The sequence below is a fragment of the Typopeltis vanoorti genome, chromosome 17, assembly GCF_054136105.1.
Source record: "Typopeltis vanoorti isolate ZY-2024b chromosome 17, IOZ_Tvanoo_1.0, whole genome shotgun sequence".
Classification (NCBI taxonomy): Eukaryota; Metazoa; Arthropoda; class Arachnida; order Uropygi; family Thelyphonidae; genus Typopeltis; species Typopeltis vanoorti.
In genome coordinates, this window is record NC_143565.1 from 112,214,682 (window position 1) to 112,275,812 (window position 61,131).

A 61,131-nucleotide genomic window follows, 5' to 3' on the forward strand; every position below is an offset into this window, starting at 1 on the left:
GTAACTTAGATTAGTTTCTTTCACAGAATTAACCCTTTCTACGTCTTCTACACACACACACACACACACACACACACACACACACACACACACACACACACACACACACACACGAAATTATAATCTCGCGAGCATAAGAAACATAAAACTTAAAGTGTTATAGAGACTAACTTTTAATTATCTCCTTATATAATTTCAGAATTCCTTTCCCAGACTACGTCATAAAATGAAAAACAACCCTCTGATTTTATACAAACCAACCTGGATTTTCCATCGTTGTCTCTGTTTAGCTTGAAGTTGAATATATCTCTAAATAAGAAAAGGAAATAGTTTAAATAATAACACAAACGACAGCTAAATAAAGAGATCTAATGCAGTTATCTGTCTCATAAGCAACTAGTGAATGAGAAGGGTTAAGAAAAAAAAATTAATAAAACATAAATTTGATTGTTTCCTGTTTCATCATACTCGAGGTTCAAGAACGTATCTGGATTGATACGTTCTTGAACGTGTGTGTGTGTGTGTGTGTGTGTGTGTGTGTGTGTGTGTGTGTGTGTGTGTGTGTGTGTGTGTGTGTGTGTGTGTGTGTGTGTGTGTGTGTGTGTGTGTGTGTGTGTGTGTGTGTGTGTGTGTGTGTGTGTGTGTGTCCATCCTATATTCTATTGGGGTTGTATATATCAGATCTTTTTCCAACACACCAATAAACAATAACTAACCAATGTCATTCTCAGATAAGTTTAACACTTAGCATGATTAATAAAAGCAGTTCTTACGAAATGTCCACGCCAACATCGTAAGGCTTTTTCTGACCATCGCGTCGTATTCTTCCTGTTCCCCGAGGATTCGGGGCCGGTTTCGCCTGGACCTCCAGAAGCAACACCACACAAACGAAAATAATGAGTGCAGTTTTCATGGCTGGAATCTCCTTTAAATAACGAAAAGAGAAAATAAATTAATCAGAATAAAATGTAATCATAAATTTTCTAGACACAAAAAAACCAGAGATCTCTCGTGAACCAGCTATTGCTACATGCATATTGAAATCTGTGGGTTCTGATGCATGTTGGTCGTTCAATGGGAAGTTTTGGGATATGTCCCAGTAAGCGGATTTCCCTAATCTAATAGTAAAATTGCTGGATTTAAACTTATTGGTAGTAGTTTAGGAAAGCTAGACTAGGCGGGACTACGTTTTTGATTTCGGCCACAACTTTTCAGAGCTTCATGATAGGTCTTATCGTGAACCCATTCACGACCTTGAGTGTTCATTCTCCCTGCAAAACTTGCTGGATTTTGCGTAATAGTGCGCCACTGAGCAGAGCCTATTTCGTTCATCGAATGGAGGAAGAATTAAGGTCTTACGTTGTGGTGATCACACAGGGTTTGATTGAGCTACGCAGGCTCGTTATGATTAATATATACTGCACATACATCCTCTATCCAAAAAGAAACCGAACCTTTGATTGAAAATAAAACATAGGGCCAATTATAATTATTCAAATCATTTTTAATCAATATACTCTCCCTGAGCTTTGATACAGCGTTTAGCACGGTCAATTAATTAGATAAATGAGTTTTTTGTATAGGATTTTGGGATATTGTTGAGGGTCGTGGTTACTTGAACGTTTTCAATGGTGTAGTATTGTTTTCCTTTCATCGGCAAATGAAGTCAGGCGAAGAGAAAAAAGTCAAAGGTACTAAATGAGGTGAATACAGCGAGTGATCCAACACACAAACTTGGTTTTCGCTCAAAAACTGTCTCACAATGTTCAAACGATGAGATGGTGCATTATCGTGCAAAAGTGACCAACTGCACGATATTTATGCCGTACTCGCTATCAATCGTTTCAAAACTTCGAGATAAAACTCACTGTCGATCGTTTGGCTATGAGGAACCAATTCTTTGTGGATAATGTCCATGGAATCGTAGAAACAAATCAGCATTGTCTTTACTTTTGACTTCACCAAGCCACTTTTTTTCGGATACCCCTCTTCTGGTCTCCACTCAGCACTCTGGCGATTTGTTTCGTGCTCATACTCAAAAAACCACGTTTCGTCACCAGTAACGATCGTTTCAAGGAAGTTTGAGTCTTTACGAGTAGTTTGAATGAGATCCTTGCGCTGTTCAATTCGATACATTTTTTGATCGTCGGTCAACTTGTGGGGAACAGATCTAGAATTCAATTTACGAAGACCCAAACTCTCGGTGAAAATGTTGTGCAAAGTTGATTTCGAAATCCCCAATTCATCTTCAATCAATTTTACAGACGATTTGGGATTTTCTTTGAAGAAATCACGCACTTTTTGGATGTTAACTTGGCTCAATCCAGTTTTTGGATGGCCCGGCTTTTGGTCGTCCTCACGACCACTTTGAATTTGCTTAAACCACTCGTAAACTTGTGTACGGGTTAAGCATTCATCACAGTATGCTTTGTGAAGCATTTGATGCGTTTCGGTAAAACGTTTACCAAGTTTAACACAAAAGTCAATCGCAGCTGTCAGTTTGAAACTCATTTTCCGACCGTTCGTCAAAACACACTGTCACGCTTGGCACTAGAACTCGGCTTCTAACAAATGTCATAAACAGTTGACACAACACTAATGAAGGTTGCCTCTTTCGACAAAACATACAACAGGTGGCACCACTAGTTTCTTCTATTTTCGAAAATTCGGTTTCTTTTTGGACAGAGGGTGTATAATTAATATATTGGGGCATGTGATTAATGCGGTGGGCGAGTAGGGTTTTGCATAATATGTCGATCCCTATTTATGTATATAACTTCCCACAGGAAAGGTTGTAATTCTGTAGAACATTAGCATGGGTGGGCTAAGGATTTTTTTTAATCATTTTATAAGTTTATTTATTCACTTTTTACATAGTCCAGAAATTCTACTCTTGTGACCAAAATGGAACTTTTTTTCAAGCCACAGGTGGTGTTCAATAAATGCAACGGTGGTCTCAGACTGGGCGGTGCAATCTATGTCCCAAGTGAAAACAATCATACACATCCGTCCATGCTCACAGCGAAATTCGACCTGCAACCTATTGGTTTGAAAGCAAATATGTTAATTCGGCCAACCAATCCGGACGATATATGCATTTTCTCTAGATAAGTCGAGAGAAAGTCAAGATTATTATTAATCCTTATACACTATTGTACTATAAAAGTCAATAGCTATGGATACACAAAAAAGTGCATGAAAAAGCAACTTCCAACGTAGCAATTACTATTTGCAGTGGGATAAACATTATTTATCATAACTGAAAAAACACGGACAGTGTCGAAAAATATGAGTTCGATTTCCTGTCTACGAAAACAGTAAGACGTGCATTTTTCCGGAAAAAGTGAGTTAGTTGCTTCTATGTACAGATAGTTAGTTTTTTTACTTCTTAACACACACAGAAAAACCTTCTCTCAGAAAAGTGCTAAACCTCCAGAGAATACAACAGTCTTATCAAACAACAAGGATATGAGCAACTACCCCATCATTCATTATTAAAATTAGGATTTTATAAAAACAGACTTGGTCGTATGACAGGCCATTGGGCATAATATGTAAAGGCTGTTGAGGCCAGATTGGAGATGAGACTGTGTCTTTCGATTGTAATAACCTACCATGCAGGACTTAAAATGAGATTTCAATGTAGACTAATCTTAAAAATAGTGCACAATACCTGCCTTATTTATTATGCCAATGTACGGGTGTAAACGAGATTCTAATGACGACGTTATTCCTTGTTCTAATACGAAAATAAAAGAAAAACAGAAAAAAATGGCATGTCCTTCCTGCATTGCACATGAAGGAAGTTTGTTATTACAAATTACTGTCTCGAACAGGGTGTGTCCGGTGGAATGAATGCTTAAAACCAAACCAAAATCAGTTAGAAACATACCATTGTTACGTAAATTAATGTTTTTAAGCAGTATTTAAAAAATGAATGAAAGTTTTAAGCATTAAATTTCATAACATGGAATTTCCCATTTCAGAACACAGTCGACTAATAAAAATCCAATCACATGATGGGGTATTCTCATACGCTCGTGATCCAAACTGTTTAATATGTGCATTTATTAAGATGTAAAGATTACACTGGCCAACAAAAAAAAAAAAAAATTTCTGCTGATTATGATCTGACACTTGTTTTTTTACTAATTTGGGTGCGCTGATTTCAAATATAAAACCCATTTTTCTCTATCTCGTCAGGTAGCATTTTCTTTTTGCTAATTTGTAAGTTTTTGATAGTTTTCAGAAGGCAGTACTATTTAGAGGATCAAAAAAATCGACTTTTTAATATTATTTTCTGAAAGTATGTACTTTTAAAAATCTGTTCCTAACTTTTTATCAAGACATTCAAAAAATTCCCGAAGTATAGCCTATTATTCAAAGCGGTGCGCAGATCAGAATCGGAGCGCTCACCGCTCTCGCTTGTTAGTAAACGAATAAATGCGTAAGAACCTGCAACGGTACGTACTGGCGCTTTGAATGCGAGAGAGGGCGATAACCGACCTAATACATTTAGGTGATGAAAAGTAGGCGATGACAACTGCCTAAAACAAATGAATGCTATATGTGCGTCATAGCGGACAAAGAACGATCGAAATCAGTCAGTCAATCGTTAATCGATCGTGAAAGTATGATGAGCGCTTATAACGTTTCAATAAAGTCTCTGGTTTTTTTTTTTTTTTTTTTTGTCTTGTTAATTGCATTCAAAGCGCCAGTTGCCGGTTCTTACGCATTTATTCGTTTACTAACAAGCGAGAGGGGTGAGAGCTCCGATTCTGATCTGCGCACCGCTTTGAATAATAGGCTATATTCGGGAATTTTTCGAATTTCTTGATAAAAAGTTAGGAACTGATTTTTAAAAGTACATACTTTCAAAAAATAATATTAAAAAGTCGATGTTTTTGATCCTCTAAATAGTACTGCCTTCTGAAAACTATCAAAAACTTACAAATTAGCAAAAAGAAAATGCCATAGAGGAAAAACATGAAGTGATAGAGAAAAATGGCTTTGATATTTGAAATCAGCGCACCCAAATTAGTAAAAAACAAGGCTCATCTAAAAGTCAGCAAAAATTGTGTTATTCTTGAACATCAAAATAATCTCCAGGTGTGAATAAATTCTTGTATGATTAATATTTAGAGACATTAATCATTATACTGATAAGAGTAATTCTAATATCAACTCGCTGCTTACTAATGAATAATTTCTTGTCTAGAGAAGATAAGTAGGGTTGGCACACACTCAACCGTTAATTCCTTTTTTCCTTTCATTGAAATTTTTTCTTTGGTCGTTAGAAGTGGCTAACTCAAGCACTAAAGTAAACTGTGATTAAAAAGGTAGAAATGTAAGAAGATTAGGTATGCGATAGACTATATATTAACCGAAGAATAATCAATAGAAGGTTTTTAAAGGATAGGGAGACAAACAGACAGACAAACAGACAAAGATTAGAGAGAGGGGGGGGGGATATGCGAAGAAGTTAGGTTAGAATTGGGTAGGAAAGTGAAATAAATAAAACTAGATTAAATAAAATAATTAAAATGAAATAAATAAAACTAAAATCGCTAAGAAAGACTTCAGTTAAGCATCAAGTGGCTTGCTGGTACCTAAACAAGTAGTTTATCTTTTGCAATGAAAATTTCTAATTTTTTTCTTTTTTACAGACCTATCTTATTGATGTACGTCAAATATGTCAGTCAAGCTGAATAGTGTCAACTATTAAAATTTTAATTTTAAAAATACCTGCTAATTTTTTATGTAATCTCATAGTCGAGAAGTTGTTCAAACTGTAGGAGACCTTAGCGCGTGCACTTCGGTAGAAAGTTGTTAACAACTTTGTGTTGCGAGTCGTGTAGAGTTTTGTACTCTTTTAAAAATACATAATAGGAAAGTAGTTTCATGAGACAACAGCAGAAGGAATGAATGAAGAAAAAAAAAACGTTTTCCGAATTTGGAGCTGAATTGTGAACGAGTGTGTGGTGCTGCTGCGCATGCACAAGTTTTAACCAGTTAAGAATAGAGTGAGGAATTATTGATGCCAGACTCTGATGAACAGTATCCATGGAAATCTTTTTAGAAAATACAAACAGCAGAAGTTGAACGTCTGTGTGAAAGAGTGTGGAGTGAATTAGTGGGAGATGTCAATCTAAATCTGTAGTTTGTCAAGTATTTCTAGGAGTTATTAGGGACTCCTCTTCATATATATGTATTCAACGGTTGTACGGATTTTTCCAGTTTCAGAGTTAGCTTTTCATATAAAGTAATGCCTTGAAAGAAAGAAAATTCTAAATTTTTAAATGTGGAGAACGAGCTCCTGATAAGTTTCTGTGAAGAAAGACGAAATTACAGTTAACCCAAAAAGATAAAAATCATCTTATCGTGCTGTCTTGATGTTTTAAACACTAGAGGAAAAGAGTGTTTTTTAAGAAATGACTAGATTGAGTTTGGCATTAAATTTAAAAAGGTGATCACCTGAATCTCACTCAAAACTGATTTGGAGAACAGAATTATTGGTGATTCGTACAGGGCAAAGTTTCTCGTATAAGAAAGAGGAATGCAGCGTGTATTTTTCTCAGCAAAACCGAGTACATTGGATATGCAGTCAACTGGAGAAAATGTCGTTGATATACATAACCATGACAGTAGGAGAAACAACTGAACCTTATAGAACGCAAACCTAATATTAGTTGCAAAATTTCAGGATAAAGTTATATCCTTGATTAGTAGGAGATGGTCCAATGATCAATATACTCTCTCTTCTATACGTGGTCAAGGATTTTAGGAGCTCTTGTAGACTACACTTGTTATTAACAGGTGGCAGCCGAGTTGTAGAAGTTCACAAGGACGCTATGATGGGAGCTTACTTAATTGCCTTTTCTGCCTAGCACAATGTTTTGGACCTAACGAAGAGGAACCGCTGGATATCACCCACCTTTGGACAAATTCCAAGGAATATGTCTGAAGGTGGGTGACATAAGTAAAAAGATCCCCTTCTGATAGGCAAGGATGGAATCCATACTAGCGATCGTTTATTAGATAAGTTAAGATTAATGATTTTATCCATTACTTAGGAGGATCTATAATGTCAGAAATTGGAGAGTATTTGGTCATAATAATTTGTATCCCTTCTTCAGAATGGTTTAATATTGAGAAATACTTAGGCTGCGGAATAGATATCAGTAGAACAAGCGACTGAAATGAAATGGGCCGGACATCTATCCAGAAGAGAAGATGAGCGATGGATTACCATACTAACGAATAGGATTCCTAAAGAAGGGAAACGAGGCCGAAGACGTCCTAAAATAAGGTGGAGTGATGAATTGTCAAATTTTGTTGGGGAAAATTCGTCAACCATTGCCACGAACAGAGAAAGGTGGAAAGAACTGGAGGAGGCCTTCGTCCAGCAGTAGAGATAAAATGGCTGAAAAGAAGAAGAAGAAGAAAGAACAAAACACAGGAAAGGAAACTGCAACATGGAATAGGAATCAACCTTCGAAACAGGTGGAAGGATATTATCGGGACCAGGAGATCTTTGATCACTTTCTGTAAAAAAACAATTGCTGCATATTTGGAATCTTATTAGGATATTTACCAAGATCGTCTATCCTCTTCTTCATGTAGTTTCCTCAGTGAGAGGGTGCAGCACCATGTCCTTCCAGTTCTCTCTGTTGTCTTTTTGTTTATGCACAGCCATGTGATCCTGTCCATGATCTTATATTTTCAAGCCATGTCCTTCGTTTTTTGCCTCTTTACCCTTTTCCCATAATTTTTCCTTCTAAAACTGTTAGTATCCTCTGTCCTGCTGAATCTCTCAGTACATGTCCTGCCAATCTCATTTTTCTCTGGATCACATCCTGTAATAAAGATCTCCGTGTTCTCATTCTCTTTAGGACATCCGTATTTGTCATGTTCTGTCCATGGGATTTTCAGAGCTCTCCTATAGCACACATTTCAAAGGCCATTATCTGTTGCCTTATTCTCTTCTTGAATATCCAGGTCTCACTTCCATATGTGATCGTCTATGCAAAAACTATTTGAAACAGTAAGAGGGCAGGATATTAGTTGTTTTGCATGGGGGATAATGCAGATAACCATTTAAAGGCAGATGAGTACACCTTTAGATGAACGTTATCGTCAATCGTCTTGGCATGACAAAAGAAAGTATGACTGCCATTTGGACATGATGTAAATTTCCTGCTTTAAGCGATTTTAAAATCAGTTCTGGACGTGTTGATAATTTGTCAGCTATTTCAAGATTGGGATAAATAGAACATGAAGAGGTCGCTTAAAGCTAGTTGCGATATGCTTGATTTTTTACGTATATAACTTTGGGATATTTCTTGAAGAACCAAGACTTAGATAAGGGTTGAGAAGTTAGAGTAAAATAGGGAATAAATGTTTTGTTACCAATAAATATTGATTCAGTGATGACTGTGCAAATGTTAGAAGAAATTTCTCGAGAAGAATGATCCAACCAATAAAAATGAGGCATAGAAGTCACAAAAATCATTCCACTTGGCGTTGATGCGATTGGTTGTTTCACTGCTACTTCTTTGGAAAGTAAAACGCCAAATTGTTGTCTAAACTGCTTAAAAGGAACAAACAAACACTCTAGAGGGTATTCGGGAAGAGATTAAAAGTGATTGGAGAATGAGTAATTAGGATTATCTGGTATTCTGTTAGGCTTGTGGATAACTTATGTAAAATCATAGCAGATTGTCTCGAGATCTTTACCTGCTGGATCAGGACAACTGGAATATGTGTCATAATCAAAGATGAGAATGCTAAAATCTCTATGATTTCATAGCAATGTTAACCAACAGAAAATCGACACTTTTAAAGAAAACAGTAATAATAAAAAAGTTCAGAATAGTTGATGGAATTTGGAGGTGGAGAGAGAGAGAGAATTTTTGTCCAACAATGTCAAAATACGGAGATTCTAAGTTGAAGACTCTCTTGTGTGACATCTCAGAGTGACGATATGTGCAAATGCTTCTTGTCAAGGAAAATGGTACTGCCAGAGAATTTTCATCTCGAGATTCCCAACCAAAGAGCGACTGATTGGCCAACCTATGATAAGTAGTATTTGAAGATGTTGGAATTTAAGTTCTTGTTAGGAAACGTAAGATCGGTTTTGCAGATTGAAGTTAGAAATTATCATTATTGAAGTTAAAACTATCGCTACATCACATTAGTTGTTGTTTTAAGTTGAATTTAATTCGGAGAGAGATGGAATATACACTAACGGATTCTTTACTAAGTCATGACGAGGAGAATCTATCATAGCTTCTCTGTAAATCGCGGCCAACCCCCATTTCGCTTAAATACAACTACATGACTGAGTCCAGGCACATCTCTTCGAACAGTCGCAACAAGATTACTCCCTAGTTAACCTGGAATTTAGCATTCAGATTGAGTTGAGTTCAGTATACTGTCTACTAGCAGTAGATCAGCAGAATAACCGTTTTAAAGTTGTACCCTTGAAAATAAGAAATGTTAACTCTCTCCACGATGTCTGATGTAACTAAAACTTTTTGCTTTCTGTAAGAATTGGTGAACAAAAAAAAAGTAATCTGCTAGTTCTCATTGGGTATAATTCTTACTAAACAATTCCCATTATATGTAGCACAATAATGCAATAATTTGTGATGATTTAAAAAAATACTCGCCAATCTAAGGATGTGAATATTAACACCATTAATAAATAAAATAGGAATCAGTTTACTTAATATTTATTCATATTGATTTTAAAAAGTTTTATGATAATAATTTTAAATCTCTAATATAATAAAGCATATTGTAAATATCATACATGTTTAAATATCGCGGAGTATTACACCATAATGTATCGCTGAGTGTTACAACTAAATGTATTATAACTTTAAAATTTTCAGTCACGAGTTTCCAATTTATAATATAATAAATAAATAAAGCTAAGTTTTATGTATATTATTTATATATTTAAATTTTAAATTTGAAAGAAAAATAAATCAAATATAGTAATACGAAGATCAGAATGATGGTCATATTTACATGAATTTCTTAATAACGCGCCAAAAAATGTCAGTTAAGAGAACGATGGGGAAAGTGAAATCCAAATGCACAAGTGGCGATATACCAAAAGGTAGATACTAAGCCATAAATAAATTTTGGAAGGCGATGGATTTAAAGATTTCAAAATTTAAAATTACGAGCTGAATATAAAAAAGTAGTCAAGTAAACCAGCCAATATTTGTTTTGGCGCCTGCCGAGTGGTTCGCTAGATATTATTTGGAAAACTATAACCATCTCAAATTTTATTGTGGAATATAGCGCAGTATAACCAGCTAGATATTAAGTTTATACTGCGTTTTCTTTCCTTTTAGAATGGCACTAAAAACATAGCTTAACTATTTGTAAGAAATTAGAATTAAAGTATGCATAAAAACATCTTACCCATACACGACACAGATGCGCTGGGTTTAGCAACACGAGTTTGAAATAAAGATGGAGAGAGAGAGAGAGAGAGAGAGATGCACCTGACAGGTAGCTTGCCAATGCACCAAAGAAAAGCTAATCCAGAATTCTAAGATTTAACGGCAAAATTTGTATGACGGTCGATGATTAAAATAGAGAACTGTTAGTGTGGAAGAATTACTTTGCCAACTGTTCAACAATTCACCGGTGAACAAATATTTTATCAAAAATAATAATCCTAAATTGCCTTCCTTAGATGTAACAATTTTACTATACAGGTATTTAAAAGCACACTAAAAATTCCAAAAAAAAAAAAAAAGAAGAAAGCTTGAATTTGAGACTGTACAACAACAAAAAAAAAGTTTAAAAAAAAAACGATCGATAATACGGCTTAACCCACACCTAACTTTCCATTTAATGGAGGAAGCCTAATAATCCCAAACAGGTAATCCACACAATTCCGAAAATTACACAAGGAGCCCTTACTCCTTGTCATTAAACTATCTATAATAGATTGAGTTTAAATCGATCACTCAGATACCACCTTTTACTGATCAAGAGAATGAGTTTTCTTGTAAAACAAAACTACTGTCAAAATGTATCAATTGCATTATAAGGTCTGCTATAAACAGATATTAAAAAAAATCTTCTTTTGATCTTAAATTTTATAGATTTCTAGAAGATACCTTCCTTTTACTCAATCAATAGATAAAGGATGCAAAATCTCCCTAGCTATTAATTCATAGCCTCCTAAATAATCAAAGCATATCAAACCTAAAGCATAATTACAGTGCAAGAGTAATAGTTAATGAAGAGCTTTGAAGAGGTAAACGAGTTGAGAGGGTTCCTGTTTTTTTCGCTGTAAACAAATGCAGCATGACGTTGGCTAAAAGGCAACAAGAATAAAGTTGAAATCCTAGAAAACAAAATAGAACTAAACAATAACCCACATTTCTTATGTTTGTCAAGACATAATTAGGTCTGTTTACAGACACTGGACATTGTCACACAATAACTTCGACTGAACATGCCTTCGATTATTGGGGATGCTGGTGCTATGTTAACAGAAACATTGCAGCAACATAGATTTAAGGCTTATTTGGAAAATTATAAAATAATTCAATTCTTAAATGATCGCTTGTCAGAGGAGAAACTTTTTCCCATAAAGATTAAGCAATTACTAAACTTACCTGAGTCTTTGAATGCTACATTCCAGCTCAGATCCAGCTATATATATATATATACACCCCCCCCCTCATGAACAAACAAAAAAAACTTAACAGCACCTCTACTTTCTCTTTGACATCCGCATTGCAGTAATAAGGAAAAAGAGAAGAAATAAAGTAAGAAAAAAAAGAAAAGAAAAGGTAGATTCTTGCTTCATCTTTCTGGAAATCAGAGGATATATTTAAAAAAGACCTTGGGTTACCATTATTCTCTGTGCACGGTTATGATCTTAACCTTTAACATCACTATTGACAACTTATGTTTTTAACTCTTAAATAAATCATTTCCATCTGCTGTCAAAGCTAACGAGTGCTACTTAATGAAGCGGCAGATGATCCTTCGAACGACGTGCTTGTATTACAAATATATATGTTACCACAATGGTATGAAATTCAATAAGTATTCTGTAGAATAGCTGGCATTTTTAAAAGAACAAAAGTTGTTTTATACATTGACTAGGCATTCTATAGAATAACCATAAGTATTTCATTAAAGCAGTTAATGAATACTTTTTTAATTATACAGTTGAACTAGATAGATTACGTAAAACGTATTTCGTAAGCGAAATTTACTCTAGGGGGTATGCGATAACGATACTTGGTGTGTCAAGCTCTGAAAGTCGGTTTAGTTTCTCTCTGCATTTTTACTGTCGTCTATGCTACGGTTGTTGAGCTGGTTGATTATTTGATAGTGTCTGGAAGTAGATGAGTAATAAAATAACGAAAGAAAAGGTGAGGAATGATAGAAAATTTGCAAAATATCAGAGTACCTTTGTTCTTTTAATGGTGGAATTTTCGGAATACTGAAAATATATTGATAACATGGAAACATGAAAATACCACAAATAAATAGAATAAGGCATTGCTATTCATCCAGGTTACGAAAAATAGGATATTAAAAGACTTTGTGTATATGATGCTGACTCATATACCTACATTTGATAATAATTAACTAAAACATCCTTATAAGGACTGACTTAAAGGGGCGAAGCAAGAATGCTTTTCATCTTCCCCGTTATCTGTAGAGGACAGCGTAAGGATAGGGTGTTATTGAGCTATTAAAGCTCTGATCATGGCAGGAGGGTAACAGCATTAGCCAAGCCTCAGTTAGAACTTCATTGGCTACAGCATTGCCATCCATTACCTTCCAAGGGTATTGGATTGAATGAATCAATCACCGCATCTCACGGTCGATTGATTCCTTCACTCCTCTTAGTTCTTAAAAGAACTGGGCGATGGACTGAGTCCTTGACTCTTTATCCCGTCATCTGAATGAAGAAAAGCTGTGTGGATGGGGTGTTATCGAGCTAAAAAGCTCTAGTCATGGCTGGGTAACGGCAATAGCCGAGCCTCAGTTAAAACTTCATGGGCTACAGCATTGCCATTTGTTACCCTGGAAGTCCTAAAAAGGGCTAAGATCTTCCTTCCTTGTCTTAACCGTCATGCTCTCCTCCTTCACTCCTCCTTATAGTCCTTATAAGGGCTCCTCGCGAGCTCAATTGGATTATAAACAACAATCACTTAGATATGAAAAGGTGTATTATTTTCAGATGCTGATACTCATTCGATAATATCAAAAATGCGGTATTTTTCAAGCTTTAGCTGCTTTTTATTATTTTCTATAAATTTATATAAAATGATATCATACGCATCCATTTCTTTTTATCTGTGTGAGATATAAAGATGAGATTTGTTCAAAATATAATATAGTCATACAGACACAAAGACTGTACGACCAGGTTATATTTCACGCTTTGATAACATGTGATTTACTAACGAACACCTTAGTGCGAATAACTTTAAATTAATGGAATCAAACAAAAGTTCACGTTCTGTGAATGAATTTATAATCCACAATACAGTGTAATTCACAATATAATACAACAGGATACATTAATATTAAAAAAATTTAACAAATTTTCGAAAATAACTGTAACTGTCAAAACAATAACATATTTTGAAATTTCTTAAGGTGTCGAAATTTCAGTAATATACATGAGAACAACGTTTTATTTTTCATCCGAGACTTTCTAAGTGTGGACTCATCGTTTTATGATGTAAAAGGAGCAATCCAAAGGCTTTTCTTTCTTAAGCCTTTTTTATTATTATTATTATTACAGAGTATTAATTCTGTGTCTCCTTTTCTTTTCTTTGCCAGCCTGTGACCACTTTTACTAAATCCCGAAGTACACGAAGATCCAATCTGAAATTTAGCAATAACCGCGAATGAGGAAATAAAATCAAAAGTACAGGGTGGCCATAAAATAACTTTCCCTCTTTGGAGGCATCTGTAGCTAAAACCAATAAATGGAATGAGACCAAATTTTATATTGAGACTTTTGAAGGCATGGGGAGATGATTTCCGCGAAAAAAAGATTCAGTACCAAAAGCCGCCGATAGGGAGAATTTTTGCGCTGGCGGAGTCGAAAACAAGCGGATAATTACATAAAAGTCAGATAAAATGGAATAATAACATTTTGACGGTGTAAGCGACAGCCGCGTCACTCATTCCAGCTGGATATGTGGCACGTTACAATGATAATAGGAATAATATTAATTAAACTAAAACAACTTGCGAGAGACAGAAATTAAAGTAGTGATTGAACTCCCAGGAAATAATGTTTTATTCATCAGAATCAGGGTCCCCTGGGCCACATACAGATTTTCAATGTGCTGACCAGAAACGTCTGTTACTGTCTTTTCTTGCACTGCTTTCCATCCTCTGCCAGGTCTAACTCCTAGCGATTCAGTTTCTTCAAACTTCTTAATCAAAGCTCTCAGTGCTACAGCCTGACATAGGACCTGTACGCAGGTTATGAAGCCTTCTAAATTCCTAAAGGGCCTCTACGGCATTGCACTGTTTAAGGTAAAACAACTTAACAGGTAAAGCACGCTGAGGCAAGGTAGGATGCATATTGAGCACAATTCGTCAGTCATTCGAATAACTGCCTGAACGTTCCCAATCCCTTTTTAAGTAGAATTGGTAGCGCTGCTGTCACGTACGCACAGTAAAATTTGTATAATCCTTTTACCTTCGTTTACTGCAAATATCTGACTGCTTTCGGCTCCTCCAGCCCCAAAATTTCCCCTATCGGCGACTTTTGGTACTAAATCTTTTTTTCGCGGAAATCATCTCCTCCATGCCTTCAAAAGTCTCAATATAAAATTTGGTTTCATTCAGTTTAAGCTATAGATGTCTCCAAAGAGGGAAAGTTATTTTATGGCCACCCTGTATTATAATTAAAATCAAAATAACAATTTGACGATAAAACATTGTCATCAAACAATAAATAACAATTTATATTATTACAGTTTCCAATAGTAATTATCTACTTTAAAAAAATGAATTCATTTTTAAGATTCATTTATAAATTAATGTATTTTATCTTTCTCGGTAGACGTTTGAGGGGTTCCCAAAGTACCAGACGTGGCATGTGAGTTGCTGCTCAGAGGTACGTGATCGGTTGATAGAAAATATAACATGCCTGATTGGGCGAGTGGTCAGCGAGCTCGCTCTCCAAACAAACAGGTTGCGGGTTCGAACCCGCCTTGGGAATGGATGTTTGGGATTGTCTTTAGGGTAGAAGATGAACATCATCGCCTACTAACAAGAGGAGTGTTTCGTGTCCACATCTCAAATTTCTGTTATAATAGTACGTTCAATTCTCAATATCTGTACGTAGAAATCTCTTGAAGTAAGCGCCACCTTTGAAACAATAACTAGTTATCTCATAATGTTCCCTATCAACTTAACACAATATAAAAGTTCACATTCCACAAAAACAAAATCACTTTCGTTAATTCTTAACTCACTACATGGCCGCGAACGCGACAACTATGAATTGCAGGCTCTCAGTAGTTGCTTTAAATTTAAGTGGATTACTACAGTGGCGTTTTTGTCACATTATTATAGAAACGTAAACCATACCTTTCCTCCTGATCATCTTTGACGATGGCCTGTGTAAACCCGCGTGGACTTCCAGAGCTGAAGACTTCAACAGGTGACATTGCAGTCAAATAAAGCGAGAACTTTTCGCACGATATACACGTTTTGTAATTAAAAAAAAAGTTTATTACAAAACGAATTAATCAAAATATTTTCATTTTGAATGCATTCCAAAAGTCTTCAGCTTCGGCAACTCTTGAGAGTTTACACAGGGTTGTCAAAGTTGATCACGTGGCAACCTATGGTTTACGTTTCTAAAATAACGTGACAGAATTGCACGAAAAAAATGTCATCGGATTTATCAACAGCATTTAATGAAGCCGTAAAAATGGCAAATATATTAAATCAAGAGCGATGAACTCAAGATTACTTTCAATATTACGTGACGAAATGGGAAGCGAGCATCATCAACTTCTCCTTAATACCGAAGTAAGATGGCTGTCTCGGAGAAATGTATTAAAACGCCTATTTGAACTGCGTTCTGAAGTTCATGTATTTCTCCCGAACAGAAATAAAGAGTCAAGTGATCGCTTCTCAGATAAAATATGGCTTTCCGAGCTAGAGTAATTGGCAGACATGATTAACTGCCTCAAATACGTCAACAAAATTTACAGGGCATCCACACTACAATATTTTTTTTCATGACAAAATATACAGTTTGGCAATAAAAAATAATCTTTATCATCAATGAAATAGAAAAGATCCAAAATTAATCTTCATTTCCACTACTGGTTGTTTTTTAAGTGAACATGAGATTGCATTGAATACGGAGCTGGAAGGGAATGTTAAAAAGAAGCATTACAAAAGCCTAATATCGGATTTCAAAAAGTATTTTCCTGAAAACTTGTCAGCAGAATCATAGATCAGGGAACCATTTGCTCTTAATGTCACGCTGTTAGCAGAGTCATTGACTCTGCAAGTAAAAAGAGCTGATTGAACTCTCCTGTGATGGCAGTCTCACCCAAGAACTTACGAAAATGGTTTTGGCAGCTGAATATCCGCTCGCTCATCGCTGATAAGGCGGTAAAAATTTTGTTACTATTCAATACAACATACTTGTGCGAGTCGGGATTTTCATCGATGATGTATATAAAAAAATAAATTCAGGATTAAAATAACATTGATCGGGACTTATTATTATTTGACACCTCGAGGGAGTCCAAAGACTCATCGAGGGAGGGCACCTGCTCTACAACTCTCTCTCCACCAATTCACAAACTGACCGCAACTACGCCAACGCCATCTACCGCCGACCATTACCACTAACATTTCCACAGATAATCACAAACATCCATGCCCACGGCAGGATTCGAACCCGCAGCCTTTTGGCGGGGGAGTGGATACGCTAACTGCTCGGCCAGCCAGGCTGGTCAATTCGATTGAGTCAAATACAGAACAGTTAGTTAGGTTAGGCAAGCACACTCCTCGCATTAAAGACTTTCATATTGTTTTGAATTATTATCAGATTAGTTATATTATTTTTCCTTTTAATAAATAAGCATTTTTCTTTTGTTTGTTCGTTTTGCTTTTATATTCCCATCTGCACCCCGAGAGCCTGATTCAATGGTTAAAAAATTGACACCTTCAAGGTGTCAAATTTGCAATGAGATAACAACGTGCCAGCGCAAGCTTACAATACTTTTTAAAAACAAACAAGAAGACTACATAGAATTTTTTATTGTCACACTAAAGATTCTTCGGAAAACAAACATTAAAATTAGTTAAATTTTTTAATAATTTAAGGAAAATAATAATTATTATTAATTTTACAAATACAAAGAAAAGAATTGTATTTACTTTGTATTTATTTTGTGCATCTTATTGGCCTCACTAACTTACAATAACACATGATCTCGTTTTGTGTGCAGGTAGCCATTTTTTGCATAGAACGTGTTTCAGGAGAGTATTATCCTTTCAATTTTTTTAATCGCAAATTTTATTAAGTGGAATACTTACTTTGATTTTCCAGAATCGTTTCTGTGCAGGTTGAAGTCGAATATTCCTCTAAAAAAAGAATGAAATTCAATTTATAATTCAACCCTATAAGCCAATACATTTGTTAGGTTAATTTTAAATGTCACAGTAATTAAAAATATGCAACTCAATGTTGGTTTTTAAATATGCAATACTGACGAGAGAAAATATTACCCAAACATTTTTATATAAATTAAAAAATTAAACACTAACTTCATATTCAATCCAGCTACTTACGGTATAACGACATCAACATTATAAGGTGTTGGATCATCACTTCTGCGAATCCTTTCTGCTCTTTCAGCATATTCAGATGACGCCGGTTTGGCTAGAACTTCCAAGAGCAAAAGCATCGTACAAGCGACTAAAGTGAGAGACGTCTTCATCGTTAGCTTGCACTTAAAATAAAAAAGATACAAAAATAAATTATTTATATAAAGATTATACACGTGAGTGTGCGATATTTATATAAACGGGTGGGTATATGGAAAACAGTTAAGTGGAAAATAAATATATTGATATTTTAAGAAGGAAGGAAGGAAGTTAGGAAGGCTATTCCAGAGGCTGGAGGAAGATAGAACGAAAGAGAAAGGGACAAGTAGCTTTGGTAAGTTTGGTATTTGATGTTGGACAAGTAAAATGGAGTTGGCAACTACTGTCCGTGTTATAATAGGATTAGTGGAGAGTGGAAAAATTAAGGATGCCAATGAGGGATGATGGATCGATACTCAATGGAGCAAAGTAGCGCCAATGAAACATGTACCTGTAGACCATGCATAAGGCTGAAACGGGCCGTGTATAAAACAATGGTTGGGAGTTAATGAAAGAAGAACTAATGTTTTGCCGAATGTATGCCTCTGCACAGTACCAAGAAATTTTAGGTAGGCCCTAGATGCATCGCTCCAAACATCACAACAATATTCCAGAGTTGACTGCATTTGAAATTTGTACAGAATCAGTATCTTTTGGCGTAAAACGTAGCAATTTCAGCTGAACAAATGAGCTCTTATAGAGGTTTACCACACTTTCAATGCGACATCTTTGTGTCAGAGAAGAGAGCAGTCAAGTTCGTTGGTAAATTCAACATAATGAACATGATCAACGAGTTCACCAAACAAAAGGTACGCAATCTCGGAGGTTTAAAATGCAAAAGAGCTAGGTATTTAAACCATCTGACTTTTTTAAAAAGATGTAGAGACAATAGCGTGATCCCAAAATTTCTTCGTTTGAAACAATCTTATAAAACTAGACAAGCCAACTTCATTTACCAACGAACTTCGTATGCTCTTCTTAGAGAAAGAATTCGCCATACGAGATTCATGCTTAGCAAAATAGACTCACAGTGCTATAATTTATTCACAGATATCTCTAATAATCTTGACGCTGAGACATGGCAACTATTAGACAATATGATTAGCAACAGTTTTACCAAAACATTTAATCACAGCAAAAAGACGCAAATTGATAAATTCAATATACTGTATGATAATCATAGCAACTGCAAACCGTCTCTATCAGATAACCAAGTGATAATTAACCTATCTAAACACGTTTTAAGTAAACCTGAGATCTCTATCCTCAAAAAAGGATTCAAATTTGCTTTAAAACCCACTGTCATTCCTAAAATAGAGTTCATCTGCAACTTAGAAAAAGCCTTCTCGTTACTCTCAGTTCCAATAGCTAATGACTTACGATTAAAAAGCAGCATAATGCTTTCAGCTCAGTCAAGATCTCCTAACACCAACTCTAACCAAATGGAAAGAAGAACGCTTTTCAAATTAAGGAATAATAAAGATATCATCATACTCAAAGCCGACAAAGGTAATAATACAGTTATATTAAATACTAAAGATTATGAAGAAAAAATTAAAAATCTATTATCTGACAGGTCTGTATATGAAGTCCTCAGTAGAGATCCTACCACAAAAAACCATAATGACATCAATGAATTATTACGTGGAATGAATAACTGGCCTATAGAAATTATAAAAAAACTAAAATCAATGCACCCACTAACTCCTAGATTGTATGGCCTTCCAAAAATTCATAAAGTAGGTATACCATTACGTCCAATAGTTGATGGAATCTATTCTCCCACTTACCAATGTCCAAGTATCTTGCGAAGATTTTACAACAACACATTCACGTCTCGGATACTTATATTAAAAACTCACAACATTTTATAGATAAAATAAAAAACATCCCTATTTTTGAAGAGGATATACTAGCAAGCCTGGACATTACATCTCTGTTTACTAACATTCCAGTGGTTGAAGTCATCAACATCTTAGACAACTTGTTCCCAAAAAACATCACTACTTTGTTCAATCACTGTTTAACTTTAACTTCTAACTATTTTATTTGGCAAAAAACGATCTACAAACAACTCACTGGATTAGCTATGGGTAGTCCCCTATCACCTCCTTATGCTGACTTATTCATGGAAGATCTAGAGAAAAAAATCTTAACCCAGATCATTCCAAAACCGAAAATTTGGTACAGATATGTAGATGATATCTTTATCATTTGGGATCATACGAAAGAAGAACTAATGAATTACCTCAACCAAATCAATAGTTTCCACAATACCATCAAATTCACATTAGAAATGGAAAAAGATAAAAAACTGCCATTCCTTGACATTTTAATAAAGAAACAATCCAATAATAGTATCAACCTATCTGTATACAGAAAACCTACAAATACTGGACGTTACCTCCATTTCAACTCAGCTCATCACATAGCTCAGAAAATTAGCATTATCCATAGTCTCAAGAAAAGAGCTATGCAGTATACGACAGACAAGGATGACCTACTAACGGAATTAACCACAATATCCAGAGAACTTTCTTTAAATGGTTACCCAAAAAGACTCTATAACAAGATTCTCTTTACTGATATACCACATCGACAACGTGATGACGTCCAATACATCAGTACAATTACGATTCCTTTTGTCAGCAACCTTTCCAAAAAATTAGCTAACCTTTTAAAACCACATAAGATCAGAGTGGCATTCAAACCAATCAACACTATTCGGAAATTTTTAAGATCACCGAAAGATCCTCACCCATTCTACAAGTACTTTGGAGTATATAATATACCTTGCTCATGTGGTAGTAGTTACGTAGGTCAGACCTCTAGAAGCTTTGAAACGAGAAAGAAAGAACACATAGGATATGTCAGAAATAACAGACAAGACATTTCAGGCCTTTCATGCCACTTTGCCTCTACTAACCATCACATTAAGTGGGATAAGAGCCTTATGCCATACATAGAAGATAACTACCATTCAAGAACCTTTAAAGAAGCAGCTACAGTCGCCCGTAAAACTGAAAACCTAAACAAGAATCAAGGTCTAATTTTACCAGAAATTTGGAAAACTTTTATCAGATCATTAAACATCAAAGAAATGAACATTTCATAACAATTACGTCATGAACCATAACGAATAAATCACGTTAACGAGACACGCACATTGTCACGCACAATACCAATTTTTTGTATGAATTAGAACCATCAATTATAACCTAGTCTGTAACCTTCATTATAGCTTACTAGTTTGTATTCCCTGAGGATGCCAATAGAAAAAGATTGGCGAAACATGTAGGAGGATAAAATAAAGCTACTTGACAAAGATTATAAAAAAAGTGTAATAGAACTTAGAGTATATCAGTGTCCTGTGAGCTGTGATGAAGGTTGAGAAAGAAGACATTTATTGACTTTTTCGAAGAGTTGCAGGTTGAAGTGTCATGAGGAAGGCTGTTCCAGATGACAGAGTTAGATGGAATAAAATACAAGGAGGAGAAGTATGTATATTCAGTGTGTTTGCGATTGAAATGAAAATAAATGTGGCGCAGATGTTGCTTTTGTTTTAGCAGGCCTAACAGATAAAGGAAGGAATGATGGTGGCCAGTTCAGTGGAGCAGTATCCCTAGGAATATATAAGACATAAAACTGAAATAGTGCACCTGCGAGATAGAAGTTGAAGTGAGTTAGAGAGGGAAGGGGTCATTTATCCTTAGAATCGTTCTCCTCTGTACAGTGACGAGAATTTTAGCTTGATTTTAGGTGAAACACACACTAAACACAAGGACAGTATTCTATTGGCACGTATTTGGGATTTGTTTGAATTAGTAGCTGGATGAATAGTAGTCTAGAGCGAAAATGAATACCTAGTTTTTAGAGACTGCGGAAGAAACCGATGGGATGTGTTTATGCCAGAAAAGGTAGGAGATAAATATCAGCCCAAGGAGAGAGAGATCTCATCCATTCTAGTGATATTATCGAGGGTATGGGTAGGTGAGTTGAGATCCAATTGCTAGGGAACAGGAAAGACTGAGTTTCTGGCAATGAAGATGACTCGCGCTACTGAAGGGTGATATGGAGATCAGTGTTTAATGGACTAGTTGCAGATGATCTTGAAGCTTGTGAATGTCTAAGCACTGCATGGTTTGTCGAATGAGTACGAGGAACAGATTATACTATCGTTAGCAAAGCTGTGGGTGGATTAGCAGTGACTGAGAGCAGGTCATTTATGTACAATAGTAGGTCTTAGGCACTTTCATCTGTCGACGAAGCTCGAAGAGAGAGAGAGAGAGAGAGTCATCCAGAATACAATTACAAAAGAGAAAGCTTGCTATTCATTTGCAGAGGTTGGCTGGCAGATCGAGGAAGAGGCATTTTACTGAGTAGGCCTCAACGTCAGAAACTATCACATGTTCTAGAAATGTCACCGTTATATGTTTCTCCAAACATTTCCATGGCATGTGTTCAATGATCTAGGCTAAGAGGACAACCTTGGATCTAGATTGAAAATCTAGTGATACTGATGATTGTTGATTAAATGATAAGCCTACAGGTAGTGGAGAAGTTGACTGTTGATTAATTTCTCCATATTTTAGTGAGGATTTGGGTGATGGCAATAGGAATAGCAGTTTGATGGGAAAGATTAACTTCTTTTTTTCTTTTGGAATATATGTTCTTTTTCTGAAAAACCAAAGGAGACTTAAAGCGGCCAGTTTCTAATAAAGTAAGATGCGATTTACCTTAGTTGTCTACACACGATTTGGATAAGAAGAGTGATGACAAGAGGTCAGCTTTATCTTTAGGAGTTGTAACAGTGCTATCTGGAAGGGAGATGGAGATGGAAACACAGGGAAGAAGTTACTTCTAATAGCTTTTGCTAGGGACCAAAAGGTATTTCGGACAAGAGGCGAGTTTTCTGCTATTAGCTCTTACAAAAATTTGGAATTATCGATAGCTATTTTTCATTTATGGAAAGTCATATGATGACACATTCTTGACTCTGAATTACGTGTTATTTCCAATTTTAACATAAAAATTGCTGATTTTTTATTTCAAAAGGAAAGCTGTCACCGATTTTACTTTATTACCTTTGACGATACGGGACACACAGTAAGTGCGGAGGATGGATCACTGTACAAAACTGTTTAGGACTATTCTATCGTCTTTCTGGCAAAAGACCACAGAGGCATGCGGTGCACTGTTTCTTATATGGCAAAAAGCGATTTGTCTTGGTCATTTTATGTAAGAATTGCGAAGAGATTGTTACAATAGTACAGTAACATTCAAAAAATTGGATGTTGGGGATGAATGCTAGAACATCAACTCATAATAATCATTTGTTGACCCTTAATTCTAAACTAATTTACTATCCAGCAGCAAAGGCGATGCACATTTGATCAAATAACACAAATCGTATAACTCATAACTATTATTTGTGAATTTGTGGGAATCATATTGCTTCCAGTCTTTTTTTTATTATTATTTCGCATCCAAAATATTTTCAAATACAATGAATATTGCTTAGTTTGTTCAAACGAAAACCCACGTTTGTTTAAAAGTTAAAGTGTAAGTTGAACATTTTAAAAACTTCAGTCTCTCTATAACACACGTTTGCAGCTTTCTCCGTAAGGCAATAAAGACTTGTGTCAGAATAAACATCTATAGTTATGGAGTAATCTATAAGTGAGCTATGATCTGTCCTAATTAGATCTATGAATAAACAAGTTGAAATAGCTAGGAGTGAGTCAACCATTGAACTGTCATAGATTTTTCCTGTTAGGGTATGTGAAAACAGGATGTAAACAAGTACAGACTGTAACGGTTAACTGCGTAGTGCTGATCTCCATAAAAAGTAAAAATCGTGAACTATTTCTTGTGTTTCTGTTACGGATTGGTCTAGTTAATTATCGCGTAACATATGTTCGCATAAAACGCTTTTTAGCATACCCAAGCGGAGTAGGTTTGCATTTTCTAAAATATTTTGTAAAGGTGAATTATTTTTGTCATAAATCTATTTTCCTGATGCTAAAGTGTAGAGCCAGCAGGCTTTAATTTAGCATAAATGATATATTAAAATGGAGGATATTATGGATCCACTCGTATTTTATAACCAAATATGGAAGGAAACTGAAAAACGTTCCAAATTTACTAGAGCGCTTATGAGAAAGTAACGTTTAGAATCAAAGTTGACTTGGTTTGGACTTAAGACGCAGGTTTACAACATTTTTGACTGAGAACGTTTTGATTTCATTATTATTTAATGTTCTTTATTACGGTGAAATTGGATGTTTCTTTAAAAATTTATTACATGTCATTGATTTCACCTTCAGATAACACATCATGCAGATTACTTGTTGTGATGGGTTACAAAGCGTATTTACGCTTTTGTGCTTTTCTTTCTTCAAGAAGCGAAAAAGATATAAGAAATTTCAGTATTTATGCTATAAATTTATTAATATTAACACGCATACTGAAGCTATTCATACTGCCAACGGGTGGGTTTTCAACGCCATTGATCCCAATTACCATGACAACAAAAAGTAATACAGCTACGTTTTATCGCCATGGCGATATCGGATGGCAACATATATAGCCCCATCATCAGATGAATATGGAGGGGCTAATGTACGAAAATTTTCGTGAAGAAATATTTGGTTGCCTTAATTAAAAATGCAAATATCACATTCAAGATTTTACTGACGTTCGTACTTAAAATTGATATGTTTATATTATTGGTATGGAAAATGTTAGAAGCGACATCCTCATATGGCCTTTTCGCAACTCCAAAGCATTCTGTTTGTGATTATTGAAGTTTCGCATAATAGTTTCATTGTCAATCAATGTCAGTATTTTCCCTTTGATCAAGTCATCACTGCTTCGAAAAGCGAAAGTCACAATTTTTTATGCGACTCCTACCTAGAAAAGTTCATTTTATTCATTTCACATTTTTATTTTATTAACTATTTTATTTTATTTTGCTTTATCTTATTATTTTATTTTAATTGATTATTTTATTATTTATTTTATTATTTATTTTATATATTTATTTATATATTTATTTATTTATTGTAAACGCAGCGTACATTCATACCGTGGATGGGATAATTATTTTTTTTACATTTTTTTCTTAACTGGTTTCTTTTTTCTTTTTTTGAATCTTTATTTATTTTTGAAGTGGTCCAGAACCCCTGCTTTAAGAAACCAAACAAGAAACTTTCTCAAACCACTTCAAGCCTCTAGTAAGTGGAGCGGTTGTCTCACACCGGGAGATGAAAATCATCTCCTACCTAAGGATGGTCACGAAGATATCCATGACCACGGCGGGATTCGAATCCACAGCCAGTTAGCCAATTCCTGAGAATTTATTTGACGGCAATCAATTTCATCAAAAATCAATAAACCAATTACCAGACAAAAGAAAACTCAATTGCAATCCCTTTTTTTATTTCTTAAAATTTAAATAACTTGATCTTTTGCTCATAAAAATAAGAAATTATTGCTGTTAAACTGAATGAGATGTCGAAAACTAAACCAATAGTTTGCATGCTTTAAGTCACTGAATTCATTTAAAATCAATCTCTCTGAAACAAGTAGCGTACAAATTCAATTATGCTTTTTAATGTAAAAGACCAAAAGAAAAGAAAAGAAAAAATTTGCTTGCATAAAACTTGATGACTTAATTGAGACATCTTTAGCCTTAATAAATGAAGTTTCGTTAAATTTAGACTCATTAACAAGTTTTGGATTCTTTACAGAAAAGTGGGATCTGTAGGATTGTTACCATAACATTCGTTAGAAAAAATTAACAAAGTGTGCCGTTGTAGTGGCTTATGAAAACATAGAAACATCAATGAAATCATTAGGAAGTAGCAACACGATTTTAAGGCAATCAAACAAATAAGTACTGCGATACTATTACAAGGAATCCGATTCCATTAACCCTAATTCAAAACAACAGCAACAGCATTATAGTATACTCTGCTAAAATAATAAAGGCTTGTCTCAATAAAAAAAAAAAAAAATGTGCACCCCCGAACTATATCGAGACCTGAAAAGAGAAACAGGGTCTATATAATACAAACTAAGACCACCACGGGCTTTATTCACTACAAATAAATTGATGTCAAATGAAATGTCCATTTGTAAACTTAAGTGAACAATCATGGTGTCGCTCTTGTGTCCTCCAACCCTTATTTTGAAGTCATAATGAAATACTAAATTTTTGCTTCATTATTCTGATTAGAATTTTATATATAAACCCATAATTTTATGTGAAACACAAAATTCTGTCATATTATGATTACAAAGATCTTTATCTTTTAAAGAAAATACAAGTTTGATTAATTATTGCTAAAAAAAAATTAATTAGAAAAAAGTGGTGATTTTTAGCTTCTTAAAAATTACATCGAACCACTTCTTGATTATATTTACCAAACAATACATCAGAATATTTTTAACACTAATGATTTTTTAACTTCTTTAAAAATAATATCAAAGCACTTCTTGATTATAAGTTTACCAAAAATATTCGGATGTATTTTAAAATATTATTTAAACATACAGATTTCTGTTTAATTATACTTACAAAAAGTAGATAGATGAATATATAGATAAATATCATTGAGTATTACAAAAGTCATAGATTCGTAGAGCCATCTGTTGGCACAACACTAAAACTACTGCACGCGAAAAAGTTGGGGGGGGGACAGTAATATGAACTTACCAGTGAAACTATTTTAGTAAAACTTGTATGCTGACTCCTGTTGAAAACCACACTGACTATCCACCACCCTACACCCATGCAATAGACTCTCACCTGTAATTCCATGTTACCCATAATTCCACATTCGAACTAACAGCTGATACCCTCCACGTACACCCCGACGTCACTAATTCCTTAATCCAACCCCTGCTTACCCCCAAATCCCAATAACCCTATTTGGTTGAAAGTGATCCCACAGCTAAGGCAAGTCAACCATTCATAATTACAGTTGGTTAATAGCCAATCAGATTTGATGCACTGTTTGTGAAACAGTCTCTCATATCCTTAACTTCCTGCCACAATTATCTTCATGTTCATAGTTTACTTGTGACTCATCTAAGAACACATGAGTTACCTTCCCCTTCCTGATAAGCAAAAGTAAGTATCTATGCTAGTGGGTTGATTGGTTACCTTCTTTTTATTTTCTATGCTTTCTTCATTGCTGAGCACTAGTGAAGTATCATTTGAAACTGTTTTATGTTTTCATAACGCTTCTAGCAATAATTCCTTAATAATTTTTGGTTCAAATCGGTACAAGGAAATTATTCGATAAATATCGACGTGTTTTATCTCTATTCGAGATTCGCTCAATCAATTTTCGTTTGCTTGGTTGGTTGATTTTCTTAAAAGCATTTCACTCTTGGATAACCATTTTGTTCACTGATGGAAACCTAAATAACTAAATTAATGGTATCAGAGAAAACAGACGTCCGTGAATGAATTTACAATTCATAAGAGTATAATTCAAAATATAAGGCAACAGCTGTTTAAAAATATTCTCAAAATAATCGAAACTGTCAAAATAAAAACATATTTTGAAACGCATTAAGGTTGTATTTTCGAAATATCAATAATAGACAAGAAAAAATTCTTGGTAAGAACAAAATAGGTCGTTTGTTGTAATAATAACAATAACAATAAAATTAATTTCCTTTAATTCGTTATAGGTGTGGACTCCTAATTTTATTAAGCAAAATACGCAATACAAAGGCTTTGTCTTTCAAAGCCATGTTTGTATTATTGTTACAAAATGTATTACTCCTGCGTCTCAGTTGCTGTTTTTTGCCAGCGTGTTCCCACTCGTACGAAATCACGAAGTACACCAAGATCCAATCTGAAATTTAACAGTAACTCACATGAGAAAATAAAATCAAAATTATTATATCCATAATCAAGATAATGATTTTACGATAAAACATTGTTATGAAATATTTTACTAACAATTTCATATTAAAATGATTTCCAGTGGAATCATTGTTAGCTTAAAAATAACGAATTCATCTTTCTAAATATCTTTGTATGCGGTCAATTGTTTGGAATAATTGATTTCCAGATATCTAGTTTGAGGGCGCTTGTATCGCTTTAACTTCATAAAGTCTCTATCACATACACTTAAAAAATAATAATAATAATGAAATTAAATTATTTAAATGTAATTCTTCTCAGTGAAAAGAGGTTTTAATATTAAAAGTAAATAAAATAAAATGAATTATTATTATATAACTTATAGATGCTAGTTTTACGTTTGGACTGTATTAAACTGAGAATATTCTTTTAAATTAAAAAAAATCGGAAATTTCATTAAGTAGAATACTCACTTAGATTTACCAGCATCAGTTCTATGGAGGTTTAAGTCGAATATTCCTCTAAAAAAATTACACACAGTGTTAGTTTTTAAATAATCAATACTAACAAGAAAAGAAATTTACGGATATGTTGCGTATAAATTAAAAAAAAAAATAAACATCTTAACTTCGTATTCAATCCAGCTACTCACGGTATAGCGACATCAACAGAGTAGGGTCTTCCATCATCATGTCTGCGAATCCTTTTTGTTCCGTCAGCGTATTCAGATGACGCCGGTTTGGCTTGAACTTCCAGGAGCAAGAGCATCATACACCCAATTAAAGTAAGAGTCGTCTTCATCGTTAGATTGCACTTAAAAATAAAAAAGATGAAAAAATAGATTATTTATATAAATACCATAAAAAACAATCTATTGAGATTTTTAGGAAGGCTGTTCCATAAAACAAAGGAAGAGGAAGGAGAGAGAGAGATTGCTTGGTATGATGGATGCCAGTTCAGCAGAACAAAGTATCGCCTATGAAAAATGTATCCGTAGAAGATACATATGCTTGGAAATGACAGTCTAATAAGACAGTGGTAGAATTTACACAGTGAGAGAGGAGTAATGTGTTTTAGTCAGAAAATTCTGATCCGGCCGGACGGATATTTTACCAGCCTGGCCAGCCGAGTGGTTAGCGTATCCGCTCTCCAGCCAAAAGGCTGCGGGTTCGAATCCCGCCGTGGGATTATCTGTGGAAATATTAGTGGTGGTGGTCGGCGGTAGATGCCGTTGGTGTAGTTGCGGTCAGTCGGTGGATTGAGTGGTGGAGACAGAGTTGTAGAGCAGGTGCCCTCCTTTGATGAGTCTTTGGACTCCCTGAAGGTGTCAAATAATAATAATAATAAATATCAATCCAAGAAAAAAAGATTTAATCCTGTCTATTTGCTTATTATAAAGTGAAAGAATGTGAATCTAGATAATTTTTGGGTGAAAACAAAAACGACATATGTTTTCGTATCAATATTGTTGGAAAAGTCCAAAGACAGGAAGCCATCCATCCACCTCCTATTGTATGGAAGTGAAATCTGGACAATAAAACAAAAAGACAAAGATTACTAAGTAGAAATGAAGTTTATGAGAAAAACTGCAAAGTATACCCTATTTGATCACAAAAGAAACGAAGAAATTATGAAAGAATTAAAACAAGAACCAGTAATAGAAAAAATTAAAAAATATAAACATAAATGGATGGAACACGTTCAAAGAATGTGAAAACAGAAAGATTACCAAAACAAGCCTTAAAGTACAAGCCATTAGAAAAAAGAAAACTAGGACGTCCTCTTGAACGATTCAACTATGACTTCTAAGGCCAGAACGAGCCACGCCAGGCTTAAATCCTTGACAAACATGATAATGATCAATGAAAATGATCAGGTTATCATCATGCCCATCGAAGAACAACATGTCTATGCTCAATACTACACTTGTTGTCTTTCCCTAAACCCGTGATATTTAGGCACTTCGAGATTTCTCAAATGAGTAGGAAGAATAAAATATAGTATCGTCATTAAAATTATAGAAAAGTTTATTAAGAAAGGTCAATTTTGTATAGGAGAAAGAAGGTATGTGTTATAACTGATTCCTAGGGCACTCCATTCCTGTATTGTTGGAAAAGTCCAAAGATAGGAGGCCATCCACCAGTATGCACAATGATCAATAAAAGAAAACTGGCAGATATACATCGTTCCATGCAGTAGGACACTTTTGATGGCACTAAAGGTCCTGAATTTTCATTTTAAAAGTAGCTTTTGCAGATGGATATTTTAACAGATTTCGTTTGATGATACAGAAAATACAATAATTAAGGAAAGGTAGGTCACTATACAAGATTGCTTATAAGACTTCTTTCTTGTGAAAGAGCATAGGGCATGTACTTCACTGTTCCTGGTATGCCAGGAAGCGATTTGGTCTGATCATTTTATGTAAGCGTTTCCGAGAAGAATAAACTGCCGTCAGCATAATCTGGGTTCTATATCTGGCCAGTTCTCTCTGATTGATCATTACGCACAATGGTGAATGGCCTTCCTCTCTTTGGACTTACCCACTAAGTCTAATGCAGGAAAGTCAGCTTATCTTTAGGTGCTGTACGATTTGGGTGAGAATGAGTTGGAATTACAAATGAGCGAAAGTTACACTCGATGTTTTTCAAAGGACCAGAAGACACGACTTTCATTTTTACAGGAAACGGTTGTCTTCGTTCAAAATATCATTTGGATTTGTTTATGGCCTTTTTTTTTGCATTTGTTAGGTACGTACTAATGTATAGGCTGTGTATGAATTTAGAGTTTTAAGCCTCTTGCAGTATGAAGATTTGTCGAATAAATGCTAGAACATCTCCATCTTATAATAAAAATCTTGCTTTTCTGTAATTGTAATATAACTGGCAACCAGGGCCGACGTTACCATTTAGGCAAACTAGGCAACCGTCTATAGGGCAAGCCATGCAAAATTGAAAGCAAGAAAAATTAAAATTTGATTTTCATATATCATACATATTGTATAATACTTTGTATATTATTAATAAAACATGCCAAAATAATTTTTATATTTTATATTTAAAATTTCATTTTAAAAAATATCCAACTTGTGAAATAAGGGACGCACTTGTAAACTTTGCCCAGGGCGCAAAATAACCTGGCACCGACAGTGCTGACAACAAGGTGAAACTTGTTTGATCGATGTTTTTCAATGGACCAGAAGACACGACTTTCATTTGTACAGGAAGGTGTTCCCAATAATTATTATATGCGAATACATTTTTTTGGAAAAGCTTCCAGCTCCCTTTTATCATTGCTTTTGTATTATTTCGCATCCCCATCTTTCCAATAAATTAAGTATTGCTCAGCTTCTCGAAACTAAGTGGAACATTTTAGAAAACTCAATCTCTCTGTAACTTCAGTTTGTAAAAATAAGATGCTAATGGATCGACCTAAATTTTACAGCCAAATATACACTTAAGTTTCGAAACTTACCAGAGCCTATTAGAATGTAATCTTCTGCATCGAATATATTGTTTATGTAATGATATTAATATATCATTACGTAAACAGGCCACTATGTACATTCATATGGAAGATATTGTAGCCAATTTAAATGCATAAAAATTTAGTAATCCCTTTATATATATAAAATCTGATTTTGATTACGATTCAATAGAATTATTTACTGCATACATGATGGCAGTCTATCAAGTATTCTGTTGGAATTCCAAAGAGTTAAGTAAAGTTTACAAAAAGGGGGTGGGGTTTCTCTCTTCCCCTGTATGTAAAGTTTACTCTTCCTCATCCATAGTGATGGTTAGCATCAAAATACCTATCTTGGTTATTTACACATTTTCCCAATATAATGATAATAATAATTACGGAAACGGAAATCGCATTTTGTTGACCTCATGAGTACGCCCATGCAAAACTTCAAATGTGGGTCATTTCAATATGAGGGGGTTATGTTAGAAAATCTTGAAGAAATAGTCTGTTTGAATTTAAAATACTGATATCATATTCAAGTTATCGACTTTACATGTTGAAAGTATTTGTAAGCGTGACATAACCAGGAACAACATCCCCGTATGCCTTTTTTTTGCCACGTTGATCACATTCTATTGGTGATTCTTCAAGTTCGCCCAACATTTTTATTCGCAATTAATTTTAGTTTTGCCATTTTGAATGCGTCACTGTCTAGAAAGCGTAATAAAAGCTAATAGAGAATTATTATTCACCCAAGAGATATCAAAAATTAAAACAATAACGTTCATGCATTTCAGTACAGGAAATAACATTCCTTGATTTTAAATTTGTTCATTAATATTCCAAACAAATAGCAAAGAAACTCAGTTGCGCTTTATTTAAATATCAAACAACAAAGGCTTGTATGGAACTTTATAAATCCGTCGATTTATATTTAGCCTTAATGGATAAAGCTTCGTTACATTTGGATCTAAAGATTTGTGTGACATTCATCAGGAAAAATAACTGAGTCTGTTGTTAAGAGTGGCTCTTAGAAACATAAATATCAATAAGGAACACTAATAATTGGAATGAAATTCCAGAAATAATTATTGACTCCGAAATTGGAAATAAATCCAACATTCTCTGCTCATTGTTTTGCATAGAATTAAGTGTCAGTACCTTGTGCAATACTTTCTATGTGAGCAGCTGAAGTATGAGACTATCAAAGGCGTTTTCCTCTTGAAATTTCACTTTGGGCTGTAACGTCGATCCTGTATAACATTTGCTTTCTTCATCGGATTAAATATTACCATCAAGTTTGTGTGTATTTTAATTTATGAGTTACGAAATGTTCATTTATGTTATTGTTATAAATAATTAAATCCTTAACATTTTCTATAAAGAAATTGGATGTTTTATATACGATGACGATGCCTTTAGTTGGAAAAATCGGAGATTGAATCCTTCCCAGAAAGAATGAAGGTTTTATATGGCTTTTCATCATGCTTTAGGTGGGGGTCTAATTCGGGGTGAGTAGGATTTTCATCCTGAAAAATGTTATACAGCTTCATTTACTTTATGAAAATAAGAAATGATTTTTGCAGTAAAATTGCATATCACAAGAACTCTATGGAGGAAAAAACTCTATAAAGAGGAACAGGGACTATAATCTAGAACTAAAAATAAAAAAATAATAAAAACACAACATGTATATGGGTGAGATCACTATAATCCTTATTCAATACAGAATATTCTTCACAAGTTGTGACTAATAACGCTCATAATATCCCATATATATCGGATATTTTAGTGTGAAAACGCCCTTAAATTTGCCCAATCAATAAGAGTATTCTTAAACTTATCCCAGGGAAAGACATCAGAGTACTTGTTTGTTTATAAAGTATGATAGCGGTTAGGTTGGCTGAATCATCATTTCAAATTAACTAATGGAGCCCACATAATAGTAATGCAACCAATGGTCTTCTGTTCGATTTCCATCTCCAGTCTACAGCGAATATTTTAAACAGTGTTCCAGCCAGAATGAGTTACTTATAGTGGCTATCAGGAAAATATTCAAGTGTAAAAATAATTTCTACTCAGTGAAGCAATTTCAGAAAAATTTAGAACCAACTACCTGATTGTAGTTGTTTAATATTACGCAAGAATGCAACTACATGAAACTATGAGTCATCTGTATGAGGCGTTTCAATGAGTGTGATTTATGATCTGTACGTCTGTTTTGGAAAAGTGAAAAATCCCGAGATTCCAAGAGAAAAATCCTTGTTATTTCTATATGAAACTGGTAATTTATATTTAGTTGAAAATCTCTTGTCCTTTAAAATACTTCACTAGTCATATACGAGTTTGAATCCAGGTATTTTTAGTTAAAGACCGCGCGGACAACATTTTGGTATACTTAAATATAATTCTAAAATATTACTTAAATACGCTTTACTATACTTTAAAAGTTCACTCTAAACTCAGTGCGCCCTCTGGAATGAAACATCAAGGTTATTGTTGGAATGGTTGTGTATTCAGGAAATTATAAATCAATTTTAGAAAATTCATTCTTAGTTATTGGAATATTTAGAATCCAACTGTATGTATAAATTTTAATAAACATTATTATTAAAATTATTTTATAATGTTCTAATAATTATAGACTAAAATTATGCTACATTTTATGCATACGAAATGTCATATCCCTCACATTTTTTTTAGCTATTTGTAGATAAATTATAAAAAAACTGACCCATCTATGTTTGTCCGACAAGGTTTTGCAATGCCAAACAAAAGCAAAACAATCTTGAATGACCACAGCCCTTTAATAGCCAATCAATCAAACTTGATGTGCCTTTTATGAAACAATTAGTCTTATCCTCCCATTCTCTCCCTCTATCCAGAATTTTACACATTCATAGCTTACTTCTGATACCCTCCCTATTCCTGAGGCTAATGTTAAAATTTTCTTCGTAAACAAAGCAAGTCTTTATGTTGGGTGTTCGCTTTTGAGATTTTAAATGAATGATAAGTTGGCTGCTGTCATCGCCATTCTTTCTTTATATTTCTTTTCCTCCAAAATATAATCCCAAAATAATACTAGTTAACTATTACTTTTTATGTTATCATCATTATGTGTGACAATCCTGAAATGGTGACTTCAAAATAATTACTGTTATTTAAATTATATTTAAAAATAAATAAATAAATAAATAAAAACATAATTTTATTCGTGTGGATAAAACAAATTAGTTCATTTTTTTAAATGTTTCATGTGTGTACAAAAGTTTTATTTGTATTTTTAGACCATTGATTTATTTTTTCATAAAACCGAAAAATATTTTGCCACGTCACAATCCTTTTATCCAACTCGAGATTACGTGCCTGTTTTTCCATTCATCCAAGAAATTTACTACTATTACAGTTCAAGACTAATTTTCACTTAGTTATATAAAGTTAACCATTTCACTGAATTCTATAAGTAGGCGAACTCACCTGTTTAGATTAATCTTTCAGGAAAATCTACTAACTTGCTCTTGCAAACGATTATAGTGGGTGACAAACAGTCTTACTTCCACAACCAGTGGACCTCACGAACTTTTCTGATTCTAATATATTTATTTATATATATACGCTTTACTATACTTTAAAAGTTCACTCTAAACTCAGTGCGCCCTCTGGAATGAAACATCAAGGTTATTGTTGGAATGGTTGTGTGGTGATTCAGGAAATTATAAATCAAGTTTCAGAGATTCTTTTTGAAAATATGAAAACTGGATTGGTATTCTTATTTTTACGTTTAAATGCCAGATAGCGTCACCTTGACGTCAGAGATGAGCGATTGACTCACCTGTCGAATGATGTCCGAGCTAACAAACAGCCATCGAAATGTTTCAAGTGTTTTTTTTTTTTTAATATGACTGATACAATAATACATGAGTAATTTGTTTATATTTCCTCCTCTGTGACTGACATGAAATCTAATTAGTGGTTATAGGTGGCGCCACTGTTTTATTTCAGATGTATTTCTCTCTGGGAGTGAGTCACAAAGTGATGGCACATACAAGAATTAACTGACAAAAACTTTTATTACATTGATTTCAAAGAACTATTTTACATTTTTTCCTGCTATATTACATGATATATCTATAAGGGTATGTACAACATACATATTGCATGAATCTTCGTGGGAAGGATACTCTGTCAATCAACTCGATATCCGTATTCGCCCACAAGAAATTTAGTAGCTCATTCATCGCTATCGATGGAGTACAAATTGAAGAGCTGCCTTAGCATACCGAGGCCAGGTCTAGAAAAAAATTAATAAGAAATATTAATTAGACATTTATAAGGCCTAGAAATGGATTTTAGGGCAGTGGATCTTAGATTTTCAGTTTAATTCACGACATAAGAAAATAAATAATAACATATTTACTTTGTTATTAATATTTCGCTGCTTTCTTACTTATTTTCTTATTATTGTGTTGTGAATTAAGCCGTGGAAAATCTAAGAAGAAATATTAATACTTAAAGAAATGTAAAAACAAGAAAAACATTATTATTACATATCAGCCAATAAATGAACTCCTTAACTGAACCATAATTAGATGCTTCAATAACTTATACTGTTCAGTAGTGAGATCAGATCTCATACCCACACTACACAATAACCTATCGCAAAATTTAAAACACATAAACAATTATACAACACTAAAATACGAACTGGGACAGCTATAATGAACACAGTTGGTGTAGCAGATAACACGTATATACAATTCACATATCACAGAACTAAAACATCCAACGACTACATTTCATCCATAAAAAGTATCAAACATAAATAGTGTATGCCAATTCCACTCTTCAAAAAAGCTAAACCTGTCTTCGAAGTCGATGCATTAGCACGCCTTAATAAACTAAACTTATTACTAACAATACAATTATTTAATTAGCACTGACTACAGAACTTTCGACCAAACTAAAATGTGCTAACTGTATAAATGTAAATTATCCTGAATGATGATAATCTCTCTGCCAAACGTATGTTTATAAAAAATGAATATATTCGGAATTGTACACGTAATCTCTGTAGTGCCAATTTTTTTTTAAATATTATATCTTAATTGTATATAAATTATGCTACGTATGCATGATGATCATGAAGATGATGGTTTTTATAGTGCTTTGCATATGACATTCTTTGTACGCATATATGTGCACATGCATATATTGTAACTAGCATGTATGAATTACAAAGTTTGAATAACTAATTAAAAATCTATTATTATTATTATTATATTTCATTTAAATTGTAATGCTTACCACAGAAATTTCCTGAAATATAGTTTTATGTTGCTCCAGAATAAAAACGATAAAAGAAATAGCAAAGCTTGTTGAGTGATGGAGCCAGCCCGCTCCTCATCCCAAGACAAAATTACATTTAATACAAAATTTAATTACATAAAATCTGACGACATTTTCCTATAAAACGAAGGGGTAAATTGGCCCATAAATCACGAAGAGGTTTAAACATTTAAATTGATTTATTTATTAATTATTTGTATTCTTTTTTGTTATAATGAAATACAGGACCTGGAGATTCTTGTAAGTCATGAAAAACCACATCCCGTAAATGCCTTCCATCTTTGGCTTCACGAAGAAGTGCCCTTTCAACAGCATGTTCAATGACAGCTGTTAATGTTTCTGGCTGCAGCATCATAATTTCTGCACGAATGTTCCCCTTCAACTGTTCAATTGATTTAGGAATTGTTCACCTACACCTTTTTCTTCAGGTGACCTCATAGGAAGAATTCAAGAACCGCCAGAACTGGAAAACGTAATTAGGAGTTCCATTGTGGCTCTAGCAGTATGGACAGTGGCTCTGTCTTGCTGAAACGACATACTGGGTCTGTCCTCTAGCATCTTCTGACGTCCTGGACACACCCAGCTGGCCAGAACGCCTTCTGGTCGACGCTCCTGGTTCTTCTTCAATACTGTCCTTCACACGTTGGATGTTTTCCTCGGTCCTGGCTGAACGTTCTCCGGGATTGGCATGTCGTTTACGGAATCATCTTGTTGGAAACGTTCAATCAAGCGATGAATCGTTGTTTCCAAGGGATCCTTTCTGATATTAAAATGGCAGCTATATGCACGTTGGGTTAGAATAAAAACGAATGCTGATTTTCAAAATAAAACTGCATGATTTTGAATTCGGTGATGGGTTGTGAACTTTTCCTGATTAATTTCCCAAATGTTTCTTAGAGTACCTGAAAAAACAATAAAATGAAAAAATTAATAATCCAAAAAAAACTAATTCACATTTTAATTCCCTTCGTGACTTATGGGCCACCCTGTGAATATCAAAAATTTCATACTTCTTTGACATTCATGTTTCACTGATTAGCTAACTAAATGTAGGCGTAATATTTTGTCCATTTTCAGTGATCATTATTATTTTTATGCAAGCAGTAAAATAAAAGGAAAAAGAAAGAAAATCGCTCAGTACTAGGAAATTGTTGAATACTACTAAATTGTGCCGCAGGAAGCGAATTACATAACTTTCCAAGAAAAGGAGAGAGAGAGAGAGAGAGAGGCAATATTTCTTTTAATATTTGGTTCTAATATTTAAGACTGAAGTTCGACTTACCTTCCACGATTCCTATCAGACTGCAGATTAAGCGAAAATATATGTCTAGAAAAAATAAAATAAATAAAAATAAATATTATATTTAAATTACAGATTGTAATTCATTTGTCTGCTAATATTGTTTTCATAAAAAAAGTATTTTTGTATTCTTTAAGTTGTATACAGTCATATACACTATTCACTCAACGCAAAGCTTTTTTTTGTCATCCATCATCTACTAATTTGGATAACATTAATTATATTCTGATCTCAAACATGAATTTAACATTAATCCTAGTTAATAAGAAACAACATCGGGGAAACTCTTTTCTTTCGATGATAGAAAACATAGCGAATGAAGAAGCGGTATTTCGTTACTACTATTAATTAGAGGTGTTTTCGTATATCTTGTAGATATCGATCTTGATTTTTCTGATGAATTATAAAATGGCTCTCTTTTGAGCTGGTCAATGAGTTCTCTTTAACATCACCATCAAATTCCTGATATATACCCTCAAGGGGTGTACAGGATATGATAGTACTACATGAAAAATTTACATCACTTTAGCATATATAATATAAAACTTATGATTGTCAACAAGCATGAGTGGATACTGGTGTACTTTAAACTCTGATTATTAGTGTAGAACTCCAGAGTACTCAATTTTATATGAAATTTCTTAAAACATGTGTCGAGGTATTTATAAGAACTCCATACCTGCTTCCATTCATTTATATCCAGGCAAGAAACTTATTGAGATACCTGATCTACTCAAAATCATTGACTGTGTGATTTGCTGCTGAACAATTTTAAAACATTATTAATATACGTTTGATATGGAATTTTTTATCAGTGGCTCATTTTAAATTGATTTCGTTTGATAAATAGGAGCAATTAAAACGGGTGTTTTTATATATTAAAACTTTTTTTATTTGTATTTAATGGTCAGCATCATCAGTGTTTATAGTCCCACGCCGTCCCTGGTTTTAGTAATCTGAAATTTTATAAATTGGTCAACATATAAATCTGAGATTTTATAAATTGGTCAACCAATAAAATCGTGTGTGTGTGTGTGTGTGTGTGTGTGTGTGTGTGTTCAAGAGTTCCCCCATCTCTCTCTTGCCTCACCCTTACTGTATATATTTTAACATAAAAACGAGTATCACTGTAGTTAAAAACTCCCACAAAAAACAAAAAAGTATTCCTCATCCAACCAAATTCTATCTTAAAAAGAAAGGAAAAATCCATATAAACTTGAAAATGTCATGGATATTAATACCAATATCAACGATGACCACCACGTACAGACATAATCTGCTATTCATCACTGAACCTTAACTGGCATTCTTTATGACTACAGTCCACTTAAACTTTCTGCAGTACATCCAGCATGATATCTTCCGTAAGAAGGGAGCATGCACTCACTTTTGTCAGGATTGATATTCCATACCGGAGGTTATCCGACCTAAAGTCTCCATTACATGTTCCGCTTTGACTAAAGATTATCTTGCCTCTTTTATTGCATTCTTTGGCTGCCTTTACCATATATAATCATTAGAATTAGAAGACATACTATCCATTTTGATTATCTATCTAGGAAATATCTTTCTATTGTCGCATTTGAGATGAAGTACTAAACACCCCTCAGAATTCTCAATTGTATCCAGAAAAGAGCTATTAGCTTAATAGATATCCCATCTCTCTCTCTCTCTCTCTCTCTCTCTCTCTCTCTCTCTCTCTCTCTCTCTCTCTCTCTCTCTCTCTCTCTCTCTCTCTCTCTCTCTCTCTCTCACGCACACACACTCAGTTTAGACTAGAAGATATTGTGAAATTCATAAATAAGGATAAGCTAATTCTCAGAAATACTACTAAGAAACGATGCTTGTCAAAATTCTGAGTCAGCTCAAAACGGCACTGAGATGGAAAAAAAAGCCAGTTTGTTAAGGAAATGGATATGTATTACTAAGCCTACATCACAAAACGAGTGCCAAAATGTGTTTAGGAAAATCGAGATTACGTTAATGCTACAAGTCCCTTCTTTCCTTGTTCATTACTTGTATGAATTTTTATCCTAACATATCTGTCCTTCAGAAGTTGTCTCAAGGATAATAAGCCATCCCCTTCTTATTGCGAAACTGAGAAAGTGTACTTTCCTTAGTGGCATTAGTAACTCTTCTTCCCTGATTTAGGCAAACAATTATACAACATAAAAACGGGTTATAAGTCATAATGGAACTCTAAAATTACCAACAAGATTAATCGACACTGACCTCTGAAGTCCAATAATGATCGAAGGAGGGAAGAGCGAGAAAGAAACTCTTCGAAAAACACCACACACCTTACGTTTTTATTTCGTATTCCGAGAAATTGAGAAACTTATATAACTTGTGTTTATGACACGAGGTTAATTTGAGGTCAACGAAAAACGCAACATGGTTACAAACACAGAATTACATTCCAAACTGAATGTCCATAATTTTAGGTTATGTATCAGGTCATTTTCTTCTTTTCGTTTTTTTTTTCAGTATAGGCTGAATAAGAGGGCTGTCCATTGACACACCAATAATGCAATCATACCGTGACTTGAACTATTATGCTTTAAAAGACAAATTAAATTAGATATATAACGTTTTTATACACAATATATTCTACCATAAATAATAAAAATGAGTCCGTTTCTCTATTCAAAAATTAACAAAATAGTTAGATATCCACAGTATTTATTCATTCATTTAAAAGAAACTAGTTTGAATCTAACAAGTATCATTAAAAACCACAATTATACAAAGAAAAAAAATTATATATATATATATATATATATATATATATCACAGTCAAAACCAGTGGTGAGTTATAAGGAGCTCGTGCGAGCCCTTTGATAAATATTTCTTAAATTTGTTCTTCTTGTTTAATAATCTTGTAGAACTAGAAAATACCACCGTGGAATGTATACATGCTGCTACTATAATTGCTACTTTAAATTCATATGGATGTTCTGATAACTATATAAAAAATCACTTCATCGCATTTTGTTCTGATGGAGCTAGTGTAATGTTAGGAAACAAATCAGGTGTTGCAATCAAACTTCTACAAAAATTTCCCAACGTTGTGATTTGGCATTGCGCTCATCGTTTACATTTACCATTAGACGATTCGATAAAAAAAACATTAAAGAAATAAATCATTTTGAAATATTTATGGATAAATTATATCATCAGTAGTAGGGTAGGCACTTCTTACAAGATCAAGATAAGATAAGGAATCGTGACGTGATTGGTTGTTGAGTTGATGACGTCATTGTGTCTGTGTGACGTCATGAGTTTGGAATGTTTGGTATTTTTCTGGGGACCATCTACGTGTTTGTCGTCACGTTGTTTGTTTTGTTCGCGTATGGAATTACGGGTGATGATTAGAGATAAGATTCGTGTCGTGATTGGTGGTGCACTTCTGACCAGATCAAGATAAGATAAGGAATCGTGAGGTGGATGTGTTGTTATCAGATGAAGAAAAGTGACGTAATTTGTTAGTTTTAAATAAGTGACGTTATTGTTTTGAATGGAAAATGGAGATATATATTAGTGGATAAGGATTCGTGTCGTGATTGGTGGGATACCATGAACCAAATAGGGGTAGGGTGAAAGGGGAAGCGATGTCAGTGTCCTGGATATGTGTTGTTATGAGTTGTAGATAAGTAAATGATTTGCGTATGGTATTATGGGTGATGGATAGTGATAAGATAAAGTTTGGAATTTCACTGGGGACTGGGCATCTGTCAAGGGCATCACGTGGCTTGTTTGGTTCGCCTAGAGCATTGTGGGTGATATTTAGAGATAAGAATCGTGACGTTTTGTGTTTGGAAATTTCTGGGGAACATATGTCTCTCTGTGATATCACATGGTGTTTTGGTTTGGCTATGGAATTGTGGGCGATGTTTTTGAGATAAGATATCTTGGAATTTTCTCAGGGTGACACACACATCCATCATTGTTGTCATGTTTTGACTTTGGTTGTCTATAGATGGCTGTACTAATTTTCCAATACAGTTTGGGATATTTCTTTCCTGTTAAAGGGTGGGAGTTCTTAGAGTAGAGTCGTGATTAGGCCGGCTTTTCTGAATAATTTAATTATATGCTGGTGTCCCTCAAACACACACTTTTTTTTAAATACCTCATACATATTTTATTCTATATTCATATTCTATGGGAATAGAATATCTAACATACAGAAATTAAATAAAGTGAAAAATACAGTATTTTTTTTCTTATTCTTCTGATTTCACATTTGCGCTGTTGTTCATAGTATATGATTTGCCACTGGTGCTTACGTGTAATTCATGTGTTTTTTCTCCATGTGACATTTCAAAACAACTTGGACTGTGGTTTTTACATAGTTCAATTATGTAAAACTCATTTCAGTTGGTCCCAACTGACTGTTGTCCTCTCAGCCCGACATTTATTTCGCAGTAGGGATATTTATATATATTTTTAACACAATTATTATATTCGATATGCTTTCCATTACAAATAAATAATTATTTATTCTTATTTTAAATGAAAATTAAATCAGAAAGAAAGAAAGAAAGAAAAAAAATATTTACCCTCAAATAAATATTTATGATCACAGCAAACAAGAAATCGATCAGCTTTTTCAAACTTTTGAAATTCATGCAAATATTGTTTTCATCATTTGGTATCATTTAAATGAAGAACGGGTCTGGCTATTAAGTTCGTTAATGTTTTTTTTTTTTTTTTCTCTTCCAATGAGTATTATTTGATATGTGCATGTTGATTCACTTGATTTTATCTGCACACTACGATACCTTTTTCTACAGCAATATTTTTAAGAGTTTTAGTAACGTGTTGGTTTAAAATATCTAATGGCGCTGTAAAATAACCAAATTCTAACAATATTGTGACTTTTCAGGTGAAATCTTCTCCACTAAAATTCTGGCAATTAATTTAATACCCGATTATTCCTTTTGCTTTCAAGAGTTGACAGTTTCTTGAAATATTTGAGGGCTTGCATGAACAAATAAGACTTTTAATTCTTATCACGTAGTCATATGTAAGTATTTGAGAAACATCGAACCATGGGAAAATTATACCTTTTGAACAATACTGCAACTCATATATTACAGGATGTGATTAATACAAACAGTTCCATAGTGTGATAGAGGTCGAAAACTAAGACCGGAAATTAATGAGTCATCTCCAAGAAAACGAACGCAACCAAACGGGTGGAAATCTAAATGATGTGGTCAACTATATTTTCTGGTTATATTGTTCTGTGTGAGCATTTGTGTTATGCTGTGGATATAAAATTCAACTATTTTGGAATATTTGCATTTAAAATAGCCATTCTGGAAAGACTGTAAGTAATTTAAATTATCATTAGAATTTCTAGAAAGAATTCCCATAGTCTTTAGAATATGAATATAGAATATGATATATATGAGCTATGGGGAAAAAAGTGTGCGTTTGAGGGACACCAGCATATAATTAAATTATTCAGAAAAGCCTAATCACTGCCCCCATCACGACTCTACTCTGAGAATTCTTACCCTTTGACAGGAAAGCAATACCCCAAACTGTATTGGAAAATTAGTACAGCCATCTATAGACAACCAAAGTCAAAACATGACAATGACGGATGTGTGTGTCACCCTGAGAAAATTCCAAGATATCTTATCTCAAAAACATCGCCCACAATTCCGTAGGCAAACCAAAAACCAGAAATCACGCACTTTTTGGATCTTAACTTCGTTCAGTCCAGTTTTTGGACGGCACGGATTTTCATCGTCCTCAAACGTCTCACGACCACTTTGAAATCGCTTAAACCACTCGTAAACTTGAGTACGGGACAAGCATTCATCACTGTATGCTTTTTGAAGCATTTGATGCTTTAAACACAAAATCAACACAAAAGTCAATCGCAGCTTTCTGTTTGAAACTCATTTTCCGACGGTTCGTCAAAACACACTGTCACTATAACTCGGCTTCTTACTTACCTTACGTACTTATCTAGGTGCTATCAGCTCAATGGGGGGGGGGACTTTTGGCCTCAAATACCACGTGACGCCACTGGGCACGGTCCTCTTCGTGTACGGCATGAATATCGTGACGACCGACCATTTGTCAAAACACACTGTCACTCTTGGCACTAGAACTCGGCTTCTAATGAAACATATGTCATAAACAGCTGACACAACACTATTGAAGCTTTCCGCTTTCGACAACAAAAAGATACACCAGGTGGCGCCACTAGTTTCTTCTATTTTCGAAAAGTTCGGTTTCTTTTTGGACAGAGGGTGTAGTTTCAACATTGTAATATCAGTTTATTTTTAAGAGTAGTTCTTGAATATTATGTGTACAATTAGTTATCTGTCGCTCTTATTGGTCATTTTACGTCAATTCAATGGTATTCATTGTAAATGAAGATTATAAACAAATATTTGCATTCAAAATACGAATAGTTTAATCACTTTTAAAGGCTTTCAGATTTCATCAATGTTTTGGTTCCCAAGTGTACAATAAATGGAAAAACTTTATATAAAAAAAAAACTAAAAGGTCTTTCATTTTTTAATGTAATACAGTCAACGATACAGTTGAAATCTTCCCAGTGCCCTTCGATTGACAATATCTTAATTCAAATACCGTTTAGAACTGCATTTATAAGAGGCTTTCGACTGAAGTTGAATGAGCTCGGGGTCACACATAAATGGCATCGTTTTTCATTCTGGAACTCCGGTTTTTATAGTCGGAAAATAGACGCTGAAAAACTTGTCTCATAACCCTTGTTGTTGCATGCGCCTAAACAACAACAACCCAGAAATACTTTATACGTAAAATACTATCATTTTAAAATACTATAATCGTATGCAAGAATGTTCTATTAGCATTTAAAATAGAAAATTAACTGCAGATTTTCAAGTGTAAAATGAATTTGAAACCAAAAGAATGCAAACAAGCAAGTACCGATTTATTATCTCATCCCCGACTATTCACGTAGACACATAATTAAAAAAAAAAAAAACATTTACAATTCCTTCAAGGAATTTTCAGACCATATTTCCAAATATCATAAAAACATCCATACATGTTGACGGCTACACAAATAGTTACTTTTAAAGTCTCTATTAGTATTCAGTACTTTTTACATTTCTTCGGGCTATAAAATATTATATAAGGGAGAAGATGCAATTCGTGACGTTGAGGTACAAGTAAACGACCAGTTAATGACCTGATTCCAAAGTCATAGTTTGCGAGGTTCTTGGCATCATTTTAGCCTTCTAAGTCGTAATGCAACCATGATTTTTTTTTTAAAAAATGATAAAATTGTGTGCATGGTTCACATTTATTATTTTCATGAGTGCAATGATAATTTTGTGTGCAAAGATTGAGATCCACAATTTCGATCTTCAGACAACCACTCAAAAAAAATAAAAATAAAATAAATAAATAAATAAAAAGTTAACCGATTTAAGAGATCTTTCAAACTATACACACAATCTCAAGTTCTCTCCAACAATAAACCACAATATGTAATAAACTTTCTCCCTACCTTGAGATAATCCTTCGCGACTGCGAAAATGGTTACTCAAATATAACTGAAACGTCATAATAACAGAAAAATCCCTTGAGAGTGGAAGCAGGTAAACATTTATTCAGTTAATTGCATTAATATTTATTGTGTTAATAACTTTGTATGAGAAGCAATACTCACGGGATATCGATGTTTAGGGCGAACGGCTTTGGTGTTGGCTTCACCTGTTCAACTTTGCGTTTCCTATACACTGTCTCCTGACTGCCGGGGAGATTGAGATTGATACTGATTACACCGTCACCCTTCTGTGCCCAAGTGGAGACAAACAAAGCTAGAAAAATGACCGCGACGAACAATCGGTCCATTGTCACTAAGAAGTGAAATAAAATCGACTGAGTGATATGCGTTTAAATCTCTATAGATGTAAGGATGATAAACTCGGAGAGCTGAAAGAAGAAATGATGTCTTACCTTATTAGGGAAAGTATTTGTCCTATCTTCAATGCGAAGGTCCGTGCACCGGACAAGAGCTACAGTAAACTGATGTGGGTAACCTACAAATAGCCTCTAATAACAACTGGATCGCGAAAGTCATGAAGTTCTTCGCCCTACTTTCATCTCTTTTCTTCGAGGAAATACAAAGCTTTCTGGACGTTCATTGGTGACTCAAATAGAAAGTCCCTCCAAAAAAAATTGTTCGGTTTTCATTTTCAAGTTTAGACAAATGTAAATCAGCGTGTTATGAATTCAGGAATCTCTCCTGCATTTTTTAAACATTAACGAGAAAGATTAGGTTAAGAAATACAGCCTCAGATTCCAACAATGAAGAAAAATACAATTTTGAAGAAGAAGAAAAAAAAAAAACAGTCAGGTTATTCAGTATGCCACAACAATAAACAGCATCGTATAATTATATTGCAGTAAATACTCTAATTTTAACTACTCCAAATAGATGTTCTCACAATAGATCTTTATCACATTCGCTGAAAATCAGTGGGTGTAAAAGGGAATCCCCATTTACCTTGTTTGTCCTCTGTGCCTCCTAATATCCCTCCCCTATCTCCCCAAGTCATTGTTAGGTGTCTTATTTCTTTCCAGTCGATTTAGGTCAACAAATCTTTCACCAGGTTAGTGACCTCTTAGGGCCAAACGCACCTTAATGAAATGTTTCTATAAATAGCTTGGAAATTTTATGGCCTAAAGGCGCGTGATAACCTAGAGTAACGTACTTGTTACGATAACATGAACCCCTCCGAACTCTACCGGGAATTTTGTTTCTCGTGTTTTATTGGGGGAAGTTTTTACTTAAATTCCGTATGCGTTGTATTTTTATGGAGTTCGGCTTTTTTTAATTTTCTTTTTACTCTTTTTGAATTTTTTTTGGTTTTTTGTCATTGATATTATATTTAATTTTTGTATGACATGCCAATTAAATATTTAATTATCGACAGTTTTCTTTGAGTTATTAAATTAAGCATTTTATTATCTTACTGTTTTCATATTCCTATTTTTTATTAATTTAATTAAGGAGGTTTCATTCTTTCGAGCTTTTTCGAGTCTGAATCAAAAACATTAATGCAATTAGTGTTAACAGTATCATCACTGAGTAACAGAAAAGAAAAGAAATACTGCAATGCATCCTTAGATCGATGACTGATCAGGGACTATCCCTTCTCCCTCTGAAATACTTAAAGTAAAAGAAGCAATTATAATAACAGGTTTAATTAAATAAAATAAAAAAATTCACATTTTAATCATAATGCAAATTAAAATTTAAGCTGATTGTGATTACCAAAAACTTAGAATTGTTTATACTAATAAAGTAGGCAGTATTTCTACATCTCCTTCTCAAGCAACTCCAGTACGTGGAATCGCTTCTTTTAAATGAATCCAAAGTAGTGGATCATTTCGTCCCACTTCAGCAAGCAATTACACACTGATGAAGCATAGTAATCCATTTCCAATGATGAATTGTGGCTCTCAGAAATTTATAATTCATCATCAAACTATATAACTGAAAATTCCTAAAGGGGTGTTCTTCCATCCTACCCCTACACGTATATTCCGGTAGTTCTCATCCTCTGGACAATCCAACAAGATAAACGAATGTATCACCTCGCTCTACACCACTTAAAGGAAGAAAGTGGTGCAGAGCAAGGTGGTACATAGTTGTTAATTTCTTTTAAAAAAGAAATAAATAAGCAAATGATTTAACAGCCAGAACAAAATTAGCATGCACGCCAATTAGTATGCGGTAATGATGATTTCATAACATTGTTATAGTACCAATAATTTATTATTGTTGCTTTGTGTTTGTTGTTTTAGATCAATGTGTGTGTTTTAAAAGATGTAAAGGGAGCAGTCGTGGCCGAGTGGTTAAGGCGACGGAGTAGAAATCCGTTGGGATTTTCCCGCACAGGTTCGAATCCTGTCGACTGCGATTTTTTTTTTTTTTTTCATTTTATGAAAAACTTCAATAATTACTTTCATCCTGCTTTCAGCGAGCAAGAACGTTATCAGGTTTCGTGCTATCACATTTGTCATCTCTACCTAATTAGTTTTGTAACTCACGATAAAAAAAGTTCACGCAATTTCATATTAATATCAGTTCTTGACCATCTTTGAGTGCTGCACTTGATAAATGTTATCTTCTGAACGAAATTAATAATTGAGAAAACTCACTGAAGTGGAGGTGTGATGAAAATAGTTACATATCTTCATAAACATGCATGCAATAAATAGTAAAACAATTTTCAAATACATACTAAAGATAATTCACAACTGAATAAGTGAATCCTGTATATATTGTGAATAACAGAATAACATAGCACGCTTATTTTTTGTGTTTATTATTATTATTTATTTTTATTCTGTATTTTAATTTGCTAATACTAGCAATAAGAACTATTACTTTAATTCCTTTAAATGGGGACAGCACCCCCACTTAAAATATGCAGCACTCCCACTGCATATGCAAATAAGAAAAAATAATCCGCTTCCTAATCAGTAAACAATTTATTAATAAGTAAATTTACATATAAAAAAATTACTTTATTAAAAATTTTCATCCTCACCACGAACAAACCAATAATAAAAGTTTCGTACACGGAAATAAGGCGCGCAAGCATACAACTTATCTGTAGCGACACTGCTCGTTGAGCAGTGTTGGATTCACTTGTTACGTGCAGTGACAAGTGCAAACGAATATTGTCGAGTCTAGCCGGAACTGACCGAACGTGATAATTCCGACAGTGCGTTAGATCGCAGTGCATTTGTTTCGTAATCTAAAGCGTTAATCGAACAATTCCAATTATTAACTATTCAATCGATGTCGAAACATAAGCTGTAACCTTTAACAGGGTTGTATTCTATTTATGGAATGGTGTAAGCATTGTTATTATTTATAAACACAAACAAAAAAATTTTTCCGTTTTTTCCTGGGGGTGCTGCAGTGTCGCAGTGCTTATGTACAACCGCCACTGGTCATAGATTGACTGACTAATGTCCTTCTCAACGACACCATGCTAGCGAAGTAAAGATCTAGATCTATTATTTGGCTGACTAGTAACAGCAAATAAAGGAAAGAAAACAATCTAGTCAAATTCATATATATTTTAAATCGGACAGTTAACTACGTAATATTAATGAAATATTCACCTAAATATACATCTAAAGACACGCAACCATCCTCGCGGTTCAAATATTTGTTACTTCTTTACATCTAAACGGTTTAAATTCTTTAAAGTTTGAATTCTGTGAATATCTGAGTTTTGAGCATTGATTGGAAAGTCAGGCCGCAGTCCACTTATTAAAATGGTTAGTATTTTCTTTGGAGAGGCTGTGAGAGGTTAAATTAATGATATCATGGCGATGACTTGATAGAGCATTATTAACAAAGCAATAAATTTTGGCTGATAGTTATAATGTTAATCAGTACGCTATTTTAATATTGTTCTCATGAAACAACACACACAGTATTTGGAAATGACATTGAAATAATCAGGAAATTCCTGACTCTTGACAGTAATTACAAGACCGTGCTATTCAAAATGCTATGTGATCGCCTTCTTATCCACATTAGAATTAGTCCAGTCATCATAAGTATTCTGTTGATAAGAAATCTGTGTAGTGATAATCCAGAACATTCGCATTACGATCTGTATAAAGATTTACGATTATTTAGTTAACCTTTAGGCAGCAAAGGTCATGTGAACTCTCTTTCGCATTCATCTGCTAGTTTGTTGTAGTATCTATGTGCCTGTGTGTGTGTGGGGGGGGGGGTTTCCAAGGAAATTCCTTTGCAAAAAGACCTAGTGATGTTCCTCGCATCCTTGACGAGAGAAAAGAGGCGTATGTGGGAGAGAGAGAGAGAGAGAGAGAATGCATTCTTATGTATTTATGTTTAAGTCAGTAACAAAATATCATTGTCAATGCGACAACAACTCAAGCGTATTTGATAGTTTCCTTATCAAGGAAGTTTGATAATTTCATTAGATTCCCTTCATAAGGAACTTTTCAAGTGAAAGTGAATTAGTCTCGTATGGAGTTAGGAGAGTTTTTTCGCTAAACAGACAATCAGACAGAAGAACTCACACATTTTAGATTGGTCTCATAGCTTTGGTTACTTCAGCCATAATTAAAATAAAAAATAAATAAATAAAATAAAAATAAAAAACTAGGATATTGCAATATTGCTTATTTCATCGCAATGATAGGAAGAGGAGGGCACCAGTACAAGTGTTCATGCATGAAACAAGTCCCGCTTCGTTTATTATCAAGTACAAAATTCATGAAGAATTATGTTAATATTAACTAACTGCCTTCGGTATAATTCCTTAAGTGAATTACAATCCCGTGCTCTTCAGATAAGTTCATGCTTATTTTTTCGATAACATGATGAGTCCTTGGACTCCCTGGATGTGTCACGCGGTAATAATAATAATAATATCACAAGTATTATATTACTTTGCGCTGCATTGAAAATGGAGTTATTTCAAAGAACGATAAAAATAATTGATTAAAATAAATAGTAATAATAATTACTGATCTTAATCGGTCTTCTCATGTCTGAGAATGCCTAACCTTTTCATGAGGTTTTTCCGTGCACTTTTAACCATTAGCATGCCAGGACAAATTTGTATTTTATCCCTGAAGGCGTCCAACGATAAAATGCACATTTTATCGTTGGACGCCTTGGAGAGATTCCTAGAATCTCTCCACTTGATCAGCTCAACTCAATTAGGTCTTCCCTTTCTAAATTCCTGATTTTTACCGTGCATGATCATCTTCCTAGGGGAAGGGGGGGCTATCCATTCCTTTCTGATTACGACCACAATATTTTAATGTTTGTCCTTCCATTTCCTATTTCTAGGAAACGCTAAATGATTTTATCCAATATCAATCTCAATCCAGCACTTTAAATTGGAGATATACAATTACAAATTTATAGTTATAAATGATAGAAAATAAGGGGATAAACATCCTTTGTTGTTTTATAGCCAGTAAGCGAAACTGAAGATCGATAACTACGATCTATAAGTTTCATGCCGAAAAACTATCGGCGAAGGCAATTCGAAGTAAAGGTGGAGCAAGCTCCCTCACTATTCTTGATATTTTCTCATAATGTAAACACAGCTCCTAGGAGATGTAATATTGTCATTACATTATGAGGAGAGGTCACTACCCAGACCGGTTTCAACCTTTTTTGAGGTCTTATCAGTGAGTGGGTAGACCTGGAAGATATCAAAGCTTAGTGAAAAGAACTTACATACCTTCACTATACGATATGAATGCGATAAAGGTGTAATTATATTTTAGTTATTTTAGTTAAGATAAAAAGCGAAATGGCTAGTTTTCTGACACCTTAATATATATAGAAAATAAGGGGATAAACATCAATAGCCATTTGGCTTTTTATCTTAACTAGTTATAAATGATATCATATAGTATCATATCATAACAACACTATACATATAAACATACCAATGAAACTAGGATATATCATAGGATTACTAGTAATAATTTAATAGGTGTGAATAGTTTCATACAAAATAAAATAAGTAGTTTTCAGAATTTTAAGATTTTATAAAATAAATTGTAATATTATTTTATTTTTAATATGATTTTATTTTCTTACATTAGATATTACTTAGTTTAATAAAGATATAAATTATTTTAATACAATTATTAAGTTTCCTTATAATGATTATAAGATTATTGCAAACAAGTACCGATTAGTAAACACGACCACAGGGGGGAAAAAAGTATATATTTCTTTATTCTGATGCATTTTAAGACTATATTACAATAACGTCTTTAAAAGAACAACAAAACAAAACAATAACACCTTCTGTGCTGAAATTTTAAAGATATTCTAGAGATCAATGTAGCGGTTATGTGACGTCCAATTCCATAAATATTTGGTGGGAGAACGAACTTATTTACAACTTCACATGTAAATCGACAGGTGTATTTCTTTCCCTGTCACTAGGGGGTGTTGTGATGTTCATTCTTAATGCTATTTCTGTCCTGCCTCCTGAATTCTCCTTTAAACAATCCTTGCACGTAAAGAGGTACTGACACAAACCTAGGAAACAAATAAGAAAAATTTAAACTCAAATAATTACATTATTTTGGAAATTGTTTAAAATTGAATATAGAATCGTAGTTGTAAAACAGATTGGCGCAAAGAATATTTAATAAATATGTTATTAATAAAAATAATTAATAGCTGATAAATATCAACACATGAAACTTGACGTAATGCTACTTTAGTATATATTTATTTACATTGCTTTACATGTAAGGTTTCTTCACTTCTGCTGGACGAGTAAGATTTTATTTATACTAATCAACAGCGCTCATTATTTTCCGAAAAATAATATACTAACCACAATGAAATTACTGTAATGTACTCACTAGTTTAGTTCGATGCTCATTACCTCTTGAATTAAAATGCATTCTACAGCAGCAGTCGTGGCCGAGTGGTTAAGGCGACGGACTAGAAATCCGTTGGGGTCTCCCCGCACAGGTTCGAATCCTGTCGACTGCGAGTAATTTTTTATTTATTTTTAATAACACAATTATTCTTAAAATAAAAAAGATCAGTGGCAAAAACACTGACGGTTTCATATACCACCCAAAAATTCTGGGTATTTATTATTTTTTTCCTTGTCTAACTTACAGATAATTAATATCTTTATTAATTAAAACGTAATTTTACTATAAATGTGAGTTAAGTATTAATTCTTAATTTGTATAAAAAAAGGTAACCAATTAAAGTTTTATTGGATAAAAATCCTTTGCTTTCTACGCAGGTTAAAGACAAGAAAAAAATAACGTTTCGAAACAAGTGTGAAAGTGCAAATGCAAAGAATTACTAAATTATCAAGATTTGTCATGTAGTTGTAAACGCAGAAACATTACATATAAACGAGGTTTTCCAGTCCCTACTTTATTATATGTAACTCTTTGTTAACTATAATCACTGTCAAAAAACTAAGTTTATTTTTTAAAATCATTTTATTCACATAAATAATAAAAAGTATAATAACCAGTGATTGTACATATTTCATATACTAAATAGGAAAATAATTATTTGAATAGCTGCATTTGACAATAATAATATACACATAAGTTAAATTTTATCGCAAAATTCACTTTAATAATAATTATATGTGATCTCTTAAGGAGAATGTCTATCCAAAATACTGTAATTTCTTACTGTCAATACAGTAGCGCCATCTAGAGTTGTAAAGTGCAATTACATTATGCTTTGCCAAACGTTGTCTGTAACCATCAAGATATTTGTTGCAAGGAAATAATTCATAATTTATAAGACTACCTTTAAATGCTATCACACTGATTTCTAGACTCCCTTGACTTCTCAAATGAAACTCATGTCTCAAATGAAAAAATAAAATAAAATACTCCCCATGAATTTTTTTATACACGAAACTAATTATTATACATTATATATAATGTATAATGATTATTTTTAAATTCTGTAAATTTCGAGAATTTATTTAGATCATAGATCTTAAATTTAGATACTTTAATATTAATAATATATTAATACTCATCCTACTACATGAACATCCTTCCTACATTCAGTTAATTTTATTTTCATTCGGTATTTTTTTTAAAGATTGGATAACGTTTATTTCTAGAAACTTCTATTTTTCTGTTGTTTTTTTTTTTTTTTTAAAGAAAATGCTTTGACTCCATCGTGTCATGCATTATTCTTATGATATCTCTGTCACCACGTCATCCCTTCGAAGTAATGGCTGGCAAAATTGTGAATATTGTCAGTCAAATCATGTTATTCAAACAGCATATATGGACAAAGTATCAGCACATATTTTTTTGGAATATTTTATTTAAAAATATTGAATATTAATGGAAATATTAAAATTATCCAAATAATTTCAAAAATCTTACCATTTTTTAAATTTTTCTTTTATTTTTTTTTATTTACTAGGTACACTTCTTTTCTTTTTTTATGTAATTTATATAATAGGTAACCTTGTATAATTTTTCATCGGAATTGAAGAGCTCTCTGTTGCTCGCTTGTCTCGTTTTGCATTTTTATTATTTCTTTACACAAACGGATTTTGTAATCAGCCAAACTTCGTTATCAATGTTAAAATTAAAATTGGATGATGACTGACTTGCGACAGAAATCTGGAAATCTCAAGTTTCGGTAGTTTTGCGCTGACCAGGCTATTTCCACTAGGGCAGAACTAGCCATGTCCTAGTAAAGATGTTGTTTGCGATAACTAAGCAAAAAGTTTACCTAGCAATAAAATAAAATATCTATAGGATTATTCATATACTGTATATATAATTTCAGTCCTAAGAACTGAAATTAAATGAGATCGTCTGCTCATTTCTTCTTCAGAGGAAGAAACGACACCTAGTTCAATTCTCTGTGCTTCAGAAAATGTGGACGTATTTCTCAGCCCCAATCCAAGGCTTTACAAACAACCTTGAGATCTTTTAACTTCTCAGTTTCCACTGCTTATCCCTTAAAATCTGTACAGATCTAAATCTAATCTTTCTTTTCCTTTTAGGGCATTTAGATTTAGATTTTAGATTTTTTAGATTTAGGTATCTTCTTCTTGCTTTCATACTACGTTTGTCGCTGAGGATCTTATAAAATTCCTTCGTGGTATCGGGTTTCTTCTTTGAAGTCTGGAAGAGGATGCACACGGGAAGAACTTTATCTTAAGCCATATTGATAACATTGTGATATACCAGGATGTACTTTTGTTCAGATTTTTGTAATTGCATATGATCATTCAGAACAGTTGCGATGTGGGTTCTTACATGAGGATGGGGCTTAAAGTAATGAATCAGAGTTTAGCTATCTTACATACCAAAATAATCAACTTTCATGCCAATCTCCACGAACTTGAGAATAGGATGTTTCGAAAGCTTTACTGAAAACTTTTAGCAGTGGCATCTTCTTTGAGAGAGTCTCTCTGACTGTCTTGTGAGGAATTATTTATCGTTCGCACGTGCAGTACAATAGAGAATTAAAAAAAAAAAAAACATATAAATATGAATATGAAATCTACATTTGCATCTAAGTTTGGAATCCATTCCAGTGATGTTGATGTAGCTTGAAGGAAAATCAGTCCAATCGTCAGTGTCTGTATATATTTTTGCCAAAGGTGTAATTATTATGCTGTAGTTTCATGTAAAGTTCAAGATCACAGAAACCATAGTACTGAAGAAATCTACACAAATTTAGGCATAGCAAACAAACCAAAAAAGTAACATGATAAGTAAATTACAAATTGGTACGAAAGCGTTATCTGTACAGATCATAGGCTTAAGAACTTGATCGCACCGCCGATTATTATCTTGGTGAAATTTCAGCAATTAATTCGAATTGTCTTATCGAAAGCAATATCATAACGCATACTTTCGATAATTTATTAGAAAACAAATCGATGCACATAATTAAATTTATTCCTTCAAACATTCCTCGCTGGGTAGTTAACAATCAAATTAAATTATTCAATCAAAAACAATTTCCAGAAATATTTTCAAATATAAAAAGTATATAAACAACTAAATGGTAGATTTTTCTAATCATAGTTTTATTTATTAAAATTCTTTATAATTAATTAATATTAATAAAATGAAGCAAAAAATTAAAATTTAACATAGTTATTAATTTTATAATTAATTGTACACAGTAAATTTTTCATATACTTTTGAAATGTACTTCATATTGGGCTATATTTTTTTTTGTTTTTGAGCACGAGTGCAGATTCTACCGTAGCAAGAATGTTTCAAATAATTTGATTAGCTCTGAAATTTTATGAAGATTTTCAGTGATAATACCGTCAAATAATAAATGTGCAATAGGTTTCAACTCAGATAAAAAATAATAAATAAATAAACGAATATTACATAAATATGTACTACAGTTAATTTAAAAAAAGAAAGAAAGAAATTCTTTAAGCCAAATGTATTATTATTATTATTTTACAAAATCAGTTCTAAAAAAGGAATTGATTTTGTAAAAAAAAAGTAGACACACTGACTACAGAATATTATATTATTACCTAACAGAATTTAAGGGAAAAAATGCAGATATATATATTATTTTTAAAAATGAGAATGCCATCTACTAAAATTTATAAATCTTCCATAACGTCAGCTTTAAATTTCGAAATTATTTTTATTCCTAATTCATAATTAATTAATAATAATTAAGAATATATGAAAATATTATTATTATTATTAAATCAGAATTCGAAGTGCCTTTAGTTGTGAAGTGCATATAAAATTAGAAAAACAAAATGATATAGACATGTATAAGCGATACGATCAAAACGTTTCAGAACTTACCGCTAGATGACGCTACAGAAAGGTATCTGATTTCCATTCATCCAAGTTGTGGTTTGCATTATCGAGGTGTAACGCTATGTAAACTATAACTACGTGCGTGCTTTAATTGCAAATTATACCAAAAAAAAAAAAAAACGCTTTAATCTAGGATAAAGTGGTAGAGAAATCTTGGAGATGTTAAACTTGTTTTGTTGAGGAAGTAATAGGCAGAACTCGAACTTGTTCATTGAATACAAACAAGTTTTCCGGTATTAAATTTGTATGCTCTTTTGACATTTATGTAAATAAACATTAAGAATCAGCGTATTAATATTTCGATTCAGGTATTTTGAAGCCTTTTTGGGAAAATGTCCGCAAGAGCTATTACAGCGTACTTAAAAATAGTTACTCACTAAAGAATACTCGTTGTTATTGTGCTTTTTCGGTGTTATGTATGAATAAGAGGTCACACGAGTATTGCTCGCCAAAGAGAATTTTTCGTTGTTATTGTAGAGAAAATAAACACAGTCCGGAGAAATTTAATGATATTTTGCAAAGTGCAAATGACAACATTTTCAATTATAATAACCTTTGCGCATGTGCAAAACACAGCGGACGATGAGAAATGAATCTAGAGTAAATAAATTATATATAAATAATTAATTAATTAGTTAATTAATATATTAATAAACATATTAGTTAAAGATATATATATATATATATATATATATATATATATATATTATTAACGATAAAAAAAAAACATTCAAAGCGTACACAACTCACACCTAAGAAATTAACCAATATTCCTTTATATTATAGCAATTCGTTTGCCAATTTGTTAATAGTTAACGATTTACGAACCTGTTGTGTGATCCTGCGAAATCAAAGTCGTCAACGTAATCACCAAATGCATCTAAACTACTTGCAGAGGCATCATCACCTGTTACTTCTTCATACTCGCCTACGAATGGATTCTCTTGTCCAAAAGCATCTCCGAAGCCGACAGGTGAAGCCCCGAAACCTCCATATTGACCATAAAAAAGACCTCCGTATTGACCAAGAATTCCTGTTGCCATTAATAAAACGCCGAAAACGAGGCTATAAATATTATTCATTGTGAAAAATATATCTGAAAGTAAAACATGTAAACCTGTTAAAATCTTCATTGTATTTATTCATACAGCTCATTGAAAATTATTCATTATTTATCAGATGTATATATTGAACTAAATGGACTTAATTACAAAGAGAAAAATACGTTGGATTTATTTGGCTGTAACAATATAAAAAAGAAAACCGACTAGTTTCACAATTAATATGGACTTCGTTATATTTCATTTTTTTTTTTTTTTTTTTTTTTTGATTTCACAAAACGCTTTAATAAGAAATTAATATCAAGAGTAAAAGCTGCTTATTTTCTACATGAACTCTCGTATGATATTCAGGGGATGCCAAGGGCTTTTAATGAGGAGAAGGCAGAAGCTCAGAAAGCTTTAAGTTGGAAAAATGCTGTTACTCAACTATTCTATAATCATAATATCTTTTGAATAGTGCATTACCGGCACAACCCATAAAAATGTGCAGTGTCGGTATGTCTACAAAATACCCTATTACGAATCATTTTCGTACCACAATTCAAACTTTTGTTTGTCATTATTTTGACTGTGGTATCATTTTTAAATAATATCACATCGCTTAATAAAATTGATCTTAAGATTGAGCCAATATTTAAATAAGTTATATAAGACGAAGGATTTTCAGAGAAAATTTTTGAATTTTCAAATTACTAATACTCTACCTCCTTAAACACATTTCCAATAATTTCAATGTTGTGAAAGTTACGAACATAGAAATAAATTGATCTGAAACTTTTAAAGGCATTAATTTGAATTATTATTGAATATCCAGAAGTTAAATTACTGGACTTTCTCGCAAAATTTTCCTGAGAAGATTGTTTGGTCTAGTAGGTAAAATAATATCTCGTTCTTGTTATAGTGCATTGGATATCTTACTTATAAGTGGTGCCATCTGACGAGAAAATTTGACAGACAGCATTCTATTATTAGAATAGAATGAAAATTCTGCTGTTCTCGTTATTGTAATAATTAATGAAAGATATAACATAAAAATAAATAGAAATAAAAAAAAATGAGAGTAAACAATACAAAACTTGCTTTGAAATTCTGTATTTTGTATATATACGTTTGCATTACATTTCTCTTTCTAACTGCTAATGCAATTTCTAGGACTTCAAGTTATTTTTTTTTTTTATGTTAGTAAAATTCAATAAAGGATCAATTTCATCATATTATTTATTTTAGGTGTTTAGTAACATATAAATGATAAGTATTCTATAATAGAACAAGTAGATAATCAAAAAAGAAACCCTTTGATGGGTTTGGGGGTGATATAGATATCCATCAAATCCATCATTCATCCATCAAACAAAATAAAATAAAATTTTACACTAAATCATTCTTCCCCAGCTAAATAAGACACAGAAAATTCCCAACTTAATATGCTAGAGCAAATATGTAAGTTATTTTAGTATATATTTTAAAATATACATATTAGTCATCAAACAAACCATGTAAGGTGGCTTATCCTTCACAATTCTCCTTTTGACGCCAATACGAAGCAAGAGACTCGCAAACCTGAAAATGTTACTCCTCTTATAGTTCACTCTCTTGCTAATCAAAGCATTATATAGTAGGTTAGTTCAGGAAACGGAGGCCGGGGAATGACGGGAGGGACTCACAAATCTGGAACGTATCATCAAGTTTTCTGACCTTAAGCGTTCTTGGGTGTTATTATTGTGACCCACCAATCAAGTGACGCACGGAGCTCTTCACGCTGAACCTCCAAACCGAGACAAACACACGTATGGGGGGGCTGTTTCATTTTATGCTTCAGGTAGGATACTGGAGAGTGCAGACACAGGTCGTACTATTTGGGTTTTGTGAATGAATACACATTTAAATATTTCTTTCCTGATTCTTGCTCTCTCCCACGCTGAAGGGAAATTAAGATTCACCCTTAAGTGAACAAGTCGAGTGAAAGTTTAGAGACTACAAAGTTGGCCTTTTTTTGAGAGAGAATTTTATGCTTTTACTTTGTAGGTAATGCTCCAATTCATTTAATTTATGGTTCGTTTTTTCAGTCTGCGGTGCCCTTGAATTAAAAGAACTGAAAATTTGATTCTCTCTCTCTCTTGTGAACGTGTTTTGTTTTTTTTTTTTTTCCTGTTCATTCCTTCATATGACATTGCTATGATATAACATTTCTACACAACAACAATATTTCTACATCCTTATAAGGACTGGCTTAAAGGGGCGAAGCGAGAATGCTTTTCATCTTCCGCATTATCTGTAGAGGACCGTGTAGGGATAAGATGTTATTGAGCCATTAAAGCTCTGATCATGGCAGGAGGGTAACAGCAATAGCCGAGCCTCAGTTAGAACTTCATTGGTACAGCATTGCCATCCATTACCCTCCAAGGGTATTAATTAATCACCGCATCTCACGGTCGATTAGCACTAATATTTCTACAGCTATTGAGCATTTAATATAATTAAATTTAATATATTTATATATTTGGTGTATTTCGCAAATTGCTTATACCTTAAACTATTAATTATTGTACAGTCTAATCCCAAGGCGTTTTTATTTATTTATTTATTTTTAATATTTTTGTTAATATTTTCTCCAAAAATTCTTATTCTGAATACTGTTTTCTCAGCTATTAACTTCTGAATCTGTTCAACAAATGTTTTAATGAATTTTGTATGAAGTATACATGTGATATGTCATCAGGAAGTTTTATACGGAAATGGATACAGAGATAGGAAATGCATGAATAAGAGGAAATGAAAGCAATACTTTACAAATCAATATAAAAATAGAAATCATATGAATGTAGTTCCCTAAGGATGTCAGAACGCAGTGGAAATTTTGACATAAAAAATGAAAGCGTGTAGGATAGCTTTGAAAGGCATTCTATTAAAAAAAAAGTATGTAAAAGATGAGCTCAAAGTTTTGGACGAAAATACCTTTATTGATGCGCTTTGCTAGAAATATCACATTTCGCTCTTCCAATTACACGAACGTGCTTTTGGGTAAGATAGGGTTTAATATGCGGATAATGAAATTTGTAAAACAAGAACATAAAACAAGATTCATAACATAATGAATCCTGAAATAAATTTTCTTAAAGCAGAGCTATTGCGATAGTCCTTATAAGGACGGGCTTAAAAGGGCGAAGCAAGAATGCTTTTTATCTTCCCCGTTATCTGTAGAGGACAGTGTAGGGATAAGGTGTTATTGAGCTATTAAAGCTCTGATCATGGTAGGAGGGTAACAGCAATAGCCGAGCCTCAGTTAGAACTTCACTGGCTACAGCATTGCCATCCATTACCCTCCAAGGGTATTAATCCATTTTATAAGACTGGCAATAGTCTTATAAAAAAAATCAATTTCTAAAGTTATTATTTACGAAAATAAAAGGTGTATTGTATAAAATAACTTAATAAGTAAAAAGGTTTAAAAGTATAATTTTTAATTAAATATAATAAATAGTAAATTTATAGAATATTATTGTATATTTAAATATAGTTTTTTATATGTCATTAGTTCGGTTATAATTTTAGAAGAGAGCTTATAAATTAAAATTCACAAAAATGCAATTAAAGATTAATTGCATTAAGATACCTCCAAGGAGTCCGAAGACTCATCACGGGAGGATACCTACAACTGTCTCCCACAACACCGAAACTCTACTACGAATCATCTCCACCTCCACCATCACCACAGCTAGTATTTTTTTTTGTCTGTAAATTGCGTGTGTTCTGAAGGGCCGATATGTCTATGCGG

At 33.4% G+C, this 61,131-nt stretch overlaps 1 protein-coding gene, 2 long non-coding RNA genes and 2 other non-coding genes across 5 annotated transcripts; 2 read left to right on the forward strand and 3 right to left on the reverse strand.

The window, feature by feature from the left end:
* Positions 1 to 13,808: 13,808 nt before the first annotated feature.
* Positions 13,809 to 26,652, reverse strand: LOC150097790 (uncharacterized). Its single transcript, XR_016549651.1, has 4 exons — positions 26,636 to 26,652; positions 17,842 to 18,002; positions 17,587 to 17,634; positions 13,809 to 13,887 (listed from the first exon to the last, which is right to left on the reverse strand). It is a non-coding gene; the product is annotated as an uncharacterized LOC150097790 (long non-coding RNA).
* A 984-nt stretch (positions 26,653 to 27,636) lies between these two features.
* Positions 27,637 to 34,852, reverse strand: LOC150097791 (uncharacterized). The gene is made up of 4 exons (XR_016549643.1): positions 34,745 to 34,852; positions 28,452 to 28,612; positions 28,273 to 28,320; positions 27,637 to 27,788 (listed from the first exon to the last, which is right to left on the reverse strand). It is a non-coding gene; the product is annotated as an uncharacterized LOC150097791 (long non-coding RNA).
* Positions 34,853 to 47,775: 12,923 nt separating this feature from the next.
* TRNAS-AGA (transfer RNA serine (anticodon AGA)) lies at positions 47,776 to 47,857 on the forward strand. Its single transcript has one exon. It is a non-coding gene; the product is annotated as a tRNA-Ser (tRNA).
* A 3,816-nt stretch (positions 47,858 to 51,673) lies between these two features.
* LOC150097793 (uncharacterized) lies at positions 51,674 to 58,961 on the reverse strand. The gene is made up of 3 exons (XM_090406837.1): positions 58,850 to 58,961; positions 57,124 to 57,391; positions 51,674 to 52,003 (listed from the first exon to the last, which is right to left on the reverse strand). Exons 2-3 carry the CDS (start codon positions 57,375 to 57,377, stop codon positions 51,904 to 51,906), a joined length of 354 nt encoding a protein of 117 aa, XP_090262963.1. The 5' UTR covers positions 57,378 to 57,391; positions 58,850 to 58,961; the 3' UTR covers positions 51,674 to 51,903.
* On the forward strand, positions 52,387 to 52,468 carry TRNAS-AGA (transfer RNA serine (anticodon AGA)). Its single transcript has one exon. It is a non-coding gene; the product is annotated as a tRNA-Ser (tRNA).
* Positions 58,962 to 61,131: the final 2,170 nt, after the last annotated feature.

What these genes read in the sequence shown, in the direction of transcription:
- LOC150097793 (XM_090406837.1), bottom strand. Translation starts at nt 57,377, where the DNA reads ATGAATAATATTTATAGCCTCGTTTTCGGCGTTTTATTAATGGCAACA. An exon ending in TTCGCAGGATCACACAACAG is followed by an intron (nt 52,004 to 57,123) that starts GTTCGTAAATCG and finishes TTTGTTTCCTAG; the next exon opens with GTTTGTGTCAGTACCTCTTT.